A 72,089-nucleotide genomic window follows, 5' to 3' on the forward strand; every position below is an offset into this window, starting at 1 on the left:
AGGTAGTGGTCGGAGACTTGGAGGAGTTGCAATGAGGTTAGTGGAAGAACAGCATCTAGTAAAGATGAGGTCGAGCGTATTGCCTGCCTTGTGAGTAGGGGGAAGGTGAGAGGGTGAGGTCAAAAAGAGGAGAGGAGTGGAAAGAAGGAGGCAGAGAGGAATGAGTCAAAGGTAGACGTGGGGAGGTTAAAGTCGCCCAGCACTGTGAGTGGTGAGCCGTCCTCAGGAAAGGAGCTTATCAAGGTATCAAGCTCATTGATGAACTCTCCGAGGAACTTGGAGGGCGATAAATGATAAGGATGTTAAGCTTGAAAGGGCTGGTAACTGTGACAGCATGGAATTCAAAGGAGGCGATAGACAGATGGGTGAGGGGAGAAAGAGAGAATGACCACTTGGGAGAGATGAGGATCCGGTGCCACCACCCGCTGACCAGAAGCTCTCGGGGTGTGCGAGAACACGTGGGCGGACGAAGAGAGAGCAGTAGGAGTAGCAGTGTTGTCTGTGGTGATCCATGTTTCCGTCAGTGCCAAGAAGTCGAGGGACTGGAGGAGGCATAGGCTGAGATGAACTCTGCCTTGTTGGCCGCAGATCGGCAGTTCCAGAGGCTACCGGAGACCTGGAACTCCACGTGGGTCGTGCGCGCTGGGACCACCAGATTAGGGTGGCCGCGGCCACGCGGTGTGGAGCGTTTGTATGGTCTGAAGTCCACAAAGCATATTGCATGTAGCAAACAGTTACTTGGCCTACAGCATGGTCAAGCAAGTTAATGTTTCTGACATTTTTGGACTACTAAACAAGTATTAATTTAGAACCACGGAGAGTTACTGCGAGTCGCAAAGAAAACAGGGTCTGCCTCCATTATTCCAACACCATTTCAACATCATCAAATCATATATGCTTAGACTCTGTCATACAGTACATGCTTTTAGTTGTTGTTGTCCTAGGCTACCTGGCTAAAATGCTTGCTCGCTAGCCTAACTTACTTTCATGGGCAACAATGCGCCAGGCCAGGTAGTTAACATTAGCCTACTACAGCTAGCTACATATTGAACTTCCATCCTTTTATGGTTGGATCATAATCGCCATTATAATCATTGGATAGTACGGAGAATGAAGTAAATCCACAAATCCAAATCCCTATCTCCAACAATGGCTAATTTAGGAAAGGGACCATTTTAACTAGCTAGCTAGCCACCGGAGGACAACAACACAACAAGATGCAACAATTAAATTGGCTGATTTGAAATTAAAAGGTGTTATTTGCCAGTACTAGAGAGAAAACAAATTTGTTAGCTAACGTTAGCAACTGTAGCTAGCTAGTTTATAAACCAAGCTAGCTAGCATAGCATTCATACTCTTATGAGAAAAAAAAACTCTTGTCGGAGCTGATGGAGGAATTTAGTAACGTACTGGAGGATACAAAGAGGGCCATTTTATGCGACAAATGTAATGGATCGACACGGATTAAAGAGAAGAGGGACCCAAATCAGAGGGGGGCCTCTGTCCAAGGGGATCCTATCACCCAAAAGATATGTGAGATGATTCCCCAATAGTTTGCCCCTCTCCATAACCCCTATGATGACGACAGACAACTTGACCCACAAATATTTAGTTAGCATAAATAACTGGTAAATATCAATGACTATAATGCATGTTAAAACTTACATAACATCATACTTCTACCAAGGATGGGCATATCATAAGCCCCAATTCAATTGTTGTACAAAATGGGCACGTAAATAGCCTACTAATAATATGTTAATTATCATAAAATTCAACAGGATTCAACTTGTCTCTAATTATTCTCTGAGGATGTCACGGATCCCTCCAGAACTTTCATTATGCATACCTGGCTCCTATTCCCAGTTATTAGTAATTGTATAAGTGGGTCCTTGGTTTACCAGTGTCCGGTCGGTTATTGTTACAATGTCCGTTGGTTTGTGTGAGTACCTGTGCTGTGTGTTTTGGTTTTCGTGCCATTGTGGATTGCGCAGATGATTACGGGTTTCATCCCGTGTGTTAATCATTGTGCGCTTGTGTTATTTATTGGAGGTACTCCTCGCTCTTTTGTTTGGGTTTCTACCCAGTGTTTTGTATAGTGTTTGTTTGGTCTTCGTCCCCTTGCCTTTACACGGCATGCTGTAATTTGGGTATAATTTTAAAAAACGATTACGCATTCCTGCGCCTGTCTCCCGACCCTTTCTACCGACGTGACAGAGGAACTCGTTTTGGTCTCTCCACAGTAGATATGCTGCCATTTTAAACCATCTCAAGTGGCAGTTTAGAATTAAACTCCAAGCTTAGTTTACATATATTTTTTTTAATTCATTGAGCAACAGGCATAACATTAATCTAAGTTTAAAGTGAAAACTAATATTCGATTAGAGGAAGGATTTCATATAACTAGGATTAATTTTAAACTAGGTTTAACATTTAGTGCAACAATATTAACAGATAAACCTTGATTTAACCCAGTTTAAGAGTTCATCCATGTTGGTGCAACCCACCCTGTCCATTATCTGCTACCTGGACTACTATATCTGCTACCTGGACTCGGTCTACTATTCGCACAAAAAACTGTCCAACGCCTTTTTCTAAATTTTCTAACAGAAATGGGGTGTGCTTTTGGTGGTTCATTGATGTGTCATTATGGTCATGCACGCCGCAACAAACATAGCTAGCCACTTGTTAGTTTACCCACTAACTCCTCCAGTATGTGTTGAAGTAATTTCTCAAAATTTGTTTTTGGACCAAAGCAGTAGTAAATGGCACGTCTGTAGCCAAATATCTTATTCATTCTTTTTATGTTTTTAAGCATTAAATGACCTGGTATGATGGTGTATTGATCAATTATACTGTTTAAACACATTTAAAGACAAAACCTAAATACAGAAGAAAATGCTAAGTTCCTGGGGGTGACATTCCAGCAAGATATGAAATGGATAATACACATTCAAAACCTCAAAACAGAAAGAAAATGAAGAATAAAACATCTAAAAAGCCCTGTGTGGGAGGAGTACCAGAGCAGTTCCAACTACATTACTGAAAGTGTACCATACTGTTTTTATACTGAGCAGTTCCAATCATTTATACAGTGTTAATCTGAAAGTGCCTTTTACACATTGTATATAGACTGCAGTTGACTTGCTAATTGTTTACTCCATGTGTAACTCTGTGTTGTCTGTTCAAAGTGCTTTATCTTGGCCAGGTCGCAGTTGCAAATGAGAACTTGTTCTCAAAGCCTACCTGGTTAAATAAAGGTGAAATAAAATTTTAAAAAATTACTGAAAGTGTACCAGAGCAGTTCCAACTACATTACTGAAAGTGTACCAGAGCAGTTCCAACTACATTACTGAAAGTGTACCAGAGCAGTTCCAACTACATTACTGAAAGTGTACCAGAGCAGTTCCAACTACATTACTGAAAGTGTACCAGAGCAGTTCCAACTACATTACTGAAAGTGTACCGGAGCTACATCAGGCCTGTTTTCGAGTACTCCTCCCCAGCCTGGATAATGTCATCAGCCAAACTTTAAAAACAAACAAACTACAAGTCATGCAGAACACCGCAATAAGAGCAGTCTACCACCTCCAAAGCAACTTAACTGTTACCTACCTCCATGATATCTCTGGGATGAAAACCATCACTGAATGCCTGGACCTGTTAGGAAAACAATACATTTCCAAAGCAAAATATAACCTATCACTAAAGAAAACAATTGAAGAAGCATTCATTACAAGGACACTCCTCTCTCCACCCTACTGGACACCTGTCCTAAAAGAAAACTTCACAACTATACCCCTTAGTTACACTAAATCGAGTCCGTACCCAAACCCCGGTACCCCTTACCCAAAACAAGGTTCCTATTCAAGCCCCCACCTGACCCCTTCCCGGATCCAGGCTCAGATCTAAACACTCAGCCTTAAACTCAACACATGGAAAGCCAGATGATGCCCATCAAGAAGAAAAGAAGCAAAACAATTCACAAAACAAGAAGCAAGACAAATCACACCCGATGGGATAGTAGCCCAAAACCTTTAAATAAATGAAGAAAATAAAGAACAAGGAAAAAACATCCTATATTTCTACCTTTCATCTTATTCTATACTCTTCTATCTACAATAATATTGTATGTCTTTTAGTTACTTATTACCCACACTTATTTCCCTTGCCAACCACACTCCTCCTCCTCCCGGAAGCTGACCAATCAAAGACGGAAGCAATGGATAGAAAGGAGCCGCTGCGCTGAGATATCCCATCAAGCTACATACTCCTGTTTGGGAGACAGAGACAGGGTAAGGTCTGAATGCTGCCGGTTCAACTCAATCACATGGGCTGCGTTAACACAGGCAGCCTATTTCGGATCTTTTTTTCTACAGATGTTCTTCTAATTGGTCTAATACTTTTTTATACACAGAATAATCACAGAAAAATGTAATATTATTACGTTATCAAGAAAAATGTATTATGTTATCTGTTAAACAATTACGTTATCTGGTGATTTATAACATTATCCAGAAAGAGTAGTACATTATTAAAAGTTATTACATGACCTGGTGTTATTACAATTATGTTGTTACAAACATGACGTCTAACGTGGGTGTAAAGTAGTACAATATTATAAGTTATTACATGACCTGGTGTTATTACAATTATGTTGTTACAAACATGACGGCTAACGTGGGTGTAAAGTAGTACAATATTATAAGTTATTACATGACCTGGTGTTATTACAATTATGTTGTTACAAACATGACTTGTAAAATTGAGATGATGTGATTTCTAGATATACGTCTTGAAAAGTAAAGGAAAATGCACATCAAGACATCATTTTTTAACAATTAACTTTGCGAACAACCTTGATAAGTCAAATCAACAGACATCTTTTTAATTTAGTCTTTATTTCAAAAATACTCTAAGATTGGCAGGGCTGAGGGTATAAAGGGTATTCAGTATACTATACCTATAAACACATACATTTTAAAGAGGGATGCTTATGCTTATCTTCAGATTCTAACGCAAACGCTGCGGTTCTCAAGCACCTATCAGGTACATTACATACTGCAAACATGTACTGTATTTAAGGCAAACAAGTCAATACTGCTGACACAGAGGAAGAGTTCATCATACCATGATTGAGAAGGCTATGCAAAACCAAACCCCTTATGATCTTCTGCAGGCATTCAGGCCTTGGAGGCTATGCAATCCAATAGGGGCTCTCACAAGCAGGCACACACCCACAGCCGCACTCTCTTGGTCCATGGCTCGTGTCTCTCTAATCACCCTCTAGTCACCAGTTGATCACGTCTCTCACATGACCCCACAGTTTAGTGATCCAAAGGTTGACCCCCAGCTCTGTCAGGTACTGCAGCTCTGGGGTGAGCATCTTAAGGCACAGCTTGCGGTGGGCCTTGTCCACATTATTTTTCAGGTTGTAGCCCATGATTGACTTCTCCCCGATGGGCTGCCAGGGCTGCATGGCTGTCTCCTGGATGCTCCCTGCGTCCACAGCATGGCCTCCCTCGATACAGACTGCCGCCATCACTGCGTTCCTCCTCTGGAGCTCCGCCACATCGTCGGCCATTCGCTGGCGTCCGTATGCATCCACCTTCCTCCAGAAGGTGACGTTAAAGTGTTGGTAAAGCCTCCAGTCCACGGCATTCCACTGCAGGGCCTTGACCCTCAGCTCCGGGGTCAGTTTAGACACGGTGGAGTCCTTCCGGGCGTTGAGCTTGAAGAAGAGCAGGTCGTCCATCTCCCAGCAGAGGGCGTCCTTGAGCAGCATGAGGGACTCATCAAAGTGCTCCACCAGCATGACCAGCTGGAAGCGGCCTGCGATGGCCCGGATGCCCTCCTCTACCCGCGGGTCGCCCAGCTCCAGAGTGTTTTCCTGCCCAAAGTCGAAGAACAGCAGATTCTTGAGGTAGAAGGAGTTGAAGCCATTGGGGTCAAAGTAGTGGCGGGGGTCGCGCAGGAACTCCCCCAACTTGTCCTCGCCTGGTATTTTCCAGGTCATGGGCACCAGGCGGCCAAAGTAATGGAAGGAGGATTCAAAGAGCTCAGCCGGGTCTCTGAGGATGGTGATATAGGAGGTGTCTGTAGGAAGCACCTTGGCCACCTCAGGTGCGTTGAAGCGCATGTGGTTGCAGATGATATTGAAGCACATGCCAGGCCTGTAGTCCTTGACCTGGGAGCGCTGGAATGGGTAGGGGTAGAAGAAGTCATTACGGCTGTTTGGAAAGGCAAACTTGAGCCGGTGCTTCTCTCCGAATCGGAAGAGGATGTTGAGGAGTGTGCTGCTAGCTGTCTTGTGGGTTTTCATGAACATGATGTCCACTTTGGGAGTGCAGGTGCCTGTCTGCCCCGGTGAATGGTGTGAGCTGTTTTTGAAAAGTCTGGTGTGGGCTTGAGCAGGTCGATGGGAACAGGAGTAAGGCACTGGACCCCTATGGAGAGCACGCGTACAAATACAACACATTATCAAATTACCAATGTTATTGACTGATTTACCATCATGCAATGTTATAGAAAACTCCTTTTGCCTCCCATAGTACAGTAGCGTACTACCATCATTCATATGGCAAATAAAAGTATCTGTATCATCTGTGGGCTATATCATATACATGTATATTGCTACTGAATGTTGTTGATGCAATATATACTTCAAAGGATGCCCAACCATTGCACCAACATCCCCCCCCAGTAAGAAGAGTATGGATGAGGCTTACTCAGGCAGGTTGAAGTGGGCCTGTGGAGCAGAAAGGCAGTAGAGCAGGATCATACAGCTAGTGAGTAGGGTACCCAGGACAAGGCCTTTGCACATCGACCTCCATTGCCTCCCCTGCTTGCCAACCATGGTCCCAAATAGAAGTTATCTGAAGCAAAAATGTAAGTTAAGTTGAAGTTATCCAGTGTACCAAAACAATGGACTGGCAGTCCTGAAATCTTCTATGGTTATGGTTCATCGATGACCTCAACTTTTTCATTGACATGGATTCTGCAAGTCCGTTGGATCCACTGTCTCCTGTGGCCAATTATTTGGGAACACACACAGCAGCTCAGTCAGATGGCTGTCTCCAATTAGGACATTGTGTGCCTCTGGTAATGGAACAACTCTTAGAAATCCACTCTGTTCAATCTGTTGAGGTTATCTCTAGGCATAATTGAAATTTCGGTAACACTTTACTCGACACCCAGCGTCCTAACACATTATGACACGGTCATAACCATGTCACAACAGTTGACATAACGTGTCACAATCTGTCATAATATGGTCATAACACTGTCATGACCCATATATATACACACCTGTTGTGATAAATATTGTGCTTTTTTATGGTTGGTTATGACACCTACATAAGAGTGTCAAACCCACATTTATTCAAATGTGTTTTTTCCCTGCAAATAAGTTTCCTTTTGTTTGAAAGTTTGTTTCTTAATTCCTTTGTAGTTGTACTGAATTCTTCACAGTCGAAAGTAGAAAATACACTTTATGACTCTGTCAAGAAGCATTATGACATTTACATTTACGTCATCCTGTGTCACTTTACTTGGACTAAGAAAATACACTTTATGACTCTGTCAAGAAGCATTAGGACCACCATAATCATATTAGCCAGATAGGCCTGTCACGTAAATCAAATCAAATCAAATTTTATTTGTCACATACACATGGTTAGCAGATGTTAAATGCGAGTGTAGCGAAATGCTTGTGCTTCTAGTTCATGCCCTTATGTCAGTCATCAATCAAAAAGAGGGTGTCTAGTCCTGCTCCTGTGTTCATCCCAGTCATCAGCAACAGAGCACTGGGGTAGGTGCATGTATGACATCAATGTGCATGTAATTACAATGATAATTGAATATGGTCAATTATGGAAAATGTTGTATAACAAACATACTGTTGACAAGAAGGCTATGGTGTAATGGAATGTTTTGCCTTGTGTGATAGGTTTCGTGGGTTTTGACACTCTTATGTAGGGGTCATTACCGGCCATAAAATAATGCTACATATGTCACAACAGGTCTAAATATATGTGTAATGACAGTGTTATGACCATATTATGGCAGGTTATGACAAATGTTACAGAAATGTCTCATGTTATGTGCTATTATTAGATCACTATCTTTCAATGACATATACATTTTTTTAACGCAATATTGTTGTTTTTTCAAAGCATTCACTTAAAGCATACAGTGGGGAGAACAAGTATTTGATACACTGCCGATTTTGCAGGTTTTCCTACTTACAAAGCATGTAGAGGTCTGTAATTTTTATCATAGGTACACTTCAACTGTGAGAGACGGAATCTAAAACAAAAATCCAGAAAATCACATTGTATGATTTTTAAGTAATCATCAGTGAATCAAGTACTTATTCTCCCCACTGTAACTTCACATCAACTACCCGGTTAATGTTGAGCAAATGTAAAAAAGAAAAGAAAAAGTGCATTCCTTGATCGTTTCAACCCACATACTGTTCACTGGACGTGCTACCTTGTCCCGGACCTGCTGTTTTGTACTCTCTCTTTACCGCACCTGCTGTCTCTAACTCTGAATGATCGGCTATGAAAAGCCAACGGACATTTACTCCTGAGGTGCTGTTGCACCCTCTACAACTACTGTGATTATTATCTGACCCTGCTGGTCATCTATGAACGTTTTAATATCTTGGCCATGTTCTGTTATAATCTCCACCCGGCACAGCCAGAAGAGGACTGGCCACCCCTCAGAGTCTGGTTCCTCTCTAGGTTCTGGGCTTCCTGGGGAGTTGTTCCTAGCCACCGTGCTTCTACATCTGCATTGCTTGCTGTTTGGGGTTTTAGGCTGGGTTTCTATACAGCACTTTGTGACATCGGCTGATGTAAGAAGGGCTTTATAAATATATTTGATTGATTGATTGATTGATACTGCATCCTTTATACAATTCCTAGAAAACTGCCCAATGGCATATTGTCCAAAGAAGGTATATGTCCCAGCACCTAATCATGAAAGTTATATACTCAAGAGTTTATGATCATTTAAGTTGAAATGTTATAGAGACTTAAAATTGTAAGACAATATAAAGGCTTAAACATTCTTATAACAAGTTATAAGCATTACACCTGCATGCTTTAAGCAAAGTGTTACCACTGTGCCTTTAATCGGAACAGTGCACAGTGAAGCTACACTACAGCAAGGCCGGATATACCCTGTGTTTCTGTGTCATCTATCCTTTAGATGAATAATGCATTGGGCTGGAAAGTGATCCAGTCTGAGTCTGCAGCTATTCCCCCTGTAGCCTGGAATCCGATCGGACTGCACACAGGCTGCCCAATTCTGATCTTTTTCCCCCCCACTAATTGGTCTTTTGACCAATCACATCAGATCTTTTTCAGATCTTATTGGTCAAAAGACAAATAATGAAAAAATATACAAATTGGGCTACCTGTGTAAACGCAAACACAGTGACCCAGAGTCAGCATTCAGCATTCAGTAGGTATCATAGGTCACCCGGTTTCCACCTGTAGCAGTTTGGAGAAACTATACTAAAGACAAACCAAATCAAGAAACCACTATCAAAATACTCTTGACTTCACAGAAAGCTCCCAAATCTTTGTTTATGTTTGAGGTTTCTCCTCAAAACAGCTCCTTGAAAAGATCAAAAACTAGTTTCCATAATTTTGAAATCCCTTAGAAATGTTTGGGTCTAACATCAGCTAGAATCACTATTCCAATTTTGCAGACATTTGTGTGATACATTTTTTGTCTGATGGAAAAAAATAAGTTTTGTTACTGATAATTGTTGTGATGAAGTAGATAAAGTAGATAGTGTCTTTTGCTCCTTTGTCAGGGAGCTTCATGAAGGGGCCATTATGGAGGCACATGAGGGGCCATTCTCCCTGCCCTCAAACCAGCCCAGGCATTGGGATATATGGGAGACATTTGAGCACTAGTCCTCCTGAACAGGGGACTTTGCATGGAGCTGTTTAACCTGAAAATGGACCTTGGTATAGATAGATGTGTGCTTCGTTAGGCTGAGTGCTTCCTCTGCCTCTGGGAGGGATGCACCTGGAATTAAACCTGAGGGGCCACCAGGGGCCTGCGTTTAACACCTGCTGGCAATTTCTGAACCCGAATGAAGTCATCATTTCAGATAACGATGGCTGTGATATAGAAATATAGAGTGGGGTCTGAAGATATTGACAACCTTGATAAAGATGAGCAAAAATTACTGTGTAAAATAAATAATTCAAATACTGAGCTATTTTGTATGCTCAAAATTGTTTTGAAATGATATTATTTTATACTATACTGAACACAAATATAAACACATCATGTAGTGTTGGTTCCATGTTTCATGAGCTGAAATAAAAGATCCCAGGAATTTACCAAATGCACAAAAATATTTATTTCAAATGTTATGCACAAATTTGTTTATTTTTTTTAGCTAGCATTTCTCCATTACCAAGATAATCCACCCACCTGACAGGTGTATCCCTCGTTTACTCAAGCGTTTCCATTATTTTGGAAGTTACCTGTAGCCCAGTATTTGAATAGTTTATTTTAGAGTGTCATTTTTGCTCTTTATCAAGGCTCGCAATAATTTCAGACCCCATTTTATACTGTAATGGCATTGTATTGCTTGTTGGGCAGGTGTCTGTTAATGTGTCCCGTTTTATTGCATCTACTGTCTGAGTATGGTCTGATATAAGTAGGTGCTAAGACGTTATGCATACAATACCATTCAAATCGAATCGTAAGGTGAAGGTCAAAGGCAAAAGTCACGCTCTCCACAAATTACATAAGCAGCAATGTATCCATTATCTAATGATGTCATAACCTTCAGTCACAGACGCACATAATGACATACGATGCATGACGACATACGGGACAATGAACCCCCAAAAAGAGACATTGAGGAAAGCATTCAATATGAGGGCAAAGTTACTATGCACTCCATCTCATTGGCAATGCCCAAAGAACTCGTCTGAATGAAACTAAATGGGCTGCTCTATCGCATGGCAGAAACAATTTTCTTCAGCTCACATTTCAGAGCTCATAAACTTGAGATAAAAATATATTATAGTTGCAGTCTGATCATTCTATTAAACCGTTTGTCAAAGAATACGACCAAAAAACAATATACATTTAATTTTCAAATGATCCTCATATCATTCTATTCGTAAAACATAACACTTACCCTGTTGTGCATAAATCCCGCAACTGCAGTTAGATGAAAAATGCAACTGAAGTTAAAACCTAAGACTGTTGTTTCTCCTCAGAGTGCATAGCAGTGCGTCTCAGAGGAGCTGTCCGGTCCACTGGTTGCTTGTGCCTGCTCGTCGGGTCACACACGGTGTCACAACCCCACCACATGGTCAAGTGCTTTCCTTTTCATTACATATGTTATGCCCAACGCTCCATAGCCAATTCATCTGGCAGGTGCGCTCGCTCTCTCTCTGTATATTATGCACACCTGATTCTTCTGCTCCACTTTCGACTCTGAATGAGATCCAACTGAATACAGCCTGTGACATCAGGCTCCGTCAGGACTTGCACTTGTTTGTGATTAAAAGAGAACGAGAGGGGAGGGAGAGACACAAAGGGAAAAAGAAAGAGGGAACGAGAGATGGAGAGGAAGAGGTGGAGAAAGAGAGGGGGCCAGGGCATGGGCTCTATTCTCTGGCTGCATACAGAAGGCTATTGAGAGCAGACACTAGTCTGAGCTGAAAGCTGATAGGAGGGGTAGCAAATAATATAAAAAGAACAATTGCAGAGAGCCAAGGCACAAAGAGCTCGATTGTGCCATCTTCTCCAAGCGTGCTGTCTCACTACAGTATTGCTCAAAAGTTGTTTTAGCAAGCTTTGCATATACTGTAGAAACTTTTTACAAAAATTGGATGAATAGAATATACAAATATTAAGTTAAGGCATGCGAACACATGGATTATTGTAAATAACACACAACCAAGGGCTGTTATTAGGAACGACAGACAATAGATTATTGTCCAAATAAACTGAAAATAAATGGGTATTCCATTTCATGTAGTCTTTGTTTTGTGGTGAACCCAGTTACAGTACAGAATACATTTTTAGAAACAATCCTAAATTAAATTCACTCGGAGGGATTGGCTGGAGAACTGTTACCGTTCTCAAATTAAAGGACCAACAGCCTATTTATATTTTGAAGCTATAGATTGATTATGCTTCTAAAAGCTTTTTGTATTCATTCTGCATTTTGTTTCAAATTGAGGCACGATTACCTGACTCAGACTCAACCTACTACTGGACTAAAAAACAATTTCAATGGAAATTTGCCTAGCTAGTCTTTTGTACTCGTGAGAATATGGAACACTATTTTGTACCACTACCGGCCATTCAACAGCAGTAAGATGTCAATAGAGAACGACCATACGAGCCAGGGATTGAGGAGTCCATTTGGCTCTGGGAGACGGGATGTGACAATATGTGGTCATACAGCACTGACCATTACAGTAAGGGAGGTGGGCACTGTCCTCCCCTTTCTGTACACTGTAGCCCTTCAAACCAGAGGGACCATACCAATAGTCTCTCCCCCCCAGTCTGAACACTCAACCTTTTGTTGAGCGTGGAGCACCCTGGCGGGCACACGCTCCAAGTGCCAGGCTGAGACTCGGACTGGCATCTGTGGAATGTAGTTGAGGCATGCTGGTGAGTGGGAGGGTCAGTCAGTGAATAAGGAGATTGAGTAGCAGGAGGGACTGGCCCCTAACCCACTGAGATCACAGCATCAGAGGGCAGTCCCTCATCATTACCACCCACAGGTCAGGATAGTGGACCAAACTCAGCCCCCACCACATGCCTGATTTACCCAAAGCAGGCCACGCCAAATGTACTGTGCTTTCACGTCATGGTTTCAGGACTTTTAAATGTAACCTTAAGAACAAATATTTTTTTACAATGATGGCCTACCACAACCAAACCCAGACGACACTGGGCCAATTGTGCGCAGCCCTATGGACAGTGGCCTACAGCAATGAAGGGGATGCATAATCAGGCCAGCTCAGCACTGTGGAAAAGGCTACTTTGATAACATGGCATCCTCAGCCTCTGTCCCCGCCACAGTCCTCATGATGTGGCATCAGATTCCACCTCTTTGGTATCAGAGTTGGTCCGACGGTGCCACCACCAGCATATATGGAACCCAGAAGGCTGCCTTCTGTCATGCACAGACCGACACAACCGGCACCAATAAATGATTTGGCTCCCAGTGAGTGGTACAGTGAATAGAAGGAATAGTCAGTAATGCATTACAATAGGACACTGACACAGGTATCTTAATCCAAAGGATCAGCACAACTTAAATCTTCATAATGAAGTCTTGAGAAAAGGTTGTAATGTGACAAAACAGTGAAAAGACATTAAGTTGACATGGGTACAGTTGAAGTCGGAAGTTTACATACACTTAGGTTGGCGACATTAAAACTAGTTTTTCAACCACTCCACAAATGTCTTGTTAACAAACTATAGTTTTGGCAAGTCGGTTAGGACATCTACTTCGTACATGACAAGTGATTTTTCTAACAATTGTTTATTTCACTTATCATTCACTGTATCACAATTCTAGTGGGTCAGGAGTTTACATGCACCAAGTTGACTGTGCCTTTAAACAGCTTGGAAAATTCAAGAAAATGTAATGGCTTTATAAGCTTCTGATAGGCTAATTGACATCATTTGAGTCAATTGGAGGTGTACCTGTGGATGTATTTCAAGGCCTACCTTCAAACTCAGTACATCTTTGCTTGACGTCATGGGAAAATCAAAAGAAATCAGCAAAGACCTCAAAAAAAAATGTGTAGACCTCCACAAGTCTGGTTCATCATTGGGAGCAATTTCCAAATGCCTGAAGGTATATCACATTCATCTGTACAAACAATAGTACATAAGTATAAACACTATGGGACCACGCAGCCGTCATACAGGGTAGCCTAGTGGTTAGAGCATTGGACTAGAAACCAAAAGGTTGCAAAGTTCAAATCCCCGAGCTGACAAGGTACAAAATCTGTCGTTCTTACATTTACATTACATTTAAGTCATTTAGCAGACGCTCTTATCCAGAGCGACTTACAAATTGGTGCATACACCTTATGACATCCAGTGGAACAGCCACTTGCATCTAATCTTTTTAGGGGGGGGGAAGAAGGATTACTTACCCTTACTTACCCTATCCTAGGTATTCCTTGAAGAGGTGGGGTTTTCAGGTGTCTCCGGAAGGTGGTGATTGACTCCGCTGCCTGTTCTGCCCCTGAACAGGCAGTTAACCCACGGTTCCTAGGCCATCATTGAAAATAAGAATTTGTTCTTAACTGACTTGCCTAGTTAAATAAAGGTAAAATAAAAAAAAATAATAATAAATACCGCTCAGGAAGGAGATGCATTCTGTCTCCTAGAGATGAAGGTACTCTGGTGCGAAAAGCGCAAAATCAATCCCAGAACAGCAAAGGACCTTGTGAAGATGCTGGAGGAAACAGGTACAAAAGTATCTATAGCCACAGTAAAACGAGTCCTATTTCGACATAACCTGAAAGGCCGCTCAGCAAGGAAGAAGCGATTGCTCAAAAATTAGCCATAAAAAAGCCAGACTACGGATTGCAACTGCACATGGGGACAAAGATCATACTTTTTGGAGAAATGTCCTCTGGTCTGATGAAACAAAAATAGAACTGTTTGGCCATAATGACCATTGTTATGTTTGGAGGAAAAAGGGGGAGGCTTGCAAGCCGAAGAACACCATCCCAAACGTGAAGCACAGGGGTGGCAGCATAATTTTGTGGGGTACTTTGCGGCAGGAGAGACTGGAGCACTTCACAAAATAGATGGCTTCATGAGAGAGGAAAATGATTGTGGAAGGCTACCCAAAACATTTGACCCAAGTTAATCTATTTAAAGGCAATGCTACCATAGACTAATTGAGTGTATGTAAACTTCTGACTCACTGGGAATGTGATGAAAGAAATAAAAGCTATAATCACTATTATTCTGACATTTCACATTCTTAAAATAAAGTGGTGATCCTAACTGACCTAAGACAGGGAATTGTTACTTGGATTAATGTCAGGAATTGTGAAACTGAGTTTAAATTTATTTGGCTACGGTGTATGTAAACTTCCGACTTCAACTGTAACTTAGCGTTACCCTATGCATCGCTCCCTGCCCTCAAGTTCAAAGAAGTGGGTTACTTTAAACAAAAACGATTTATTGTAATTACACATCAAGCAAAAAGAGTGTCCTACTTTTTTAAAAGTATACAAAAAGTGTTGTTTTTTTGTTAGGGGAGGTTTCAAGCAAAGTTAATTTCTCTGATGACAGCAGGGCTTGTTGTTTATGTTATTAGTCATTAACAGTAAATGGAGTACACAGAACCCCATTTAATAGATTAAAATAGGGTTAATCAGTGGTCAAATCTTTCTTTTACAGAGTACTGACCAGAATGTCAGAGTTCACACAAATAAGAACAAAGCAGACATTCACCTCAACGTTTGACGAGGCAGGGTGGATAATATCTTGCAACAATGTGACTGCTCCAGTATTCCTTCCTGCCAACATGCTTGACAAATGACACTAACATTGATCTCAATCTCCATGGGACCAACTCACTTTTTTCCATAATAAACCCATGAGTTTCATGAGACGTTAACCTTGTATGATTGACAACCATACAAATCAAAACCAGTCCTTGATGAATTTCCACCGTTAGGTGGCTACTGTTTCTTGGCCTTTTTCTGCTTCTTCTCTGCCTTGCTGGTGTCTTCGTGAGCCTTTCTCTTGGCAGCCAGTTTGTTTGCCTGCGAAGGGAAATCAGATTGAGTTAATGAACAGTGGAGTGACTGAAGAATTCATGGGTGTGCAACCAAGGTCACATGCTCTTTAAGGGATTTGATAGATTGTAAATTACTGTTTTATATTACTTTTAGAGTTTTATAGCATTATATATTTTTAGTATGAATAGATTGTTTTTATATTTTCTAAGAGATTAAAAGTACTGTTGGGAAATGTTCCCTCAATTGTTTTGGGGCACTGAGCAAATTTAAGGTCTGCTGGGCGCAAACTTGAACATTGTGAAAACTTCCGCCGCACATTTACTCTGAACAGAGGCAGTACCCACTTCAAGTTACAGTTAAGTGGTCAAGTAGGCTACTGTGGATATTTGATCATAATGTTGAAACAATGGAGAAAATAACTGTTCTATCATGCAGCCTACAGTAGCAGCCAATGTGTGGTGTTCAATGTAAGGCCTACAGTCCATGAGACTTAAATAAAAATGCATAATTATTCCCATACCATTATTACTGAGAATCAGACAAATTAAGCTAACCCCTGCCTACTTAGAGTATTCAAGCTGGTCTCAAAATACAACACTGCCCCTTTGAGGGAAAAAAAGCTATTAATTTGACTTACCTGACAAAGACGGCTAGAAACGCACACGTTTTGTGCTCTTGTAGGAAGCACCCACTCCCCCATCGTTGACAACAAATGATCTATAAATGGGCTAATAATTCACTGACTAGCAAAACATATGAACAATGGTGCACACGTGGCTACATGTAGCTCTCACTTTGATCTAAAAACAAACACATCTACTCACGACTGCTCATGCTATAAACATAGTCCAGTTCAATGTAAATGGTACAGATCCATATATGGCAATTTGCATATGGCCCTACTGCAGCTCTGATTGAATATGGCGCACCGGTTTGTGTAGAATACGGAACGGAGCCATGCCTGTCAATGCAATAGAATCCTACTCCAATGCGCTCTGCCTACAAGAAAATCTCTCGCACAGTTAGTTTTGCATACTAAGTCTTGCATAGTTAATTTTGTTTCGGTAGATTAGCATTGATTCTAGCACAATTCCCACAGAACAGCGAAACACTATCAACGTTAACTATCCTTTCTAGAGAATTCTATAAAGTTCAGTGAAGTTCAATCTTGTGCTTCTCTGCACGGGCTGATATTTCTTCTACACGACCGTCTGAGAGGTTCAAACTCTATGGACTGCAGGAATGTGTACTCCCAATAACACAAAACCTCTCCTTACTGATCAGGTCTGTGATATGAACAGAGCAGCACAGAGAAATACTGGTTGATGGAAAAGTACATATTTGTGGAAGGGGTGAGAGATAAGGGTAAAAGTGGACACTGCACTGTATTGAATGTGTGTATTCAGCTGTTACATCTTCATTGAGTAAACATTTGAATCGTCACTTGGAGTTTGGGCTCTTTTGCTTGATAAATATGCAACTCGATCGGTTAGCTGTGCTGTGCAGGCTACACAGAAGCAGCACAGCTGGTAGGAGAAATCACTTGAGTCGCACAAATGGAATATGTTGCGGATAAAGTTTGTAATTACACAATTTCATTAGTCCAATATCAAAAGACCTGCATCGCTGTACTTAGAGTGAAGCTGTTTCTAAAATGACAGTTTTTTTGCCTTTATTCATGTTCCGTAGCCCCCAAACTGCAGAACAAGCAATTAGGAAGTCTATTGTGGGTGGGGTAAGTTTCTCAAAACAATGTGAAATCTCTAAACCAGCATGGCTACCACAGCATTTTGCCATCCCATCTGGTTTGCACTTAGTGGGACTATCATTTGTTTTTCAACAGGATAATGACCCAACACACCTCCAGGCTGTGTAAGGGAAATTTGACCAAGATGGAGCGAGATGGAGTGCTGGATCAGATGACCTGGCCTCCACAATTACCCCGATCTCAACCAAATCGAGATGATTTGGAATGAGTTTGACTGCAGAGTGAAGGAAAAGCAGCCAACAAGTGCTCAGCACATGTCGGAACTCCTTCAAGACCTTTGGAAAAGCATTCCAGGTGAAGCTGGTTGAAAGAATGCTAAGAGTGTGCAAAGCTGTCATCAAGGCAAAGGGTAGCCACTTTGAAGAATCTCAAATAAAATATATTTTGATTTGTTTAACACTGTCTACTACATGATTCCAAGTGTTATTTCATAGTTTTGTTGTCTTCACTATTATTCTACAATGTAGGAAATAGTCCAAATACTTTTGACTGGTACTCTAAATAAAAGAAAAAGAGGGATTTGGTTAAAAAAAAGAAGAAATTGACCAATTCTATTAGAAGGGGCTATCGTTTTAGTGTGCATGCTTTCCAGGGCACAACTATTCAAACCCTGTTAACCAGTTGGATTTAGGGGGCGCCATTTTAATTTTTGGATGAAAAACATTCCTGTTTTAAACAAGATATTCTGTCACGAAAAGATGCTCGACTATGCATATAATTGACAGCTTTGGAAAGAAGACACTCTGACGTTTCCAAAACTGCAAAGATATTGTCTGAGTGCCACAGAACTGATGTTACAGGTGAAACCCAGATAAAAATCCAACCAGGAAGTGCCGCATTTTTTGAAACCGCCTCATGCCAATGACTCCTTATATGGCTGTGAATGAGCTAGCGTTTTCCCCAAGGTGTCTACAGCATTGTGACGTCTTTTTAGGCATTTCCCTTGAAGAATGGCTGTAAGGGACCATATATGGCATGTGGTCACATGGTGTCTCCCGCAGAAAACCTTGAGGTAGCCATTTTTCCAATCGCTTCTTATGAGAAACCAACTGCCTCAACGGATATATTATCAAATATATTTGTTAAAAACACCTTGAGGATGGATCCTAAACAACGTTTGCCGTGTTTCTGTCGATATTATGTAGCTAATTTTGAAAAAAGTTTGGCGTTATAGTTGTAGCATTTTTCGGTCGATTTCTCAGCCAAGCATGGTGAAGAAACGGGAGCCTTTTCGCCTACAAAAAAAATTATATTTTTGGAAAAAAGGAACATTTGCTATTTAACTGGGCGTCTCCTGAGTGAAAGCATCCGAAGTTCTTCAAAGGTAAATTATTTAATTTGGTTGCTTTTCTTATTTTTGTGAAAATGTTGCCTGCTGCCAGCAGAGCCTAGCATAGCATTATGCCATGATACACAAATGCTTGTCTAGCTTTGGCTGTAACGCATATTTTGAAAATCTGAGATGACAGTGTTGTTAACAAAAGGCTAAGCTTGTGTTTGAATACATTTATTTCATTTCATATGCGATTTTCATGAATAGGAAAAGTTTCTAGGGGTATTTATGTCCGTTACGTTATGCTAATGCATTTGAGGCTATCATTACGCTCCCGGATACGGGTTTGCTCGTCGCAAGAAGTTAAACATTCCTACAGCTCAATAGGTGAGTACTAGAGGTCGACCGATTATGCTTTTTCAATGCCGATGCTGATTATTGGAGGACCGTAAAAAGTCGATACGGATTAAAACGGCCAATTTATTTATTTAATATAGATAATGACAACTACAACAATACTGAATGAACACTTAATATAATAAATAAATAAAATCTATTTAGTCTCATAAATAATGAAACATGCTCAATTTGCTTTAAATAATGCAAAAACACAGTGTTGGAGAAGAAAATAAAAGCGCAATATGTGCCATGTAAAAAAGCTAACATTTAAGTTCCTTGCCCAGAACATATGAAAGCTGGTGGTTCAATATTCCCAGTTAAGAAGTTTAACGCTGTAGTTATTATAGGAATTATGACGCAACGACTATTTCTCTCTATACCATTTGTATTTAATTTCCCTTTGACTATTGGATGTTCTAATAGGCACTTTAGTATTGCCAGCCTTATCTCAGGAGTTGATAGGCTTGAAGTCATAAACAGCACTGAGTCAAGCATTGCTAAGAGCTGCTGGCAAACGCAGTAAAGTTTGAATGAATGCTTACGAGCCGGCTGCTGCCTACCACCGCTCAGTCAGACTGCTCTATCAAATTATAGACTTAATTATAATATAATAAACACAGAAATACGAGCCGTTGGTAATTAATATGGTCAAATCCGTAAACTATCATTTCGAAAACAAAATGTTTTTTCTTTCAGTGAAATACGGAACCATTAGGAATCTTATCGAACGGGCGGCAACCCTAAGGCTAAATATTGCTGTTGCACAACCGTCAATGTTATGTCATAATTATGTCAAATTCTGGCAATTTAGTTCGCAATGAGCCAGGCGGCCCAAAATGTTGCATATATCCTGACTCTGCGTGCAATGAACGCAAGAGAAATGACACAATTTCCCTAGTTAATATTGCATGTTTAAAAAAATATATACTTCTGTGTATTGATTTTAAGAAAGGCATTGATGTTTATGGTTAGGGACAGTCATGCAACGATTGTGCTTTTTTCTCAAATGCGCTTTTGTTAAATCATCCCCCGTTTGGCAAAGTAGGCTGTGATTCGATGATAAATTAATAGGCACCACATTGATTATATGCAACGCAGGACAAGCTAGTTAACCTAGTAATATCAACCATGTGTAGTTAACTAGTGATTATGTGAAGATTGATTGTTTTTTAGTTTAATGCTTGCTAGGAACTTACCTTGGCTCCTTGCTGCACTCACATAACAGGTGGTCAGCCTGCCATGCAGTTCCCTCGTGGAATGCAATGTAATCAGTGTCCAAAAATGGCAAGTACCGATTGTTATGAAAACTTGAAATCGGCCCTAATTAATTGGCCATGCCTAATAATCGTTCAAACTCTAGTAGGTACTAGGCACAGAGACCAGCCTGGTGGAAAGTACACTGCCAGTTTTCCCAAAATGCCCAATGGGGTCTGATTCTCTACCTCCCAGCTGAGGCTGGCTCATAAGGCTTGGAATGTAGTCAATGGCATGGTATCAACCACATGGAAACCACGTTTGATACCATTCCATTGACCATTCCAGCTATTACTATGAGCCGTCCTCCCCTCAGCAGCCTCCACTGCTACCTCCATGTATATTAACCTCTCTAGGGTATGTGGGATGCTAGCGTCCCATCTGGCCAACATCCAGTGAGGTTGCAGAGTGCCAAATTCAATTACAGACATGCTCATTATAAAAATTCAGAAAACAAAACATATTTGACATAGGTTTAAAGATAAACTTCTTGTTAAACCAACCACCGTGTCAAATTTATAAAATGCTTTTCGGCGAAAGCATACCTAGCCCAGAACATAGCCCAGATGACAAATTATTACAAACAGTAACCAGCCAAGCAGAAGCGTTACAAAACTCAGAAATAGAGATAAAATGAATCCCTTACCTTTGATGATCTTCATATGGTGGCAATCAGAAGACATTAATTTACTCAATAAATGTTCCTTTCGTTCGATGAAGTCTCTTTATAGCCAAAAAACGTTTTCTTCTTGAATAGAAAACTACAAAACCAACAAACAAAAAACTACTTCCTGAATGGATTTTTCTCAGGTTTTCACCTGCTAAATCAGTTCTGTTCTACTCACAGACACTATTCTATCAGTTTTGGAAACTTTAGAGTGTTTTCTATCCAAATTGACCAGTTATATGCACATCATATCTTCTGGGCTTGTGAGTTGCAATGTCAGTTAGGCAGGTGTGGAGTGGAGGGTACTCACCTCTCGTGTCGTCCTCTTCTTGCCAAACATGATCTTGTCGTACAGGTACTTCTCCTTTTTTTTCATCATCATGATTGCCAGACGCTTCTCCTCTGCCTTCTCCTCCTTCTCCAGTCGAACCTTGTTCCCCACGGAACCAGTTTCCCAGGTTTTCACTTTGCCGGGGGTCACCTTTACCGCCAGAGTCTGCTGGGACAGGACAAGAGAGATACATCTTAGAGTGTCCCCAAAATGGCACCCTATTCCCTATAGTGCACTATGCCTAATGATAACGATGTTCTTCTATGTTGGATGAAACAGGCCATTCAGATGGTCAATTGTGTAGATACTGCTAGGATTCTCTTACCTTGCCCTGGGATCGCTGATCCTCCATCTTTTTCAGATTCTTCTCCTCAGTCAAATCTTCATCGTCCACCTCATCGTTGTCCTCTTCATCCTCATCATCCTCCTCCTCCTCCTCTTGTACTGATTAAAACAAAAAGAATGGTTGAATATTTGAGTTATACACAACATTCTTCATGCAGGCCCAACAGAAACATGTCAACTAGAGGTTGACCGATTAATTAGGGCCACTTTCAAGTTTTCATAACAATCGGAAATCGTTATTTTTGGACACAGATTACATTTTTTAAGACCCCTTTATTTAACTAGGCAAGTCAGTTCAGAACAAATTCTTATTTACAATGGCGGCCTAGGAACAGTGGGTTAACTGCCTTGTCCAGGGGCAGAACGACAGATTTTTACCTTGTCAGCTCGGGGATTCAACCTTCAACCTTACGGTTAACTAGTCCAACGCTCTAACCACCTGATTACATTGCACTCCACGAGGAGCCTGCCTGTTACCTTGGCTTCTTACTGTATTCGCGTAAGTTGCTAGCTAGCATTAAACTTCTTAGAAAAAACAATCAATCATAATCACTAGTTAACTACACATGGTTGATGATATTACTAGTTTCTCGCGTGTCCTGCGTTGCTTATAATCGATGCGGTGGCATTCGCGAAAAAGGACTGTCGCTGCTCCAACGATATTTTTTAAACCTGCCTATTTAGTTAATATTGCCTGCTAACATTAATTTATTTTAACTAGGGAAATTATGTCACTTCTCTTGAGTTCTGTGCAACAGAGTCAGGGTATATGCATCAGCTTGGGCCGCCTGGCTCACTGCAAACTGTGTGAAGACTATTTATTCCTAACAAAGACAGCCAACTGGGGGATGATTTAGCAAAAGCGCATTTGTGAAAAAAGCACAATCGCTGCACGACTGTACCTAACCATAAACATCAAGGCCTTTCTGAAAATCAATACACAGAAGTATATATTTTTAAACCTGCATATTTAGCTAAAAGAAATCCGGTTCCGTATTTCACTTAAAGAATAATGTTTTGTTTTCCAGATGAAAGTTTCCGGATTTTACCATATTAATGAACCAAGGCCCGTATGTGTGTGTTATTATCTTATACTTAAGTATATGATTTGGCGCAGTGCTTCATGGAGCGGTACTGCAGCGCCAGCTGTGCCATCAGAGACTCTGGGTTCGCGCCCAGGCTCTGTCGTAACTGGGCGGTCCGTGGGGCGACGCACAATTGGCCTAGCATCGCCCGAGTTAGGGAGGGCTTGGCCAGTAGGGATGTCTGTCTCATCACGCACCAGCGACTCCTGTGGCTGGCCGGGTGCAGTGCGCGCTAACCAAGGTCGCCAGGTGCATGGTGTTTCGTCCGAGACATTGGTGCAGCTGGCTTCTAGGTTGGATGCGCGCTGTGTTAAGAAGCAGTGCGGCTCAGTTGGGTTGTGTATCGGAGGACTTTCAACCTTACTCTCTCCCGAGCCGTACAGGAGTTGTAGCGGTGAGACAAAACAAATGGATACCACGAAATTGGGGAGAAAAAGGGCACTTTTTTTTTTTTAAGTATATGATTTGATAGAGCAATCTAACTGAGCGACGGTAGGCACCAGCAGGCTCGTAAGAATTCATTCAAACAGCAATTTTGTGCGTTTTGCCAGCAGCTCTTCACAATGCTTCAAGCATTGCGCTGTTTATGACTTCAAGCCTATCAACTCCCAAGATTAGGCTGGTGTAACCCATGTGAAATGGCTAGCTAGTTAGCGGGGTGCGCGCTAATAGTGTTTCAAACGTCACTCGCTCTGAGACTTGGAGTAGTTGTTCCCCTTGCTCTGCATGGGTAACGTTGCTTCAAGTGTGGCTTTTGTTGATGTGTTCCTGGTTCGAGCACAGGTAGGAGCGAGGAGAAGAACGGAAGCTACAGTGGGACAAAAAAGTATTTAGTCAGCCACCAATTGTGCAAGTTCTCCCACTTAAGAAGATGAGAGGCCTGTAATTTTCATCATAGGTACACTTCAACTATGACAGACAAAATGAGAAGAGAAAAAAAAATCAAGAAAATCACATTGTAGGATTTTTAATGAATTTATTTGCAAATTATGGTGGAAAATAAGTATTTGGTCACCTACAAATAAGCAAGATTTCTGGCTCTCATAGACCTGTAACTTCTTCTTTAAGAGGCTCCTCTGTCCTCCACTCGTTACCTGTATTAATGGCACCTGTTTGAACATGTTATCAGTATAAAAGACACCTGTCCACAACCTCAAACAGTCACACTCCAAACTCCACTATGGCCAAGACCAAAGAGCTGTCAAAGAACACCAGAAACACAATTGTAGACCTGCACCAGGCTGGGAAGACTGAATCTGCAATAGGTAAGCAGCTTGGTTTGAAGAAATCAACTGTGGGAGCAATTATTAGGAAATGGAAGACATACAAGACCACTGATAATCTCCCTCGATCTGGGGCTCCACGCAAGATCTCACCCCGTGGGGTCAAAATGATCACAAGAACGGTGAGCAAAAATCCCAGAACCACACGGGGGGACCTAGTGAATGACCTGCAGAGAGCTGGGGCCAAAGTAACAAAGCCTACTATCAGCAAGGGCATTGAAGATGAAACGTGGCTGGGTCTTTTAGCATGACAATGATCCCAAACACACCGCCCGGGCAACGAAAGAGTGGCTTCGTAAGAAGCATTTCAAGGTCCTGGAGTGGCCTAGCCAGTCTCCAGATCTCAATCCCATAGAAAATCTTTGGAGGGAGTTGAAAGTCTGTGTTGCCCAGCAACAGCCCCTAAACATCACTGCTCTAGAGGAGATCTGCATGGAGGAATGGGCCAAAATACCAGCAACAGTGTGTGAAAACCTCGTGAAGACTTACAGAAAACATTTGACCTCTGTCATTGCCAACAAAGGGTATATAACAAAGTATTGAGATAAGCTTTTGTTATTGACCAAATACCGTAATTGCTGGACTATTAAGCGCACCTGAATATAAACTGCACACACTGAATTATAAAAAAATATGTGTTTTGTACATAAATAAGCCGCACATGTCTATAAGCCGCAGGTGCCTACCGGTATATTGAAACAAATGAACGTTACACAGCCTTTAAACGAAACACGGCTTGTAATAAAAATTAAACAGTGGCCTACCAAGAAAGTCATTGGTCACTATCTTCCCCCTCCTGTGCACTGAAACCACTGAAGCCATCTCCTTCGGTGTCGGAGTTGAATAGCCTCAGAATTGCTTCATCCGATGTTGGATCGTTTTCACTGTCGCTCTCATCACTTTCATCCGGAGGCAAATACCCCGCTGAGCTCATGCTGCCCCTTCAACACGCAGCAGTCCAGCCTTTCGAAACCCGTTGATGATAGTGGATTTTTTGACAATGCTCCACGCTGTCAGGACCCACTGGCAGACTTGACCATAAGTTGTTCTTCGCATGCGGCCCGTTTTAGTGAAGGATTTCTCCCCACTTGTCATCCAAGCCTCCTTAACAAGGAGCGCCACCTTAAATGCACGATTTACACTGATGTTGAGTGGCTGCAAATACTTTGGGCCATCTGCTTTTCTTCCCTCTGAAAGCTGTTGTCTTTTTGCACCGAGTCAGTTCCTCACGCTGCTTTCCAACGTCTTATCAACTCATTAAGGCCAAGCTCCCATGCAGCAGCTCTATTTACTTTTCCAACAGCCAGATCGATCGCCTTCAACTTGAAAGCTGCATCATATGCATGTCTCCGTGTCTTTGCCATGATGAGGGTGACAAAATTACTACCGTAATCAGAACGATGGGAAGTTTGAGCGCGCTCGATTTACATCACATTATGTGACGGTGCTCAGTTTTATGGCGGCGGGAAAAATCCATAAATTAGCCGCGTCATTGTATAAACCGCGAGGTTCAAAGCGTGGGAATAAAGTAGCGGCTTATAGTCCGGAAATTACGGTACTTATTTTCCACCATAATTTGCAAATAAATTAATTTAAAATCCTACAATGTGATTTTCTGGATTTTTTCCCCCTCATTTTGTCTATCATAGTTGAAGTGTACCTATGATGAAAAGTACAGACCTCTCATCTTTTTAAGTGGGAGAACTTCCACAATTGGTGGCTGACTAAATACTTTTCCCCCCCCCACTGTATACTGTTACACTGGCAATACTAAAGTGCCTATAAGAACATCCAATAGTCAAAAGGTATATGAAATATAAATCGTATCGATAGAAATAGTCCTATAACTACAACCTAAAACTTCTTACCTGGGAATATTGAAGAATCATGTTAACCTCTCTGCGCACGGAACCCGCTAGCGGGCTGAAATTCCACAACATACGGTGATCGCTACAAGTGTTTCACATATATCGAAAGCCTAGAATCTTGCTAATCCAACTGCGTTGTCAGATTTAAAAAGGATTTACTGCGAAAGAATACGATGCGATTATCTGAGCATAGAGCCCCATCATTTTTTTTATTTTTTAAATTCACCAGCTCAGGCGTAACAATCAAACTGCATTCAAATAAATAGTTTACCTTTGACGATCTTCATCTGTTTGCAATTCCAATGCTCATTGTTACACAATGAATGATATTTTGTTTGATAAAATCCATTTTTATAGCCTAACACGAAACATTTTGTGAACCGCTTGTGTCGTGAATTCCGTCTCATTCCATTCGACGACACATTCCAGGTAAATAACACACACAGAACGTGACTTCTCCAGTCATGTTTGGTTTCACTGCAATCAACTGGTTTGTTTGTAACACAATCAAAACTGATGGGCCATTTCGCAGGACGTATTGACTGAAAGAAACCGATTTGAAGACAACAAGTCATGACATCATTGTGCACCAATGATTTGCCCGCTGTTTCGTTGATTGACTGTCTTTTAACCCAATGAACACGGATCGTCTTGAAATCTAGCTGAGCTGAGCTAAACGGCAATACGCCATGTTTATGTGTTGCAAGACCAACCCATGTAGTAAGCTCCAGCATAAAGTGAGTCATTAGCTATTGAAGTTTTCAATCATTATGGAGAGGGAAAGCAAAATATAAGTCTAGATATACAGATGTACACACAATTTTTTAATAAATTGATTGGGAAGGTGACAGAGATTGTTGTTGGACGATTCATTTAGCGATTGTGGAGTAATATTTTTTGAACGGGAGAGGACATCGTTTTGGACTGGTAAGTTCTTATCATGCTAATGCCCTTGTTTTAAATGAATAATATAACATATGTGATTTTATTTTTATTTTAGAAGCAACATATAAACATGTAATGTCATGAAATGTGAGATGCGTGTGTCTGCCGCCCCACCCCAACCCACATGAAATAGACTATTTGAGGCTGTTGAGGAGAGGGCAGGACCACATCAATGGCCAAAGTGAAATGGAGACAGTAGATACAGCTGGTCTGTTGTAATATAATAAAGACAGTAGATCTAGCTGGTCTGTCATAATATAATAGAGACAGTAGATCTAGCTGAAATGTCATAATATAAATGAGACAGTAGATCTAGCAGGTAATAATAATATAATAATATATTCAACCTAATATATTCAACCTTCAACTCTCTATATATATCTGTTTATTATACCTGTTGATACAGGGCTCATATGTGAAACTATTCTAACTGAACATTTTCTTTCACAGTGACACTTACTCCGAATGAGAGCCTTATCCGGTGTCCTGTGTGAATTTAAGTATGCTCTCTCTAATTCTCTCTTTCTCTCAGAGGATCTGAGCCCGAGGACCATGTGTCAGGACTACCTGGCATGATGACTCCTTGCTGTCCCCAGTCCACCTGGCCTTGCCGCTGTTCCAGTTTCAACTGTTCTGCCTGCGGCTATGGAACCCTAAACTGTTCATTTTTACTCTTGAGGTGCTGTCCTGTTGCACCCTCTACAACCACTGTGATCTCCACCCCGCACAGCCAGAAGAGGACTGGCCTCCCCTCATAGCCCGGTTCCTCTCTAGGTTTCTGCCTTTCTAGGGAGTTTTTCCTAGACGCCGTGCTTCTACACCTGCATTGCTTGCCGTTTGGGGTTTTAGGCTGGGGTTATATAAATAGATTTGATAGAGGACTGAGGGTCTTCCAAATATTGAAAGTGTGTAAATAGTTACCCATGTTATTTTGTAAATGTATATTTTTTTTCATACACTGCTCAAAAGAATAAAGGGAACAACGCAATGTAACTAACTCCAAGTCAATCACACTTCTGTGAAATCAAACTGTCCACTGATTGACAATAAATGTCACATTCTGTTGTGCAAATGGAATAGACAACAGGTGGAAATGATAGGCAATTAGCAAGACACCCCCAATAAAGGAGTGGTTCTGCAGGTGGGGACCACAGACCACTTCTCAGTTCCTATGCTTCCTGGCTGATGTTTTGGTCACTTTTGAATGCTGGCGGTGCTTTCACTCTAGTGGTAGCATGAGACAGAGTCTACAACTCACACAAGTGGCTCAGGTAGTGCAGCTTATCCAGGATGGCACATCAATGCGAGCTGTGGCAAGAAGGTTTGCTGTGTCTGTCAGCGTAGTTTCCAGATCATGGAGGCGCTACCAGGAGACAGGCCAGTACATCAGGAGACGTGGAGGAGGCCAACAACCCAGCAGCAGGACCGCTACCTCCGCCTTTGTGCAAGGAGGAGCACTGCCAGAGCCCTGTAAAATTACCTCTAGCAGGCCACAAATGTGCATGTGTCTGCCCTCAGACTCCATGAGGGTGGTATGAGGACCGATGTCCACACGTGGGGGTTGTGCTTACAGCTCAACACCGTGCAGGACGTTTGATATTTGCCAGAGAACACCAAGATTGGCAAATTCGCCACTGGCGCCCTGTGCTCTTCACAGATGAAAGCAGGTTCACACAGAGCACGTGACAGAGTCGCCGTGGAGAACGTTCTGCTGCCTGCAACATCCTCCAGCATGACCGGTTTGGCGGTGGGTCAGTCATGGTGTGGGGTGGCTTTTCTTTGAGGGGCCGAACAGCCCTCCATGTGCTCGCCAGAGGTAGCCTGACTGCCATTAGGTACCGAGATGAGATCCTCAGACCCCTTGTGAGACCATATGCTGGTGCGGTTGGCCCTGGGTTCCTCCTAATGCAAGACGATGCTAGACCTCATGTGGCTGGAGTGTGTCAGCAGTTCCTGCAAGAGGAAGGCATTGATGCTATGGACTGGCCCACCCGTTCCCCAGACCTGAATGCAATTGAGCACATCTGGGACATCATGTCTCCCTCCATCCACCAACGCCACGTTGCACCACAGACTGTCCAGGAGTTGGCAGATGCTTTAGTCCAGGTCTGGGAGGAGATCCCTCCACCTCATCAGGAGCATGCCCAGGCGTTGTAGGGAGGCCATACAGGCACGTGGAGGCCACACACACTACTGAGCCTCATTTTGACTTGTTTTAAGGATATTACATCAAAGTTGGATCAGCCTGTAGTGTGGTTTTTCACTTTAATTTTGAGTGTGACTCCAAATCCAGACCTCCATGGGTTGATAAATTTGATTTCCATTGATAATTTGTGTGATTTTGTTGTCAGCACATTCAACTATGTAAAGAAAAAAGTATTTAATAAGAATATTTCATTCATTCAGATCTAGGATGTATTATTTTAGTGTTCCCTTTATTTTTTTCAGCAGTGTATATTTTTTACTCAATAATATTTTTTTTCCCTCAATTCTTTGGGGGGGGGTAGAAAACCATTTTGGTATTTTGTGTATAGTTATTTGTTTCAAAATGTATACCTTCACCAATTTGGCCACTTTTGGGCTACTTGTGTGGGACACCTGGGTGACTTCATGATAAATGTCATGTAAGCACACTCATTTGGGAAGTTATCATTCTGAAACTTTGCACAAGTACTGTTGCCCTCTTATATTTCTCACTGAAATTGTCCCCATCATCCTATCTGAATGTTTGTTATATCTTGTTCATTTTAAAGATAAAAAAATAAAAGTATGGTTTTCTTCATTGTGCTATATTCTCCTACATTCAATTCACATGTACACAAACTTCATAGTGTTTTCTTTCAAATGGTACCAAGAATATGCATATCCTTGGTTCTGTGCCTGAGCTACAGGCTGTTAGATTTGGGTATATCTTCAGGCGGAAATTGCACAAAGTAGGGGGGAGCTGTAAGAGGTTAAAAGGAACCACCAGCTTTCATTTGTTCTCATGTTCTGAGCAAGGAACTTAAATGTTAGCTTTCTTACATGGCACATATTTCACTTTTACTTTCTTCTCCAACACTTTGTTTTTGCATTATTTAAATCAAATTGAACATGTTTCATTATTTATTTGAGGCTAAATTGATTTTATTTATGTATTATATTAAGTTAAAATAGGTGTTCATTCAGTATTGTTGCAATTGTCATTATTACAAATACATTTTTTTATGTTTTTCATTTTTTATTTAAATAAATAAAAATCGGCAGATTAATCGGCATCAGCTTTTTTTTGGGCCTCCAATAATCGGCACCGGTGTTAAAAAAATCATAATCAGTCGACCTCTAATGTGAACATTCATCATGCAGGCCCAACATAAACATGTGAAGCCATGGAGAGGCTTAGCTCTTACCATGCTTCTCGCCACGCTGCAGGACCATGAGCTTCAGCTTCTCCGGGGGCACATAGTCACCGTCCTTCTCCTCCACAAAGGGTGACAAGTGGGGCGGCAGCGTCACCCCCAGGAAGTAGTCCTCCACGGGCAGGCGCATCTTGGCGTTGACCGAGTCAAACACCCACTGGGGCTGGATGTAGTACCTGGAACAGAACACGACCACCAATTAGTTACACACCAGCCAGTCTCCTTTACAGACAAGGTTTCTACATAGACATCAAACTTGGTTGAAATAATAGTTGTCTTCTTTCAGATACTTTTCTGGAGTACCAGATGGGTGTGGTTTGCACCTTTGGGATATTTATGCCCAGTCAGTCGAGTCAACCCACCTTTGAATGTAACATTTCAAAGTTCCATGAAGATTGGAGACCATTTACACATTAGCAAGTTGTGGATGTGTTGTATGTACATCACACTACAGGCGAATGTAATCACAACAACCAAATGAATGAATGTGGGCAGGAGTTAGCAGGCCCATAATAGAGGCATTATGTACCCTATGTATAGCTAAGCTCTATGAAGCGACATAAAAGGAAGAGGACATGGTCTGTCACGCATGACTCTGAACCCCCCACCCCTCCACCCACTCCCTTGATAACAGGGGTCTTTTGAGTGACCAGAGCAGGAAGAGCCCTCTCAAAGGGGCCATTGTGGGGATGAGCTGAGCCCATCTCTGTGGGGGGGGGGCTGAAAGAGAATGCAAACAGAAAGCCTCTGGTCCCTTGGGTCTGTAAGTAGCCTTGGAAAATACATTTGTTGATTTGAAAGAGGGGTTGGGTTGTATCAGGGCCGACATTATGGGCAGCCCATCCTACCGTACCTCCTTGACCGTCCAAATAAAATATTGGCCAAGACACGTGCCGACAGACGCATTAATCTCAGTTAAAGCATCCGAGCGAGCGAAATCAAGATATTTTCTACCGTTTGAATTTGTCGGCTTTAGGCCTATGTATTTTACCTAGTTGACGATGGAAGATAGGCCTACTGCTGCATCTGAGTTCTACACTCATTTCTGGATCAGTGTATCAATGTCCACATGGCAGAGGTTAGTGCTCTCGCCATAGTTGAATTTGAACCTTAATATGTTTATTCAGATATTTATGATTAACCACGTGCAGATTATTTTGAGAAATGAAAACATTATTGAAATTAAACTGTTTCATGAAATACGCATAAAAAATGTATCAACTGGCACGCAGCAGATCAGTAGAAGAGAAGTAGTAGTAGAGAGCGAGAGTTGCACCCCTTCTGAAAAAACCTACACTCGATCCCTCCGATGTCATCAACTACAGACCAGTATCCCTTCTCTCTTTTCTCTCCAAAACTCTTGAGCGTGCCGTCCTTGGCCAGCTCTACCGCTATCTCTCTCAGAATGACCTTCTTGATCCAAATCAGTCAGGTTTCAAGACTAGTCATTCAACTGAGACTGCTCTTCTCTGTATCACGGAGGCGCTCCGCACTGCTAAAGCTAACTCTCTCTCCTCTGCTCTCATCCTTCTAGACCTATCGGCTGCCTTCGATACTGTGAACCATCAGATCCTCCTCTCCACCCTCTCCGAGTTGGGCATCTCCGGGCGGCCCACGCTTGATTGCGTCCTACCTGACAGGTCGCTCCTACCAGGTGGCGTGGCGAGAATCTGTCTCCTCACCACGCGCTCTCACCACTGGTGTCCCCAGGGCTCTGTTCTAGGCCCTCTCTTATTCTCGCTATACACCAAGTCACTTGGCTCTGTCATAACCTCACATGGTCTCTCCTATCATTGCTATGCAGACGACACACAATTAATCTTCTCCTTTCCCCCTTCTGATGACCAGGTGGCGAATCGCATCTCTGCATGTCTGGCAGACATATCAGTGTGGATGACGGATCACCACCTCAAGCTGAACCTCAGCAAGACGGAGCTCCTCTTCCTCCCGGGAAGGACTGCCCGTTCCATGATCTCGCCATCACGGTTGACAACTCCATTGTGTCCTCCTCCCAGAGCGCTAAGAACCTTGGCGTGATCCTGGACAACACCCTGACGTTCTCAACTAACATCAAGGCGGTGTCCCGTTCCTGTAGGTTCATGCTCTACAACATCCGCAGAGTACGACCCTGCCTCACACAGGAAGCGGCGCAGGTCCTAATCCAGGCACTTGTCATCTCCCGTCTTGATTACTGCAACTCGCTGTTGGCTGGGCTCCCTGCCTGTGCCATTAAACCCCTACAACTCATCCAGAACGCCGCAGCCCGTCTGGTGTTCAACCTTCCCAAGTTCTCTCACGTCACCCCGCTCCTCCGCTCTCTCCACTGGCTTCCAGTTGAAGCTCGCATCCGCTACAAGACCATGGTGCTCGCCTACGGAGCTGTGAGGGGAACGGCACCTCAGTACCTCCAGGCTCTGATCAGGCCCTACACCCAAACAAGGGCACTGCGTTCATCCACCTCTGGCCTGCTCGCCTCCCTACCACTGAGGAAGTACAGTTCCCGCCTCAGCCCAGTCAAAACTGTTCGCTGCTCTGGCCCCCAATGGTGGAACAAACTCCCTCACGACGCCAGGACAGCGGAGTCAATCACCACCTTCCGGAGACACCTGAAACCCCACCTCTTCAAGGAATACCTAGGATAGGGTAAGTAAGGGTAAGTAATCCTTCTCACCCCCTTCTCCCCCCACCCCCAACAAGATTTAGATGCAAGTGGCTGTTCCACTGGTTGTCATAGGTGTTTGCACCAATTTGTAAGTCGCTCTGGATAAGAGCGTCTGCTAAATGACTTAAATGTAAATGTAAATGTAGAAATTGTAGGAAAAATTGTAAACTCCCCCAAACTTGAAACACACAAGCTGCCTATGTTCTCCACTATTACATTCATAAAAAAAAAATTTAAAAGGTAAAATGCACAAACGCGTGCACACGTAAAATGTCCCTTGAAAAAAAACACACCCCCAAAAGAAAATGCCCGTCCAACTGATTCGTTCTGGCGCTGGATCTGGGTTGTATCCAGTTTTGTTTCTTCCTAAAGATCATTCCAATATTTTTTATGAATTGCAAGACATTTGCAACGGCTGTAACGACTGCAAATATTGGTAGATCCAGCGGGCCTGTTCACCTGTTGATGTACTGCTTGTCTATGTCGGGCCTGTCCACAATCTGATGGGTAATGGTCTCATCAGTCACGTCGTAGGTACCACCGATGCAGAGGGACTTGTCCCATGACACCTCGGCACCAAAACACCTGTCAGATAGAGAGAGATCAATAAAAATAAACAATGGATCACTTCACTCTGCATCAAAGCTCTTCTTTGAGGTGCGGTGTAGCATGGAACCAGTCCCTAAAACCTTCAGTTTGCATTTGGCCTGCTTTTACTTCACATGGTGCAATAACATTATTGAGCAGCCCAGACTGGCTGGGGTGTGTGCAATGATTTATAGATACACACTAGATGACTGATAGGGGAAACTGTGTTGAAGCCACTGTGCATTCATCATGGCACTCCCCCATCAATGTAAACTATTTATTTTAAGCTATAGAAATGCATTTATTAATGTCTACATTTGAATTTGCAACATTTATTCTATTAGACATCTTAAAGCATACTTTTACATTATAGTATGTGAGCTAAACATTAAAATATATAACATTCTCCTTATAGTATACTTTGAGATTAACAATGTTACTGTCCCACGACAACAACAAAAAATAAATAATTGAAGTATTTTGAAATTCCACTCATTACTCTGGAGGACTGCTCCTACCGGGGAGTGCCAATACGGCCTACCGGTGGCTTCAAAGCCTCTCAATGGCCAATACATAGCATCACCAATCCAGGGTTTATAGACATCATTGGGTGTGTGTGGTGGTGGGCTGGTTCTCACCTCAAGATAAAAGCCAGTGACTCTCTGGGAACTTCCCTGTTCAGGAAGAAATTGAGCCCCTCAAAAAGTCTATTCTGGGCCTCCTGCTCTTTCTGCTCCTTCTCTCTGGCCTCCATGTTCTCTAGGTCCTCCTGAAGAGACAAGGGGTGGGGGGTGAAAGGAGATGGGGAAAGCAGTTGGTGGGTTGGGATTGGTTTCTTCATGTTGTTTACAAACCTCATCCCTTGAAAACATAGGTGTGCTCCCCAGTCTTAAGCCTTCCGTGTGCTTCAGTTTGCGCCTAGCCGAACTCAGCTAGGTGAACTGAACAAGTGTGCTTGCATACTCCCTTAATATCTTTGCTTGAAAAATGAGAAAATAAGCAGCAATTGTACCATTTGTCCATCTTGAGACATTAAAATAGTCAAGAAATCAGTAATTAAATATTTGTCGCGCAATTTTACATCTAAGACGTTTGGTGCAGTATTTCTCAAGTAAAAAATTGTGGATGAAAAGGATTCATATCTCGTTGAATGACAAACACTTTACTGAAGAATCCCTACTGTTTGCCAATCACAGATAAAGGGGTGTAGATTTCAGCTTCTGAACTTCGGCTTGCCTCAAGGAAAATTTTGTGCACGAACACCCGAAAAAAAACCTTGCCGAAGAATATATGCACAAACTGTTCCGAACTGTTTTGGATGGTGACCAAAATCAGCTAGCAGGCACACGGCCCGCCACAAGGAGTCGTTAGAGCTTAAATGGGACAAGAAAATCTCAGCCGGCCAAACCCTCCCCTAACCTGGACGACACTTGGCCAATTGTGCGCTGCCTCATGGGTCTCCAAGTCACGGCCCGCTGTAACACTGTCTGGTATCGAACCTGGGGCTGTAGTGACAACCCAAGCACTGCAATGCAGTGCCTTAGACCACTGCGCCACTTGGGAGGCCCTGACAGCTCTTTTCATTGTTTTGTCTACAACATATCTTTATTAGCCTATGTAATTGTAAAATATGGACCTTGTAGCTGTCTTAAGGCCATGACGTGAGATTATTGTGGACTACAGGAAAAAGAGGACCGAGCACACCCCCACTCTCATCGACAGGGCTGCAGTGGAGCAGGTTGAGAGCTTCAAGTTCCTTGGTGTCCACATCAACAAACTAACATGGTCCAAGCACACCAAGACAGTCGTGAAGAGGGCACAACAAAAACCTATTCCCCCTCAGGAGATTGAAAAGGTTTGGCATAGGTCCTCAGATCCTCAAAAGGTTTTACAGCTGCACCATCCTGACTGGTTGCATCACTACCTGGTATGACAACTGCTCGGCCTCCGACTGCATGGCGCTACAGAGGGTAGTGCGAACGGCTCAGTACATCACTGGGGCCAAGCTTCCTGCCATCCAGGACCTCTATATCAAGCGATGTCAGAAGGCCCAAATAATTGTCGGACTCCAGCCACCCGAGTCATAGACTGTTCTCTCTGCTACCACACAGCAAGCAGTACCACAAGCCCCAAGTCTAGGTCCAAGAGGCTTCTAAACAGCTCTTACCCCCAAGCCATAAGACTCCTGAACACCTAATCAAATGGCAACCCAGACTATTTGCATTGCCCCCCCCCCTTTTATGCCACTGCTACTCTTATCATCATCTATGCAGTCACTTTAATAAGTCTACCTTCACGTACATATTACCTCAACTGGTGCCCCTGCACATTGTGCCGGTCGGTACCCCTCTGTATATAGTCTCGCTATTGTTATTTTACCGCTGCTCTTTAATTATTTGTTACTTTTATTTCTTGTCCACATTTTTTAAACTGCGTTGTTGATTAGGGACTCGTAAGTAAGCATTTCACTGTAAAGGTCTACTACACCTGTTGTATTCGATGCATGTGACAAATAAAATTAGATTTTGATTTGAAATCAGCTAAAGGCAAAGCAGGTTGATGATCCAAATGGTGCAAGCACCATATCATACAAAATACACACGGACAATAGCCCAAAATAAATAGCCTCTATCAGGTTTAACCTGTACCATCTGAACGGACTCCGGTAGCAGGCAAGGCTGTACACCAGGGCTGGGCGAAAAGGCAAATATATTGTGATAATTTAAATTTTTTCATTTGATAATGATCACAATTTTAATCAAATAATGTTTAAAAGGTGCATATCTGCTTTACACTCAAGAATGCCTGAACAAGCCAAAGGCTTTAATGTTTTTTATTTATTGTCAGAAGTAGAACTCAAATAAAATTTTAACTCCACTTTTTATTATTATTTTTTTTTTTTAAGCTGTAAACCCTTACAAGTCATGAACAAGCAATACAAATAAATAGTGTAAGTCAATATGCATTAGAACTGTTAGAAACCATGTGTAGGGCAGTTGAGGACATCATGGAAGTTGGGGAGCAGAGTTAGAATCCATATTGCCTCTTCTGCCTTGAGCTAAAAAAAAAAAATTAAAAAGTGTTTATTGTCAGTTTATGTTGGGGTAGTTGTCTTACAAGTTAAAAGAAAGACAAGTCTGTCTACAGTCTCTGGCTTTAAAGCTGCCCTATGGCAGGTCATCATGTTTCCACCTGTGCTAAAAACACGCTCTGAGGGGGAGCTGGTCGCAGGAATGCACAGGTAGCGCTTTGCCAGGTGGCTGACTTGGGGCAAGTTTTTGGGGGTTGGATCTTCCGCCAGTGCAGTGGATTGGTTTCACTGTCAGCATCAGGAGACTGAAGGTAGCAACTGAGTTCCTTTTCTACCAGCTGGATTTCATTAAGACCTGTGGTGGAGGAGCATGGCTTAAAAACATTTTTTTTAAATGCCCAGTAACTTTCTCTTTTCAGCTGCCAGTTGTGGTGAAGCAGTATCCATTGTAATGCAGACTTTTCGGTCTTGACTGAGTCCCCAGGAGGCAAGAGCGTCAATGAGCCCCTCTGCTATAGCGTCACCCGTGTGATCGTCGGGATGATTGGAGGCATTTATTTAGAAGATTCCACTCTATCAATATAGTTGATAGTGAGGCTAATATAAGGCTGACGTGCAACTAGACCACAGATCAGTAGTAGTAAAATACGCAAAATCTGTCTTGCGCTGTTCCTCAACTTTTTCCCTACACTCGGTGTAATGTTTAGGCAGTGCGGTGTGAGAAATGTTTGCGGCCAGGGAGCGCGTACCTGGGGTTAATAGTTGATAAGCCTCTTGAAACCTTCCTTTTCGACTGTACTAATTGGTAGCATGTCCTTAGCAATGCATAATAGCATTTGTGAGTGTCTGTCTTCTTGATGTTGGCTCGTAGGGAATAAAAGCGGTCAGTGCTTACTGCTTCGGGCGAAGATGCCGAGATTGGCGTTTAGCAATACCGTGGCGCAAACTCAAACTTCAAAAGGGTGATTTTGCTTCAGATGGTGAAAAAGTTGTCGTATTACCAGATTTGATAGCCACCTGTCTACGGCACAATTTGCACCGGATATTGCTCTGCTCTTTGTCCGACGTCAAAAAGTCAAACCACTACCAAATAAGTGAACCCTTTTTATCAATAATTTCTTCGTTGGAAGCTTCTCCTTCTCCATGGCTATCACTGCCACTGTTTTCTCCTACATCACTCATTTTGTGGTTAATAGTGGCTTCTCCATCACTCAAGGTGCGAAGTGGTTTTTAGTGGGCGTATACCTCTCCACGTGCATATTGTTAATTCTCCGCATGTTCCTGCTACGTCAGAGGTGAAATTGACATTATCGAAAATTCATCTAAATATGTTTTATATCGTTATTGAGGGAGGTAATTCTCGATAATTATTGATATTGATTTATCGCCCAGCCCTACTGTACACCCTCATCTTGAGAAACCAAATCAAATCTGTCTAACAGGAGCTCAAACAGGTAGACATACATAATACAAGCACTTGGCCCCCAGTACCATACAATTGGCAATTACAAAACTGGTTCGACAACGCAATTTCCACATTGGGGAGCATAGGTGATGAGCAGCGCTCATGGTGGGTCTACACCACAGTAATAATTCATTTTAACAACAAATTCCAAATGCAAGCTTCATTAGTAAGTTATCAATGTCAAGCAATTGTTACATACCAAAAGACCAATAGGCCTATGCTAGTAATTGTTGCCCCATTGCTTGTGAGCTAGCAAAGTAACAGTTAAGGTTGGTGATCAACATTTTTTGCAGACACACACACCATGGTAAGCCTCTCTCCCTACAATTTGACATTTGCGCTGCACCCAATCCTATAGCTCTACAGCAAATCCATCTGTTCGCTAGCACACCCGACCTGTGTTGATTGACAAGTTTGCTGGTCCAGAGTGCCAAGTGTGTGTTTCACTAGCCAATCTGTTGCAGCTGTTTTTTTGTTTTTTTGCAAAGGCGATGCTGCAGCTACTGTCTCTTGCCGAGTGTAGCGTAATCCACGAATACCCAGAAAACAAGTGACAAAAGATTGCAAACCCTGGCCAGAAAATTTTAAGTCATCAGACATTAAGTCAAGTCTCAAGTCAAAGTTGTGTCCACATCTCGATCTCCCAACAACTGTCCCAGAGTCAGTTTGGAATAGGCTATTTCTTTCGAGAAGCTGACCAACATAATAGGTCAACTTTTCAACAATGGGGGAGAGTTGATTGACATAGGCTATTGATTTTGCTGTTCATTACTCATCTTGTTTCCTAAGGAAAATTAAATGTGCACAGTTGTTAACGTTTTCAAAGTGCACATCAGAAGTTATAGACCACACATCGTTACATCCTCAACTTGCATGTTGTGTAAATATGAATTACCATAATCTAAATGAGATTGTCATTCTGAGCACCGTGGGTGGACACTCTAATCAGGTTACTCACCCAATGCATACGGGTCCGGCAGACTTCTCAAATGTCCGGGAAATTAAAAATGTTGCCGGTCAAATGTCCGGTGACAAATTTCGAACAGAAACCATGGTTCAAAAACCATCAGCTCTTGAGCAATCATTTAAATGCCTAGTATACAATACATTGGCAGGAATGAGCACTTCTCTGTTGACCGAACAATTGACCGGCAATATTTTTAAGGACATCAACATCAAATAGAGGATGACTTTTGTATAACTATCCATTCAAGATGAGTGGAGGCTACAAATAGTTCCTTCACCTACATCCTGAAGATTTAGCAAAGAAAGTGATTTCTAAATGAATGAAATGAAATGAAATGTGACCGTGGGACGCATTGGTTCTAACACACCCCTGACCACCTGGTAGCCAGTTTATTCAGTGTGTCACCTTACCCCGTCAGCAGGGAACTGGTCGTGCTGGTTCTCCTCCTCCTACGCGGTGGCAACCACACGCACCAAGCTGGCACTCAGGGCAGACAGTTTCTGTAGAGAGCATGAAACCCACCGGTTCAGTTTTCCTCACACACCGCTTCAAAACTACACATCTCTACTGACAGAGTAGCATCAAGGTAGGGCAGGTAACCCACAACAATGAAGAGAGGGCTGGCTGTCCCTCATCAAGCAAATATAACTTCTATCCATTTATTTGTATCAATACATATGTGATGAAAGGCCCACCTCCAAGTAGCTCTCAGAGTCCATGGCGTAGTCCTCCTCGTGTTCGGCCTTCAGCTCCGACTTAGCTTTGCTGTCCAGCTGGAGGGAGGGTTGTGGTTAGCAACAGCTCCGACACACAACAATTAGCAGGCCAATGATCTCTGTATATTACTAGACTATATACAGTTGAAGTCGGAGGTTTACATACACCTTAGACAAATGCATTTAAACTCAGTTTGTCACAATTCCTGACATTAATCCTAGTAAAAATGCCAGTCTTAGGTCAGTTAGGATCAACACTTTATTTAAAGAATGTGAAATGTCAGAATAATAGTAGAGTATTTTTTTCATCACATTCCCTGTGGGTCAGAAGTTTACATACACTCAATTAGTTTACAGGCCTTATTCGCACATGCTTTTTCAGGCCTTGCTCGCACATGCTTTTTCAGTTCTGCCCACAAATGTTCTATAGGATTGAGGTCAGGGATTTGTGATGGCCTCTCCAGTACCTTGACTTTGTGGCCTTAAGCAATTTTGCCACAAAATGGGGTCATTGTCCATGTGCAGTTGCAATCCGTAGTCTGGCTTTTCCATGGCGGTTTTGGAGCAGTGGCTTCTTTCTTGCCGAGCGGCCTTTCAGGTTATGTGGATATAGATACTTTTGTGCCTGTTTCCACCAGCATCTTCATATGGTCCTTTGCTGTTGTTCTGGGATTGATTTGCACTTTTCACACCAAAGTACGTTCATCTCTAGGAGACAGAGCTCGTCGCCATACCTGAGCGGTATGATGGCTGCATGGTCCCATGGTGTTTATACTTGGGTACTATTGTTTGTACAGATAAACACCCTTACCTTCATGCGTTTGGAAATTGCTCCCAAGGATGAACCAGACTTGTGGAGGTCCACAACATTTTTTCTGAGGTCTTGGGTGATTCCTTTTGATTTTCCCATGATGTCAAGCAAAGAGGCACTGAGTTTGAAGGTAGGCCTTGAAATACATCCACAGGCGCACCTCCAATTGACTCAAAATTTGTCAATTAGCCTATCAGAAGCTTATAAAGCCATGACATCATTTTCCAAGCTGTTGAAAGGCACAGTCAACTTAGTGCATGTAAACTTCTGACCCACTGGAATTGTGATACAGTGAATTATACGTGAAATAATCTGTCTGTAAACAATTGTTGGAAAAATTACTTGTGTCATGCAAAGTAGGTGTCCTAACCGACTTGCCAAAACTATAGTTTGTTAACAAGAAATTTGTGGAGTGGTAGAAAAACAAGTTAATGACCCCAACCTAAGTATGTCAACTTCCGACTTCAACTGTACGTTCATCAACAGAAGGAACATTGTGATAAAAAAAAGCACTGCTTATGATGTGCGATGGCTGAAGTCAGTGAAGAACAAATTCTTATTTTCAATGACGGCCTAGGAACAGTGGGTTAACTGCCTGTTCAGGGGCAGAACGACAGATTTGTACCTTGTCGGCTCGGGGATTTGAACTTGCAACCTTTCGGTTACTAGTCCAACGCTCTAACCACTAGGCTACCCATATAGCATATGGGTTTCGGCGGGGTAGCCGAACTAGGCTACCCCGCCGCCCCTGTAGCAAAACGTTTTGCAACAGGATAACAAAAACAAGCATTTGTCATTGGACAGGTTAAGGAAGTCACTCCTTGTTTCAGTCTGTTATCTTCCCTTGGTGCCTAATGAACACAACCCAGGTTTAGGCCAGGTGCTGGGTTACCTTGGGTGGGTAGACCAGGTTAAGTGTCTGGTAGAGGCGGAAGTTGATGAAGCAAAAGAGGGTGGTGTACATCTCCGTGAAGGTAGCCATTACTCTATAGTCCACATCTGTTGGGTGCTGGGGGACATAAAACAGACAGATTATTATTAGTCTGAACGCTTGTATTGTAAAGTCTATTTTTATTTTATCTTTATTTAACTAGGCAAGTCAGTTAAGAACAAATTCTTATTTTCAATGACTGCTCGGGGGTTTGAACTTGCAACCTTCCGGTTACTAGTCCAATGCTCTAACCACTAGGCTACCCTGCCGCCCAATGTCGAGGCCCCATCAACCACATGTCAAGCTACTTTAATTTAAAAACAATTAACAGCATCAACGTAAAGTATTTAACCCCCCCCATGGTCGATATCTGCACACCGTGGAAATAGAACTAGCATAAATTTCAAAATTCCCCATAAAAATCTCAGTTTAAGCTAGAAATATTTTTTATCACAAAATTGTATGTAACGTCCAAACGATTTTGCCTATAAACTATTTTGACTCCTCTATGGAAGAGGACTCGCACAAACACAATGGTGTTCTCCGTTTTGTGGTGATCTCCCAGAAGCGACTTGTTTGCAGATCAGCTGTACCGACTTCACACATTGGTGTATTGCACAATACTTCCCCAACTCCAGAGCTCATGCTTTCTGAGGATGTAACAGTGATGTCTAATCTATCAAGAACTTTGAGAGCCTATTGTACACACACACTGAATGGGTTTTAATGTTGTACAGTAAGCTTGGGCCCTGCTAGTCAAGCAGGATGTTAAGAGAGGAAGTATCATAGCAGTGCTGTACAGTTCTGCTACCTTTGTAATCCAACTATTTCATATGGATCAGAAATTACCTAGGTTGAATTTGGTTGAGTTACTTTCTTCACCAGCTTTTTGAAAGAGGTTGGAATCAAAGTATGATGCCATGGTACTTAAAATCAGATACCACCGTTCTATCATGTATTAGCATATTTATGTTAGGGAACGCCAACTCTATGAAGTGCGTGTGTGCAATAACAAAATTTGCCCCTGCACTCAAACAAAATGTATTGAAACTTTGACAAAAGGTAGTCTACAAAACTAAGTCCACACTGTAACAGATTCTAGTTTTTGGAACAGAAAAGTGTATTGAAATCAAATGTTTCATCAATGAGAAAATTCCCATAATGTTGGCCAACATCCATCTGGCTCCATCTTCTCCCACTGGGCTTCCTCTCATCACCACATTTGGTGGTGAGTGGAAATGCCAAACGGATGCTTCAGATTTATACATCCAGTGAAACATCTGGCTCACAATGCTGTAAATTGGTTAATAAACCAATAACAAAGAGTGTTCTAAAACCCTCTGCCAATAACAGCTAGTTTTGCCCTTACTCACAGTCCTAGCAAAATTGTTGCTTGTGAAATAGTATTTTGCTAAAAATATATTTTGCCCAATTAAAAGGAAATCTATAATAGTAAAGTACTTAAATTGTTACCCAGAAATGATCTAACATAAAAACAGCTGCATTGGGTCGATTCTGGATCCTGTACTTTTTACCTTAACAATATCGACCTCTGTACAAAAAAAAAAAAAAAACCTGCACTTGTAAGAAGATAATGTTGTGTATAATATTGCCACCACAGTTGACCAGGCTCTCTGAACTACAGTCTGCCTTCATTGTATTCCAGAAAAACTTTGACCTGAAATAAGTATTGAATGCAGGTATAACTAAGTACATGTTGTTCTCTAGAGCACATAAAAATAAACTTGATGATTTAAAAGATATGCACTTTGGATGATGTCCACATTGATTGTGTCCCTGCTTACAAATAGCTTTTCATCTATCCAGATGCCCAGATATCTTTCAAAAAGCATTTGATGAGTTAGATAAGCGGAAAATAAAAATGGGCTTCTATAGAAATAGATTGTTAATCTAATAATCTAATAATCTTAATAAATTGTTTCTGCTTGCATTTTGTATTTATATTGACGTGTGTATTTTCTGTAATTCAGGGATCATATACGAAAGAGACATTGGTCTCAGTATGACTCCCTGATAAAATAATGTAGAAATAAAAAAGAGGCTTTTAACACAGTGACTGAATACATTTGAAATGGCTCTTTGAGCTGCTGTGAGTTCACTCAGCACTTACCTCATGGGCAAACTGGTAGGGCACAAGCCAGGTTATGAGCTGTACAAGAACCTCTGCCTGATAGTAAATCCCCTTGATGGAGATGAAAACCTGCCAGGGAAAGCAAAACCAGGTCACGGGTGCTGCGGACTACCAGTTATTCTCTTGCCAAATAGCATACATCTCATTCAGACATATCCAATGTGGACTAGTAACCACAACAACAAAAATCAGTACAATACCAGTCAAAAGTTTAGACACACCAACTCATTGAAAGGTTTTACTTTATAATTACTATTTTCTATATTGTAAAATAATAGTGAAGACATCAAAACTATGAAATAACACATGGAATCACCAAAAAAAGTGTTAAAGCTGTCATCAAGGGAAAGGGTGGCAACATTGAAAATTCTGAAATATACTGTTTTGGTTACTACATGATTCCATATGTGTTATTTCATAGTTTTGATGTCTTCACTATTATTCTACAATGTAGAAAATTGTAAAAATCAATAAAAACTCTGGAATGAATAGGTGTGTCCAAACTTTTGACTGGTACTGTACGTGTATATGAAGTTAAAATGACAATTCAATTTCAGATGCTATTGTACCTGTAACAGTCCGTATCATTACTTAATAAATCATGCCTGCACTTTGTCTATCCACAACATGGAGATTTTCATTGCGGACCAACTCTTTATGTTAATGAGGACACGTCTGTACTATTGTCCTTCCTACCTTCCGGAGAGAGCGAGATGTGACTACGTAGTTCATCCACTCCACGGTGAGACGTCGGCATAGCGTGATGGTCTGGACGTGGCACTTTCCTGTGCGGGCAAAGGTGGAGAACAGGAAGCACATGGAGAGGGCATCATCTATGTCACGGAGGGCATCGATGAATGTGGGGTACCTGGCACACAAATAGAGCAATTAGAACACAACGCTCAGATATAAACACATGTAGGACATCCTTTACAAATGTTATACTGATATGAACCATAAACAGGGCACAACACGAGATCCTTTTAGATTATTTTCTACAGGTAATTTATATGCTCAATACTGCCATCTGCTGTTTGAAGTTGGCGCTGCGGTGGATTGAGACCTCACCTCTCTTTGATGATGTGGTCCAGTTTGTAGCCAGGCTTGTTATCTCGCAGTCTCTCCACCGCTGTCTATTCTGCCTTTCCATAGGCCTTCCTCAGTTTACGCACAAACACCTACCAGAGATGGAACAAGTGCTTGACTGAATAATGTAAACAGTAAAAAACATAAAATGGAACCATATCTGTATCTGTCAAAACAATAGTTTAAAACATTACCTTGTACTCTCTAAATTTCCTAACGATGGGCTCGTGCAGGAGGAACCGGAGCTGTGGAACCTTTGTTCACCTTCTTCTTGTGCTTGGGTTCATGAGGGTAGATGCCCTTCAGAATGCACAGGCGTCTGTGTGGAACAGTGGATGAACATGCAGACAGTGAATTTGGCATTGCAGAAACTGACACCAGAGGCAACCATGCTATTATATCCACAGCCAGAACACAGGGCCTTATTCAACAGGCACCGTAGAGAAGAAAACAGACTGAAACTGGGAGCAACAACAACACTAATAAATACGACCCAGGTTGTGGTGGGTCAGTAGTACTTAGTACGTGAAATCTGCCAGGCTCAGCTGCAGCTTCTTGCGGGCTTTGTTCCTTGTGATATAGTTGGTGGCAGAGCCCCTCTCATACTGAAACAAGACACATAGGTTTACAGTTACACATATGTCTGTCTAAATGTTTTGTGAGTGAGGTATTGGAGGAACGTATTACTAGAACACGTGTAACTAGACTTAAGATTAAAAAGCTTGATGCTGGCAATGTTCGGCAAAACAATTGACTATTTAGTACTCTTTACTGCTTTTTTTATGCACTAGACAGGTGAATATGTAACAGCTAGGCTAACGTTAACTAGCTAGCTGGATTGAAAACAACACGCATCAACTGCACAAGATTCAAAGACTAGACGGAAATTGAAATACAATAAGTGAGAAAGTTATCTAGCTAACGTTACATAAAAGTGTCTCACACTAGCTAGCCATATGTTATTGCTAGCTTGCTAAACCATTTCGGCCTGAACTCATTATTCCGTGCTCAGAGAAAACTTCAGTACGTAATATAACAAAGTGACATCCTTACCTTCTTTTTCTGTAGACCCCCCATTTACAAAATATCTGTTCGTGTTATTCTGTAAATTACTTAGATTTGTAGGTATACTTCAGTAGACAATCATGTAAACACAAGCGCCAACAAAAAACACAGCGGGCTGTTTGTTGTACAAGTATATCTTCTGACATGCGCGGAATGAGCTCCCAGGACCCCGACACATCAAGTAATTTTTAGGCCTGAATATTATTTTTATTTTTAGTGTAAACCAGTCAATATTTAAACACCGTATATTTATTCATGAGCAGCTAGTTTAATTTCTGAAGGATTAATTCATTATTCATTCAAACACACACGCACAGATGCACTCAAGCACACACACATTGTTTTGCAATGTTTTGCATTGTTTGTATAAAGAGAAATTGTGTTCTTTTGTATCAATTTTATGTGCCTTGTTTTTTTTTACTGATTGATGTGCTCTTTTGATTTGTGTTTATTTTTGTTCATTGATTAGCTTTGATATTCTACATTATTATTTGCACTATTGAGTTTTAGACCTGCAATAAAAATGTGCATATAACAAATAAACTTGGATTTGATTTTGATTTTACACACAGAGAGAGAGAGACAGACAGACAGACATAATTGTTGATTTGAGAGACATTTCCTATCTGCTACCAGCATAAATAAAATGTGTGTTTTCTGTGTAGGTCTGAATAAAGAAAACAAACACTATATTTTCTCCTTACCATGATCAATCCACCAAATTAGTGAATCACATTTTATGTTGAATTTATTGATGCAATTCGTTTTTGAGAACAGCATAACAGGGGATGAGGGAGGGGTGTTAAAGAGAGGAGAGAGAGAGAGAGAGAGAGAGAGAGAGAGAGAGAGAGAGAGAGACTGACTGGCTGACTCATGACACAAGCTTGGAAATATCTGCGAACAAGTCACTCAGGACCTCACATCTGAACAGACAGCTGATAAACTCAGAAATCACAATGGGACTGCTTCAGTTTATAAAGGATTATTTTATTGGTTTCTTGGACTATGAGACCCCCAAGGTAATGGTGGTTAAAAACAAAAAACTTGGAGTCATATATAGAGGGGTTCAGTTTTTTGTGATCACCTATTTCATCTGGTAAGTACTGGCCTCCTGTTTGTGCATGCATTTAAAAATAGATAGACAAGGATGTGATTTGAATTAGTATTGTCTTTGTGTGTAACTATTCTGACTTTTTCTGTGATTGAGTATTTCTGTTGCATTATCTGTGACCTGCCTTAAATAATGCAGATATTTTGCCAATCAAGGCAACGTTAAGTCTGGTATTGGAAAGCATAGGAAGAAAATAATGGTAAAAAAAATGGTCAGATGAAAAAAAAAGCTCAGATGGAATATTCTGTCAGTGTACCCATATTATTGCTTTCAAAAGCTATAAAAGCCACTGTGATGTGAAATTAGTAATTTGCTGTGAATAGCCACTTTGTGGTGAGGAAATGCCTTTCACTCGCAATTAAATACATTGATGGTAACCACATACAGATTGCTGTCATTAAGCGGGACTGCTGTATTCTGATTGGCCATTACTGACCACCGTCATTGTGTAATGTGATCCAAATAGGCCGATTTTCATACATTTTGATTTTTTTTAATGGTCCTTTAAAGGAAGATGTCTCTCTGTCTACTGTACTGAAACATCATATTTCAGCTTTCGATTTTAAAATATTTCAAATAAAGTTGATCATATTTAAGTATCTCTCAAAATCAATATATCATAACCCCTAAGAGATCTGAATTGATATTGAATTTGTCCTCAGAACAGAAGTTAATCTGCATCTGTCATGTCACCCTACTACAGGTATGTCTTTATCAGTCAGAAAGCCTATCAGGACAGTGAGACGAGGCCAGAGAACTCAGTCTACACTAAGATGAAAGGCACAGCACTGCAGGGGGACCACGTTCTGGACATGGTAGAATACGTCCGACCCTCAGAGGTGAGCCAACTTGAGGACATCAATTTCGCTCAGTCCCATAATCACTGACAGAGCAACCTGACTGATCTATAAATAATAGTAGATACAGTGGGGCAAAAAAGTATTTAGTCAGCCACCAATTGTGCAGGTTCTCCCACTTAAAAAGATGAGAGGCCTGTAATTTTCATCATAGGTACACTTCAACTATGACAGGTTCTGGGATTTTTTCTCAACGTTCTTGTGATCATTTTGACCCCACGGGGTGAGGTCTTGCGTGGGAGATAATCAGTGGTCTTGTATGTCTTCCATTTCCTAATAATTGCTCCCACAGTTGATTTCTTCAAACCAAGCTGCTTATCTATTGCAGATTCAGTCTTCCCAGCCTGGTGCAGGTCTACAATTGTGTTTCTGGTGTCCTTCGACAGCTCTTTGGTCTTGGCCATAGTGGAGTTTGGAGTGTGACTGTTTGAGGTTGTGGACAGGTGTCTTTTATACTGATAACAAGTTCAAACAGGTGCCATTAATACAGGTAACGAGTGGAGGACAGAGGAGCCTCTTAAAGAAGAAGTTACAGGTCCGTGAGAGCCAGAAATCTTGCTTGTTTGTAGGTGACCAAATACTTATTTTCCACCATAATTTGCAAATAAATTCATTAAAAATCCTACAATGTGATTTTCTGATTTTTTTTCTCCATCATTTTGTCTGTCATAGTTGAAGTGTATCTATGATGAAAATTACAGGCCTCTCTCATCTTTTTAAGTGGGAGAACGTTCACAATTGGTGGATGACTAAACTTTTTTTTGCCCCACTGTATTTAGGATACAAGGTGATTTGTAGATCAGTCAGTCTGCAGTCAATCCTGAACATGCAGTTTGGCTCTGAGCTCATAAAGCAAGGATTATGGGTCAAATATATCAAATCAAATCCAAGCAAATTGAATGCAACAGGTAGACCTTACAGTGAAATACTTACTTACAAGACCTTAACACTTGTATTTCTTACAACTGCATTGTTGGTTAAGTATTTAATAAAATAAACTGAAGTAAAAAATTGATAGGTAAATACAATTAAAATAATGAAGAAAATAGAAAAAAAAACAAATAATTTAGGAGCAACTTGAAAATAAGTATTGAGGCTATATACAGGGGGTACCGGTACAGAGTCAATGTAGCAGGCACAGGTTAGTTGAAATAATATAGGTAATATGTACATGTAGGTAGAGGTAAAGTGACTATGCATAGATAATAAACAGAGAGTAGCAGCAGTGTAAAAATGGGGGTGGGGGGGGGGGGGGGACAAAGCAAATAGTCCAGGTAGCCATTTGCTGTTGGGGAGTTTTAATGCTTGGGGATAGAAATTGTTAAGAAGCCTTTTGGACCTAGACTTGGCACTCCGGTACACCTTGCCATGCGGTAGCAGAGAGAACAGTCTATGACTAGGGTGGCTGGAGTCTTTGGCAATTTTTAGGGCCTTCCTCTGACACCGCCTGGAATAGAGGTCCTGGATGACAGGAAGCTTGGCCCCAGTGATGCACTGGGCCGTACGCACTACCCTCTGTAGTGCCTTGCGGTCGGAGGCCGAGCAGTTACCATACCAGGTGGTGATGCAACCAGTCAGAATGCTCTCGGCGGTGCAGCGGTAGAACCTTTTGAGGATCTGAGGACCCATGCCAAATATTTTGAGTCTCCTGAGGGGGAAAAGGCATTGTCGTGCCCTCTTCACAACTGTCTTGGTGTGTTTGGACATGATAGTTTCTTGGTGATGTGGACACCAAGGAACTTGAAGCACTCAACCTGCTCCACTTCAACCCCGTGGATGAGAACTGGGGCGTGCTCGGTCCTCTTTTTCCTGTAGTCTACAATCAGCTCCTTTGTCTTGATCACGTTGAGGGAGAGGTTGTTGTCCTGGCACCACACTGCCAGGTCTCTGACCTCTTCCCTATGGGCGGTCTCATCGTTGTAGGTGATCAGGCCTACCACTGTTGTGTCCTCAGCAAACTTAATGGTGGTGTTGGAGTCGTGCTTGGCCATGCAGTTATGGGTGAACAGGGAGTACAGGAGGGGACTGAGCACGCACCCCTGAGTGGCTCCCGTGTTGAGGATCAGCATGGCAGATGTGTTGTTGCCTACCCTTACCACCTGGGTCAGGCCCGTCAGGAAGTCCAGGATCCAGTTGCAGAGGGAGGTCTTTAGTCCCAGGGTCCTAGGCTTAGTGATGAGCTTTGAGGGCACTATGGTGTTGAACGCTGAGCTGTAGTCGATGAATTGTATTCTCACGTTGGTGTTCCTTTTGTTCAGGTGGGAAAGGGCAGTGTGGATTGCATAATCTGTGGATCTGTTGGGGCGATATGCAAAGTGGAGTGGGTCTCGGGTTTCTGGGATAATGGTGTTGATGTGAGCCATGGCCAGCCTTTAGAAGCCCTTGATGGCTACAGACGTGAGGGCTACGGGTCGGTATTCATTTAGGCAGGTTACCTTGGTGTTCTTGGGCACAGGAACTATGGTGGTATGCTTGAAACAAGTTGGTATACAGACTTGGTCAGGGACAGGTTGAAAATGACACTAAAGACACTTGCCAGTTGGTCAGCGCTTGCTTGGAGCACACGTCCTGGTAATCTGTCTGGCCCTGCGGCCTTGTGAATGTTGACCTCTTTAAAGGTCTTACATCGGCTGCGGAGAGCGTGATCACACAGTCATCCAGAACAACTGATGCTCTCATGCATGTTTCAGTGTTGCTTGCCTCGAAGTGAGTATAGAAGTTATTTAGCTCGTCTGATAGGCTCCTGTCACTGGGCAGCTCGCGGCTGTGCTTCCCATAGAAGATGCAATGTGTAGCTAGTTACTGTATGTTTTTAACATATAGCCTATGTAATTACCAACATATACTGTACATTCTTCTGTATGGCATTGAACCTGCAGGGCGGTGACGTGATCAGCACAATACTGAGACGAGTGGTCACACACAACCAGAGGCAAGGCACGTGTGCTGAGGTGAGAGGTCACAACCATTCTCCACACTTGTGTTCTCCTGAAACCAATATGAGCTAAATAAAACTGCAGTCGTTTTCCCATAATCAATACTAGGGCTTCATGTTGAGTTGTGTGCTTTGCTCCATACTCTAATATTGCAACTAGCACTGTCTCCTGGAAAAGCTCTGCATGATAATGTGATAAAGATCTATCAGTATCATTACCAGTCTTCCACCACAGAGAAGGAAAGCCAGTTAATGCTGCCATCTGAACTATTACGTTTTACTTTTTTCTTAGCATTTTACCGTTCCCAATGCCAACTGCTCAAAGGATTCGGACTGCATCTCAGGAAAAGTGGACTTTGATGGCAATGGTACGCACTATAAAGGAGGGGATGAAGTGAAAAGTCTCACTAAGCCAGACATTCTATGAGTCTGTCTGTCCGTCAGTAGATGGTTAGTCCTAATGCATTTAGACTGATGTGTTTCCTGTAGGACAGAGAACTGGGCGCTGTGTTCCTTACTATAACCAGACCTTCAAGACCTGTGAGATTCAGACCTGGTGTCCTATTGAGGACTATGCGGCAATACGGTAAGGGTCAATATCAATTTGACATTTTAAATAGGAAGTAGTCAAACACAGAACTACTGTCTCCCTAGTCTGGAATAAATCACTTGTAAAATCATTGTGGCACAAGGGTCTAAACTGTTATTGTCTCCTCCAGGGAGCCGGCATTAGCAGAGGCCATCAATTTCACTGTTTACATCAAGAATGCCATCCATTTCCCCAAATTTAAAGTGTTTAGGTATAGTATGAACCTCAACAACACACACACATGCACGCACACACAGTCACACACACATCAACCTCAACAACACACAGAATGCGCTCGCAGACTGCAAAACCCATGCACACACACACACGTACATCAGGCTGCAATACATGGTCAATACACTGACAAGGAGCCATACGTAGGTGATATAAAGAACTGTATAATATAGGAAACCGTATCCCCGTCAAATATGCAGTCTCAACTGTTTCTGTAAGCAATCTTCTCTTATCTCTTTGGCAGAGGAAACATCAAACCAAACAAACGAAATGGGCAGAAATATCTGAATAAGTGTCATTACAATGAGGAGAAACACCCCTACTGCCCCATCTTCCGGCTGGGTTACATCGCAGAACAGGCCAGGGAGAAGTTCAGCGAGCTTTGCAGGACTGTATGTTTACACCGGCAATATACATACATACAATCAAAATGTATATCCCAATAGAGAACCCTTACATTGCAGTGCTCACAGGACACACAAAAACACAATCTTCCATCTAGGTCTAATGTCTCTAACAATATGTGTGTTTCTAATCATTCTGAATCTGACAGTGATTACTGATAACTTAATTAATAGATCATGGAAATAAAAAACAAGAGACAATCAACAATAGTGAGGAATGTGAAGATGAGCTGGACAGAGCGCTGCAATGGTTTAGTTAGACAGCTCATGGATTGTATCATGTCAGGGGGGAGTGATTGGAGTCTTCATTAACTGGAAGTGTGATCTTGACCTGGACCCCTCGGAGTGTAAACCCACATACTCCTTCCGTCGCCTGGACCTTCGGAAGAACCTGCCCAGCTCTGGTTACAACTTCAGGTTAGCCTCTTCATAGCATCTTGTGAATGCTTGGGTCATATTCAATAGTGCACACTGTAGCAAGTGTTTTTCAACAGAAACCGGAAACAAGTGTTTATTATTGGACACGTTTAGGTGGTTCCTCATCGTTTTAGTATGCTTTCCTCCGTTTGGTGCTTAGTGAATACGACCATATATTTACTCTTGCCATCTCATTGACATGACCTACTGTAACATTTTAGACTATCTCTGCTGTATCTTGGTAAGGCATGGAGGACTCTTTCCACCTTTTTTCTACAGTTGTTTGACCTAGAAAATTATGTTTAGATTTGCCAAGTATTACAGCAAAGATGGAGAAGAGTTCCGGACACTTATCAAGGCCTTTGGGATTCGTCTTGATGTAATAGTTCATGGAAATGTAAGAATTTCCTACTTTAACCGCCTTCATCAGTACTCAATTAATCAATAACCAGTTGATCAGAACAATTAGTTAGTGACATATGGTTATAGACTTCGTCAAAGTCATACTCTTAAATAATTCCTCTCCAGGCTGGACGATTCAGCATAATCCCAACTATCATCAACACAGTGACAGCCATGACATCAGTTGGAATAGTGAGTTTGATTCAGCACTCTTGTGGTATGATTTGATGTCTGTTTCTACCAGCTTCCAGTAATGGTTGTACCAACTCCTATCCATTCATTGACATGATACTTTTATCCATTCCAGTGTTCCATTATCTGTGACTGGATCATGCTCACTTTCATTGACAAGAACGCTATCTACAGTGGCAGAAAGTTTGATGATGTAAGAAAAAAACTACTTGATTCCACACATATTCATGATAATATTTTTTTCTTCTGTTAACCATTTTCTGCTATATCATAGCCCTTATCATTGATTAAACACCCAGTTAGGTAATGTAACTCCCAAAGAATATAGGAGTTTAATGTGTAAAAGTATTAATATAATGTAATACTTCTGTCTTAGCCCCTATCTGTGAGTTAGCATGGTTCCAAAAACGTTTTTTTTTTTCTGACCGTATATTTCTACAGGACAGTAAAGTTCCCAAACCCAGCCAGACCTTCACACTTCCCACAGAATTCACCATCATCAGCTATGGCTCCACCCACTCAGACCTGTCAGATGGAGTGGCCCTGTGACATCCCATCCCCACAGTGCCCTCTGGCCACATCAGTCTTTGGCCACATGCATGGATGATGTTCTTCCTCAGACACCTGACTGCTGATCAGACGGATGGGACAAACAGACGACCTTTCCCCCCAAGCAGTCTCAGATGTCCTCAGAAAGACCTCCTTGATGGGTCAACCTCTGTCCCTGCGGGATTTAACTGAAAGACAGCTAAGACCACTAAAACATCCTACTTAGTTAGAGTGCCACCAGTTCTTTCACTAAAAGCAATTTCTTATGATGGGTTAGTGTAAATCTTTTATGAAAATTGCTGTTGATTCAGGAATTGAATTAAACTCCAATGGAGAAATTCCATGTCCAGTTCAACTGACAGGGACTGAAATGGTACTGACCCCAACTGAATCTCAAATAACTGCAAATGATCTGAATTGAATCCAACCAATGAAAAATAAACAAAATAAGTTATCGCAATCAGCTAAACGTGTTGGAGTACATTATGCTGAGAACCCTCTTTTCCTGTCTACCCTGAACCAGGTCAATAACTGTATAAGCTATACATGCAAACACAACAATAAATGTCTAGCATCATCAACGTATAACTTGTGATCTCTGCCAGTCAATCATATACTGTACATAGATCAGATTGGAAGAAATAAAGAAAAAATATTTTGGCAGATCATTTTTCTGGTTTGAAAACACACATTTCAAACAATGGGTGAATCAAAAAGATGGTGGTGGGCAATTTCAGTATATTATGTTCAGGGATAACAGTCTCTGGGACTATATTCCCTCCAATGTTCATGTAGAATACTGATGCTGAGCGAGATGCCTAAGAGGAGAGCTACACTCAGAGAGAGTAATCAAATAATGATGATATTTCCCACAAAATGGTTTCTATAACAAGATTGTGGGGAAGTGTGAATCCATCTGGACTCGTAGTGAATAATAGAAACATCGATATCGAAAAGGACTCATCTCTGAGGTCTACTGGATCAGTGACTGCCTTGTGCAGAGGAGGCTGGTGGGAGGAGCTCAAGAAGGACGGGCTCATTGTAATGGCTGGAATATAATAAATGGAAGGGAGTCAAACATGTCCCACTGGGCAAAGACGTCAATTCAATGTCGGTTCAACGTCATTTCCTTGAAATGACGTGGAAACAATATTGATTCAACCAGTGTGTGCTCAGTGGGTTGGTTTCCATGTTTGATGTTTTTGATACCATTCCATTTACTCCATTCCAGCTATTAAAATTAGCATGTCCTCCTATAGTTCCTCCCACCAGCCTCCTCTTGTATTATGAAATAGATGGACGGCTGTTGTCTGTTGACAACCACCAATGACACTTTGGAACTAAGTGATATGAACAGACCAAGTCAGATATCATGCCTGTAATTAGAAAAACCTAGGCAATGCTATAAATGCTGTTTTAATGCAGAGTTCTATATTTATTTAATTTTGGAAGACATGATAAAATTGCAATACATTTTCCCCTCTGTAACATGATGTCATAATAAAATATAGCATAAAAAGGGATATAGTAAGTATATTGGGCTCTGTACAGTAAGTACTTCACTCAATCATTTGAGACAAGCTATCAGTCGTCAGGGAACCCAATGCAACCAATCTAATTGTAAGACTCAGCTTCAGCGTAGATGTGAAATCAGATTATTGGTCTGAGAGAGAAATGCCCATTAGTACACAAAGTGAGTTCTCTGGGACAATGAGGTTATCGTGATGGAGGTTGGTGGGTTAAGATCATTTTGATCTAGACTGGGGGATGCCATAACCAGTGGCTGTTTTTTAAAACGTTTTTCTTTTCTTTTTTTTTTACAGACGACCACAACAAAGGGAGCTAGGGATGAATGTGCACTCTTCCTCATCATTATCACTCCAGATAGACTAAATCAACACATTTTATAGCCAAGCAACACTGCACTAAACTGTCATTTAAATTCCAGGAAACTCATGCTCAACATCAGTAGTATAGTAATGATAAAAAGCTGGTCTTGGAGCAGCAGGCTCTGATAGAGCATACTGTTGAAAGCTGATTCCACAAAAACTCAAATGCATCCTTAAAGCCAGGTGTACAGTCGTGGCCAAATGTTTTGAGAATGACAAAAATATTAATTTTCGAAAAGTCTGCTGACTCAGTTTGTATGATGTGAATTTGCATATACTCCAGAATTTTATGAAGAGTGATCAGATGAATTGCAATTAATTTGAAAAGTCCGTATTTGCCATGCAAATGAACTGAAACCCAATAAAACATTTCCACTGCATTTGAGTCCAGCAACAAAAGTACCAGCTGACATCATGTCAGTGATTCTCTCGCTAACACAGGTGTGAGTGTTGACGAGGACAAGGCTGGAGATCACTCTGTCATGCTGATTGAGTTTGAATAACAGACTGGAAGCTTCAAAAGGAGGGTGGTGCTTGGAATCATTGTTCTTCCTCTGTCAACCATGGTTACCTGCAAGGAAACACGTGCCGTCATCTTTGCTTTGCACAAAAAGGGCTTCACAGGCAAAGATATTGCTGCCAGTAAGATTGCACCTAAATCAACCATTTATCGGATCATCAAGAACTTCAAGGAGATCGGGTCAATTGTTGTGAAGAAGGCTTCAGGGCGCCCAAGAAAGTCCAGCAAGAGCCAGGACCATCTCCTAAAGTTGATTCAGCTGGGTGATCGGGGCACCACCAGTACAGAGCTTGCTCAGGAATGGCAGCAAGCAGGTGTGAGTGCATCTGCATGCACAGTGAGGCGAAGACCTTTGGAGGATGGTGTCAAGAAGGGCAGCAAAGAAGCCACTTCTCTCCAGGAAAAACATCTGGGACAGACTGATATTCTGCAAAAGGTACAGAGATTGGACTGCTGAGGACTGGGGTAAAGTCATTTTCTCTGATGAATCCCCTTTCTGATTGTTTGGGACATCCGGAAAAAAGCTTGTCCGGAGAAGACAAGTTGAGCGCTACCATCAGTCCTGTGTCATGTCAACAGTAAAACATCCTGAGACCATTCATGTGTGGGGTTGCTTCTCAGCCAAGGGAGTGGGCTCACTCACAATTGAATAAGCCATGATTAAGGAATGGTACCAAAACATCCTCTGAGAGGAACTTCTCCCAACCATCCAAGAACAGTTTGGTGACGAACAATGCCTTTTCCAGCACGATGGAGCACCTTGCCATAAGGCAAAAGTGATAACAAAGTGGCTCGGGGAACAAAACATTTATATTTTGGGTCCATGGCCAGGAAACTCCCCAGATCTTAATCCCATTGAGAACTTGTGGTCAATCCTCAAGAGGTGGGTGGGACAAACAAAAACCCACAAATTCTGACAAACTCCAAGCATTGATTATGCAAGAATGGGCTGCCATCGGTCAGGATGTGGCCCAGAAGTTAATTGACAGCATGCCAGGGCGGATTGCAGAGGTCTTGAAAAAGAAGGGTCAACACTGCAAATATTGACTCTTTGCATCAACCTCATGTAATTGCCAATAAAAGCCTTTGACACTTATGAAATGCTTGTAATTATACTTCAGTATTCCATAGTAACATCTGACAAAAATATCTAAAGACACTGAAGCAGCAAACGTTGTGGAAATTAATATTTGTGTCATTCTCAAATCTTTTGGCCATAACTGTACACTACATGACTTTAATAAAAATCCTAACATGGCTGAGACTCTCGCATTAAACAAGGGTATTTTCTGTCATTTTTTTGTCTTGCCAATGAAGTGGTGCACACACGAAATGAAATGTCACAGACAGGGTGTCACACACTATAATATTCTTCACTTGGTCGTGAGGATTGTCAATACCACGCTGTCTTGCGAAAAAAAATGATGCCGTTAGATTTAACATAGATCCAACAAACTGTGGCTCAAAGCAGCAGTGGAAAAGGTTTTTTATTTTATCTAACCAGGCAAGTCAGTGAAGAACAAATTCTTATTTTCAATGACGGCCTAGGAAGAGTGGGTTAACTGCCTTGTCCAGGGGCAGGACAACAGCTTTGTACCTTGTCAGCTCGGGGGTTTGAACTTGCAACCTTCTGGTTACTAGTCCAACACTCTAACCACTATGCTACCCTGCCACCCAAATAATAAAGTACCCAATATTCATACTTTTTTCATACTAGAAGTAAAGATATCTTAAAAGAAAATGACTCCAGTTAAAGCTAAAGTCACCCAGTAAAACACTACTTGAGTAAGTCTAAAAGTATTTGGTTTTATGTGTACTTAAATATAAAAATTAAAAGTATAAACATTTAAAATGTCTTATATTTAGCAAACCAAACAACACGATTTTCTTCTTATTTATTTTTTATTTACGGATAGCCAGGGTCGCAGTTGAACACTCAGACAGTACAAATGAAGCATTTGTGTTTAGTGACTCTGCCAGATCAGAGGCAGTAGGGATGACCAGGGATGTTCTCTTGATAAGTGCCCGAATTAGACAATTTTCCTGTCCTGCTAAGCATTCAAAATGTACTTTTGGCTGTCAGGGAAAATGTAAGGAGTAAAAAGTACATTATTTTCATTAGGAATGTAGTGGAGTAAAAGTAAAAGTAGTCAAACATATAAATAGTAAAGTACAGATACCCCCAAAACTACTTAAGTAGTACTTAAAAGTATTTTTACTTAAGTACTTTACACCACTGCAAAGCTGCCTCATAAACATTTTCAGTCAGACACTCACACTTGCCATAGAGAGTTGAAATGTCTAGCTAAAATTTAGAATTCAGTTTAATAAAATTGAATTGAAAACCGCTGTGAAATATATAACAAAAATATGTTAATTTCTGCTGTTTGAAACTGATGTATAAACCCAAACGTAATAAATAGTATGCATAGAAATAGCACACATGGAAACGTTTAAGAAGCGGTAGATCTGTTCTATGTGAATTTGGTCTGTTCGCCCAAAAAGTTACATATTGCCACTTTAAAGATAAGTACAGGTACATAATAGTAGTAGTCATCGATACTGCTCTAGAGTCTACACATTCTGGATGACGCGAAACATTGTCATCTCACTGGCTTTCTCTCTGACGCGCTCTCCTTTGCTAAACGTGATCATTGTTCTCAAAACTAGTCATTGCACATCTTACACAACAAGAACATTGCAGATTTCGTGCCGGTAAAATAAAACATGTTTGAAAATATCGGGAAGTCTGGTACTGCTCAAGGACGAGTTCGGTAGCCCTCAGATTGCATCTCTGACCAGCTAACCTTAATTAAACCAGCGTCAGTGACGGCCGGGCGCACCGAGAAGGCAACAACATTGGGATTTTGTCTGCTCTCAAAAGCTTGTATGGGACAGCTAAATTGCGGCCAAAATCGTGTAGCATCATAAAATTATCCCCATAAACATCTGTCAATTTAAATTAGAGATATCTGCGGTGGAAGGTGGTTGAGCTACAGCGGTGTTTGTCAGACCACGAGACATCCCAAAAATTGGTATTCTCAAGAAAACTTCTGTAGCAACCGAACAAACTACTTTTGCTCTATGCCTGAGGTCTGTAACGCCAACTTGTCTGTAGCGTCGTAACCGTTTGGGCTACAAACTAATGCGCCACAGGACTCTTCTGTTTGAAGGTCACCTGGTACAGGTTTAGAAACTTTTCTGAAAGGTAGTTTTGTGCCCCCCCAAAAAAGGGGGTTAAATACATGTCCGAAAAAATACAATATTTTCTTGGCTTTCTATCTAGGAGATACAGGAAATACACTTCAAAACCTGTCTGTTTTACCATTTATGAATATGCTATTGAATGCGTTTCTATGGGCTATAGTAGTAAAGGGCAAATTCTATAATGTATAAACCATGTTCTTTCTTCATACCTACAGGGGTCCTAAAATGCTAAATCAAATAGCTAAACAATCCATGGTATGACCATCTTAAAACAATTCCATATGTTAGCTTGTATAGTTTTTTTACTGTACCTGTCTGTTTTGCCATTTATGAATGAATTATTGAATGCAATTCTTTGGACTATAGTAGTAAAGGGCAAATTCAATATTTTATACACATTTTTTGTTTTTTGTTATACCTACAGGGGTCCTAAAATTCAAAATCAAATAGCTTAATGTTTTTTTTTTTACTGTAAAGTGTGTTGTGATTTAAAATGCGCTTCAAATATATTGATTTGATACAATGCATCTTGTTCTAATGGCAGACAGGCAGAGAGACATGACTTGCAGGACTCATCATTAGCTCATCTCCAGGGAGATCATGGCCCTGAAAGCCATCAGACCGAGAGGATAAATGGGTGAGAAGAATGTAGTCTGGGCCCAAATCAGTGCGTAAAAACCATTAAATAAAAGCTCATACTATTCCTGTGAGGCACATTAGCATCTGATTCCAGAGGGAAGAGGTACCACAGGATATTTAGGACTGATGGGGGTTCCATATCTCAGCACTCAGCACTCAATCAATGACTTACTTACCATGGCTGGGTCAACAATAAATAGGACAGATATATACAATTGAGAGGGTTTCAGAGAAGAAGAACAACTATGATTTCGCTTCGAAAAATGTCCAATGAAAATAGAAACAGGCCAGTTGTGTCATTTACAAAAAATATTTATTGACAAAAATATTAACACAAAAAAAAACCTTGACAATAGTACTATATTTTTTTGTCATTGATGAGATTTCCTATACAAAGGTAAAACACACCATATCTACAATTTTGGCTGGAGACTAGTAAAGACTGGAAAGTTGATTGACGCGATTGGCAACTCATTTAGGTTTACAGTACATGGGTGGTCAAGAAATGTCATTTATATGTTGTTTTTACAGCTACTGTATAGAAAATCATAGAGGAATAAAGATGCATGATCATAATTTCTTGTCACATCAAAGATAGCAATATGTCCACCCTATCCATTCAGCCTTCAATCAAGGCTTTTTTGTCTGCCCAATGCAATTGTGAAGTAGTCAAGATTTTGGCTCATGAGACTGCTCTGAAAATAATCTTAATCAAATATTTTTTAAATATCAAGTTTGAGAGGAGTGAGCTAACATTCCCTTTTTATCTATGCATTGTAGGCAGGCCCACATTATTTGAGCTATACAGGTCCCGTTTTGGACGTGTGTAAAAACCCCTCCATGATGTAGGCTACGTGTCCATGCCCATTATGCAACGAGAGATGATATTTGGAAGTTATCTGTAACCTGTAAAAGTTGCTTATTTTCCAGTTTCACATGTTCCAAACCCAAACCCTCCCTTAGGCCTACAATAAGACTGGTTCAACAGCAATGCGTGTCTTTTATCCAGGCAATTTTATGGCATCATTACATTTTACATGTATTTATTGTTGTTTAATTATATTACAACTAAACTTATTAGAATTATTCACCTCAGCGGCGACCCGTCATTCAAGGCATGGTATTTTGGCATTAATTCGTGTCACATATCAGTTTGAAAACAATGTAAAAATATCTATATATCATTGAGTTAATAAAGCTGCATACAAATATGGTCTCTTTTTTGTTTTCTTGAGTAAGGCAGCTCCAAAATGCAGGTGTTTCAGCCTAGCTCAGTGCTTTCTGTGGTGGTGGGGCAAGCCAGCAGAAAATATGGAGCGTTACGCCGTGATTGGCTCAGTGTTCTGTCATTCATGGGGACACTATGTCACGCCAAATCTAAGGGTAGACAGAAAATTCTATCCCATTGGGTGCTGCCATATAGCTACATTAGAAGTGCCCATCCAAGAAGGCTCAAGGTCATTGCCCCTGAACAGGCAGTTAACCCAATGTTCCTAGGCCGTCATTGAAAATAAGAATTTGTTCTTAACTGACTTGCCTAGTTAAATAAAGGTTAAACATTTTTTTTTAAATTGGTCACAGATAAAATGACGTAAAATCACGTTATATCTACAGTAGCTTTGATTGAACTGATGTCAACATCATACTTCAAAATCTTAGCTAGCAGTCATCATCATCATGAATCAACTGAAAACAACTGTTTACTCGAAACTGCAAAATCTGACATTAGAGAGTTCAAGACAACTGGGAACTCGGGAAAAACAAGCTACGTATTGGAAAATACGTTTTGAACTTTCATCCAACTCGGAATTGTAAATCGGGAACTCTGGCCTCTTTCTAGAGCTACGACCTGAAGATCAGTGACGTCAACATGATTCAAAAAATGTTTTTCTCGAGTTCTCAGTTGTCTTGAAAGCACCATAAATCCAGAGAATGCCAGACTTTGATGAAAAAGTTTGATGACAAAATTTGACCACGACGAAGGATCGCTGCGTCACACTCCTGTTTCAAGTGAGCACAGTCCAGAGTCCAAAAATGTATTGTATGCTGCTGCATAAATTATGTAATATGCCAGGGAGATATGTATACTGTAGCTAAGAAAGTAATACAAAGTGTATGTTGTGTAATAAGCTGTTAGTAGCCCATGTGCCTCATCCTAACAATTTTGTCTATTTTCACCTCTTAATTTTGCCTACTATTCTGAATTGGTACTTGAAATGATATAAGTAGAAATGTAAGCTGTAGCGTTTCACTCACCTGTGCCACTGAGGGATCCTTGCAAAGGTCAACATCGCAGCAGGTTGTAGTGGTGGCAGATGACCTCGGGCAGGAAGTAGGAGTTTCAGGGGTCCCGGAACTGGGCGTCCTCCGAAAACTCACCCACGTCCACCAGGCTCAGCAGGTCCCTCTTTAGCTTATTCACCATGTTGGCGTCCAGGGAGAGCACCTATAGGGGAGGGTTGTATTCATTAGGCATGAAACAGAAGAAAACAGAACTGAAATGCTCATTTTAATTTTTGCGTTACGGAACACTTTGAAACAGTTGCACTAATGTATATGACACCCGGGTGTATTCACTAGGCACATAACGGAAGCAAACGGGCCAGGACTACCTGAACTTATCCAATAACAAACACTAATTTTCATTGCAAAACTTTGACATGACGGTGTGACCCGTGTTCCCAGTCACTGACCTGGCAGACGTATTTGATGAACTCCAGGGCTGGGTTTCTGAGTGGCAGGTGGGAGCCGGGCAGTAGAGCTCTGCTACCCGACACCGACTGGCCCCAACATTATACATCAAGTTAGGGCTGGCTAGGACCTGTTTTTTTCATAAATAACTAGGCTATGGGAAGGGCTCAGGTATCACTACATTTATCACCAACATTTTGAAGCTGAGCCATTTGCTTGTAGTCTTGTTATCACCAACCTCAGTGAGTCACGGCTGTGTAGTCATGTGGGTCACGCGTCAGCCATGCTAATTTGTTCGTGCTCTGCTGTGCAGTACAGCCATATCTGACTAAGATCATAACATGGTGTCAGAAGTGCTTCAACCACATCAAAAGAATGAGACAGCGAGCTGCCTGGGTGCAGGGAGTCAGTGACTGACAGAGAATAGCAGCTAATGGGTTTACTAACAGAGGATGTTATTTTTGATTTCGGGCAGAGCCGGACTTTAAATTTGGCAGAAGCAATCAGGCCTGGGTAGGGTAGGGCCTGAATGTCACGGGAATGGGTTGGGTTTAAAATTCATGCCCGTGCATGGCTCTATGGGGAAGGACGGGGAACATCTCTGAGGGCTGGGTCACAGTCCGGGTGCCTGTCACCAGTAGCGTAAAGTACTTAAGTAAAAACTCATTATATTTTGAATGCTTAGCAGGACAGAAAATGGTCCAATTCACACACTTATCAAGAGAACAACCATGGTCATCCCCACTGCCTCTGATTTGACGGACTCACTAAACAGAAATGCTTCACTTGTAAATGATGTCTGAGTGTTGGTCTGCCCCTGGCAATCCGCAAATAGAAGAAGAAAAAAAAACACACGAAAATTGTGCCGTCTGGTTTGCGTAATATAAGGATTTTGAAATGATTCATGCTTTTACTTTTGATGCTCAAGTATATTTCAAAGGAAATCCTTTTAGTCTTTTACTCAAGTAGCATTTTACTGGGTGACTCTCTTTTACTTGAGTCATTTTAAATTAAAGGTATCTTTACTTTTACTCAAGTATGACAATTAGGTACCTTTTCCACCACTACCAGTCACCTTATTCTGGATCTTCTGGGTGATGCTGAAGAAGTTCTGGCTCAGGATGCTTGACACATACTCCTGAAAGAAGGAGATGATACCTGTGGGGGACGGAGGAGTGTCATGGAATTATTGTAATCAAAAGGAGAGACTTTTAAATTTCTTCAAAACAAGTCAACTTTATTATTTAATTACTGCTGTAATGGAGTTTGTCAACGAGGAGATTCACAAAGTTCAAGTAACAGACATCTCAACATCAACTGTTCAGAGGAGACTGCGTGAATCAAGCTTTCATGGTCGAATTGCTGCAAAGAAACAACTACTAAAGGACACCAATAGGAAGAAAAGACTTGCTTGGGCCAAGAAACATGAGCAATGGACAATTGACCAGTGGAAATCTATGTCCTTTGGTCTGATGAGACCAAAGTTGAGATTTCTGGTTCCAACCGCAGTGTCTCTGTGAGGTGCAAAGCTGTCATCAAGGCAAAGGGTGGCTACAATCTAAAATGTTAAATATATTTAGATTTGTTTAACACTATTTTGGTTACTACATGATTCCATATGTGTTATTTCATAGTTTTAATGTCTTCACTATTATTCTACAATGTAGAAAATAGTAAAAAGAAAGAAAAATGTTGAATGAGTAGGTTTGTCCAAACTTTTGACTTGTACTGTACCTTGTGGCTTTGTGGTACCGCTCTCTCATTACTTACCGGGAAGAGCGCTGGAGTCTCCTTGCTGCTTGCTGGGAAGCCTGCCCTGCTCCCCCGCCTCTTAATGGGTGTGGTTCCTGGGGCGTTTACGTCTTTTCTTCACTCGCATGCCGTGGTCAACGGCAGCGATGTAGGTTAAGAGGAAACAGAGGAGACATGATAAAAGGATGGATGGATTTGTGCAGGAAATCAGGGAGCTGTGCCCACGCACCCCCTCCAAATTAATTATGGATCAAACACTGTACACATGATATGATAACAGATGGTCATGAGGAAGTATTTCTGACAGGAGGCAGTCTGGGCCAGACACTGCATGATGTTCCAGCTGCTCTACATCAGCTCCTCCACCTCATCCATGTCTCTAGCGCCATCCTCCTCCTCATCGTCAACTTCCTCCTCGTCCTCACTGCTCTCCTCTTCCTCTCCACCCCCATTTCCCTTCTTCTAGGCTGTCCCGTTCTGAAAGTTAATGCAGGTGGTGTGTCATTTTTACCCCAGCCATTTTCATTGGCTATGAGAAATGGGAAACACATACACACATTGTTTAAAAGCAGGTCCAGTAGAACTAGACTGTACCTCTCCATACAGGACACTGGAGGGCAGCTTTCCCTCCACTCTTCCATAATTTGCCAGATGCATCCACATAAGGATCTCCCAGCAGTGGGAGGAGGAGTGAATACTGCAAGGAAGATGATTGAGGATTGTTTTGGTCAGATAAAGTAAAAAATAAATAATTAAAACAAAATCTTGCCTACTAATTTATGGTCAGTGCTTGTTCCCTTTACCGGACGACGCTAGACCAATTGTGCGTCGCCCCACGGACCGGTCGCGGCCGGTGATTTAGCTCTAACCCTTATTTATTAATTCAAGCATCCATGAACTTGACAGGGCTTGCCATCACTCGGCCACCATGCATCACTGTTTTTTATTTCAAATTTATTTATCTTAATTTGACCCCTTTTTCGTGGTATCCAATTGTTTTTAGTAGCTAATAACTTGTCTCATCGCTACAACTTCTGTACGGGAGAGACGAAGGTTGAAAGTCCGATACACAACCCAAGCCGCATCCAACCCGATACACAATTTAACACAGCGCGCTCCAACCTGGAAGCCAGCTGCACCAATGTGTCGGAGGAAACACCGTGCACCTGGCAACCGTTGTTAGCGCGCTGATTTATAAACAATATTTGTTAGTCAAAAATATTGTTTTCTTATGTTCAGTAATTGGCTTTGATATTTCCATAGCCAGCATATATGTTATATGGGTAGCCTAGTGGTTAGAGCGTTGGGCTAGTAACCGGAAGGTTGCAAGTTCAAACCCCCGAGCTGACAAGGTACAAATCTCTCGTTCTGCCCCTGAACAGACAGTTAACCCACTGTTCCTAGGCCGTCATTGAAAATAAGAATTTGTTCTTAACTGACTTGCCTAGTTACATAAAAATAAATACATATAAAACATCAACGTTCTAGAGGGATAGTAGTACATGGGGCGGGGAGCAACGTAATCGATGGCGTCCTCTATCCTTCTCTTCTTGGTGCACAGCAGGATGCGGTTAAAGTACCCCTACACCACGGTGGAGGTAGGTAGGTAGTCCAACTGACCACAACAGAAGAGAGAAGGAGAGAGATATTTGATTTTATTAGGATCTCATTTGGACTAATCTTCAAAGAGTCCTTAAACATTAAAATACAATTTATAATACAATCATATTTTCAGATATTACACACTGATATATTGACCAGATAAATACTGTAACCGTCTAAAAAGATAGATAGGTTCCTTCATCTACCATAGTCCTGCACAACCTTCCAATGTACTATATTTAAAAGGTCCTAAAGTCCTGTTTGAATGCATATATTGAAAGGTTTCTGGTTTGCACAGATAAATTACTCAATGTCTTTATTGCTCTGAAGCTAATTGTTCATTTGCTAGGAATGGTGGACAATCCATTCCTAGTATTGACTGAATATCTGGTCTCTTACCAACTGAATATTGTTGTGAATGGAGTTTGACTGTTTTAAATGGTGGACACTGTGAAATAAAATTAGCATGTTTTTTTAAATGATCTTTTTGATTGATGACCAACCAAGAGCATTGTACATAACTCCAACATAATAACCAAATATCCACCGTAAAACAATCCTTGCTAATTTGTTCTGTGCAATCTGCTGCCTCCTAATTTTACTTGCTGAGACAGCGAGAGCGACAAAGACGGAGGGAGATAGAGACAGAGAGACAGCAAGACAGAAACAGAGGTAGAGAGAACGACAAAGACAGAGAGCGAGAGAGACAGAAGAGAATAGGCAGCCTGGTCAACAGAGTAGCAGAGACGGCCTCTGAGTGGTTCCCCAACTCCCACATCACCACCGTCATCAGAGGACAGGAGAACCCTGTAGGATTGAGTTAGATTAAACAGCTCCTCCAATACATATGTACTAAACACACACACACACAGTACTAAAAGTTGACTTGTTCTATGAAACAGAAAAAATGTTGGCTGTTATCCTGTTTATCTCAATCTTAACAACTTAGTAGTTACTGTATTTCTGACTGTTATTCTTTCTTTAGACTGTTATTCTTTAGTTAGCATGTGGAACATTCAGGGCCTAAACTCATCAACCTTTGGACTGAAGAGTTCAGCACTGGAGTTCAACAAAAATCTTAAAGATGTTGATGTCATCATTCTGCAGGAGACATGGTGTAAGGCTGACATTGTCACTCACTGTCCCACAGGCTACAGAGAGGTAATCACAGAAATACAGCTCTGTCAATAGAGGCAGAGACTCTGGATGATTGATCATTTGGTACAAATCCAAAATCTAATTGATCCCCTCAAAATGAATAAATATCACATTTGGTTAAAACTGAAAAAATAACTTGAACTGACGGAAAAATATGTGTTCCTTTGAACTATATACACCCCCCCCACCCCCTCAGAATCCCCATATTACTCAGAGATCTTCCCCACCCTTGAGGAAGAGATGTGCCATTTATAGGCCCAGAGAAATGTGCTCATCTGTGGGGACACAAATGCGTGCACAGGAACACTACCTGATCTAATGACCACAAGAGGGGACAGCTTTATTACAGGCCATACTGTTTCTAACTTCCCCATAGAAACAACAGTGACAGCTCCATCAACAAAAACAGAAGGGAACTGTTTCAGCTCTGTCGAAGCCTGGGTCTGTACTTTGTCAATGGGTGAATCTCTCTTTGGAGAGATTCACCCATTGCTCACCTCTAAACCACAGCACAGTAGACTATATGATTACAGACATTGATCCTTTCTCTCTCAGCTCAGTCACTGTCAAGCCAATAACACCTCCGTCTGATCACAGCCAAATTACATTGCTCCTCCAAAGAACAGACATGGAAACAACTACACATTCACAGCCCAGTAAGCTGTACAACATCAGAAATTCATACAGATGGGCCCAAAACAGCACAGAACAATACAAGAAAGCAACCTGTAAACAAAATATCCAAACACTCTTAGATAACTTTCTGGATACCACATTCACTCACAGTAAAGAAGGCATCAATCTGGCAGTAAAAAACATCAACTACATATTCAGGCAAGCGGCAAAAGAAGCACAACTGAATTTTTTAATTATTTTTTTAAAGACCACAGATGACAACTGGTTTGATGCAGATTGTAAAATTATAAGGAAAAGGCTTAGAACACTATCCAACAAAAAGCGTAGAGACCCAAATAATGGTGAATTATGCCTTCATTACTGTGAGACTTTAAAGCTATGTAAAAACGTACACTCAGAACCAAACAAGCACAGTACAACAGCAAGCAGATGACACTAATTGAGGAGTCAATAAACACAAACAACTTCTGGCAAAATTTGTAAAAATAAAATAAAACATCTAAACAAGAAGAATTAGCGATTCAAAATGGTGACATATGGACAACCCATTTTAAAACAAATGCAGAATAATGCCAAAATCATGAGGAGTTGAAAAGATTAGAGAAAGCTATAAAGGACAATCAAAATCCATTGGACTCCTCAATTACTGACCAGGAGCACTGTAAGAAACTTCAGGCCCTCAAATTTAAAAAAGCATACTAAATTAGATGCTCAAACTCACTAGTGCAAAATTTCAATTGGCTATATTAAAACTGTTTAACTTGATCCTGAGTGTAGGTTATTTCCTTGACATTTGGAATCAGGGACTCATAACCCAAATCTTTAAGAATGGAGACAAATTTGTCCCTAACAATTACAGAGGCATTTGTGTAAGCGTTCTAAACTTCCTTAATAAGCACAATGTCTTGAGTAAAATCCAAATTGGATTTATACCGAAACATTGCACAACTGTTCATATTTACACCCAACACACCCTGATAGATCAACATGTCCACCAAAATAATAAGTTTGCTTTATCAACTTCCAAAAAGCATTTGAATTCAAATCGACGTTTGTCACGTGCGCCGAATACAACAGGTGTAGGTAGACCTTACAGTGAAATGCTTACTTACAGGCTCTCATCAATAGTGGAAAAAAGGTATTAGGTGAACAATAGGTCAGTAAAGAAATAAAAACAACAGTAAAAAGACAGTGAAAAATAACAGTAGTGAGGCTATAAAAGTAGCGAGGCTACATACAGACACAGGTTAGTCGGCCTGATTGAGGTAGTATGTACATGTAGATATTAGAGGTCGACCGATTATGATTTTAACGCTGATACCGATATCGATTATTGGAGGACCAAAAAAGCCGATACCGATTAATCGGCAGGCATATATTAATAATATTTAACATAAGTAGACATGCCCTCATAATTGAATGTAGCACATATAAAGCACCCACAAGCTACCGCTGGCTTAATACACAATCATTGCGGGATGAATGAATGAAGAATTTCCAGCCAAGGGTGGTCCATTTAAAAATCATTCCTTCCTCCCTCGCCCTGCAAGTGTATACTCATTAGACATCATCAGAAGCATCCACTTCATTTGAGGGCTGAGAGGATAGGGTGTGTCTTGTGTTTGGACTGTAACCATTCCCTTGCACGCTCTTCTTCAAGGTTTTATGGCAGATTACAACAAGTATATTGCTGCCACCTACTGAATTGGCAGTTTATCAGCCTACTATTCTGTATTATGAATGAATTACCTCAGTAGTGAAGGCCTAGACACGTCACAGAAATACAATCAATTGCAAGTCAAAATGTGATTGGTTCATTCCACTGCCACTCAAATTCTGCTATAATGCAGTGGAATGGCAGAGGCCTTCTGTCCAGCTTCTGACGGCCTAGCCAATGGCTGGCTGAGCTAGCTAGGTTTTTCTACCCAGAGACCACCAAAGACACTCCTGATTGGATGTCGCTACCCAAACCGTATCTAAACATATACATTTAAAATTACAACTTGAATAGGGTAGGAATGCCCAAAGGATCCCATATAGCAAGAACCATTTTAAATATAGCAACTGATGCAGTCAGCACACTTACGCTCAGGCCGAGGAGTAGGGTTGCAACCTAGGGTAGATCCTTGCGTTCTGACCTCATAAACACCCAAACTAACGATTAAAGTAAGCTTGCACACACAAATGATAGAACACCTCACTGACTATTTTACTCGCCCTAGAATAGCTGGTTAGGCAATTTCCATGTTATCTAGAGCGTTAGTGACCAACTTCGCTGCTGGCAACAATTTAATTACGTTTTTTTGTAGACGTTTGTGTTGAGCGTTTGTAAATCCGTCAGTGATCTGCGCTCTGGCACATTCAGACGAGAGTGCTCTCAAAGCGGAGTAGATCGCCAGAGTGATTTTACATACGCACCCGTGGACAACATCAGACATAATGCCCCTGACTCGCTCATAATTTGATTGATTTTTGGACATATTGTTTTGCCTAACAAGGGTTTTAATTAGTCACTAATGACAACTTCACATCGAACTGGCACTGCTGTAGTTACTTACAATGATATATTAAACGCTTTCATAGGTGGTGAGTAGCGCCTCTCAAGACTATTTTAACGTCAACCCAAAACTATTTTGAACAGCATGGCACCTCATTCATACATGTTGCTTCATCAATAACAATCGCAACCCGAAATTGAGATTTGATAGGCCACTCACTGGAAGAAGGATATTCTTGTCAAATACATTAATCACAGCAACGTGATGTATGCTCTTTTCGCTCAGAATTCCGTGTACAAAATCTTTTTAAGCAATACGATGTTTGAACTTTGTAACCCATGGACTTGACTTACTAACGTTCAACAAGGGCGTACACCCCTGTTGTTTATCTGGTGCACACGTGTGGCCACCATAGACATTGTAACCATCATCACGCGCTACACGGTAGAGGTAAGCCTACGACTAAAATTAGTTAATTTAGGCGTTAACTACATTTACTAACGGAACTAACCTCGGTCATTTTCAGTGCCAAGTTATCATAGTAATGTGTACTACATATTATTGCATTTGGGAGTTTAAACTTGTTCAGTTCCACGAATATCCATCCACATTGTAGAATTGCCCCTGAAATGTTTTAGGCTAATTCCAGAGAGATTGATAGACTACTGTTATCATTGTCTGAGATAGCTAGTACTTTTGTAGATTACCCTATCAGAAATATTGATGAGCGGGTTATCTCTTTTGACCTAGTCTATTTGATGTTTAACAAACGTATTAGTAAATTATTATGTTTGTGCTCACTGCTCAGCCATCTACTCAAGCATTAGAGGAAAGGATTGGAGAAATGGCCCTCCACCATTCTGAGCCAGGTTCACTTTGAAAGTAAAACTTGGCAGAGAAGATTATGCCTTTTTGTGGGAACGTGAGGGTAGCAAGGATGTCTTGCTTTAAGGATTTTGTGTGCTGATATGGTATCATTTTGCTTCGTCCCTATACCAATCTTGTTCAAGCCAGTGGATCTCAAAGTGGGGTCCGCAGTTGAGGTACAACTCTATTTATTTATATTAGAGAGAAAGAAATTATTTTATATATATAAACCAAATTACATTTAAAAAATGGCCAGGCCTCCTGAGTGGCGTTAGCGGTCTAAGGCACTGCATCGCAGTACTTGAGGCGTCATTACAACCCCTGGTTCGATTCCAGACTGTGTCACAGTTGGCCATGACCGGGAGACACATGAGGCGGTGCACAATTGGCCCAACGTCGTCCAGGTTAGGGGAGGGATTGGCTAGCTGCGATTTTCTTGTCCCATTGCGCTCTAGTGACTCCTTGTGTCCGGGCCGGGCGCCTGCAAGCTGATCTCGGTCGCCAGCTGAACAGTGTTTCATTGGTGCGGCTGTCTTCCGGGTTAAGCGAGCAGGGTGTCAAGAAGCAGTGCGGCTTGGCAGGGTTGTGTTTTGGAGGATGCATGGCTTTCGACCTTCGCCTCTCCTGAGTCAGTATGGGAGTTGCAGTGATGGGACAAGTCTGTAACTACCAATTGGGGAGAAAAAGGGGTTATAACATTTTATTAAACAAAACATTCAACTAATTTTGGCCAAGGTGGAAGAATTTTAGAGAGTGTAATACAATACAACATATTATTATAAATCTACTATGTATGTTCTTAACCCTGGGCAACATGGACCTGGCAGGCTCAAAGGGATACTGGGTATCCACAGTACTTTAACTCACCAATTATACATTTTAACTAACTACCTATATTCGCCCCCAATTATTATTATTTTAAAAACTTTTTTTATTTTCTTAGATGCACTGTAATTTAAGCTTTAAAACTGCAGTTTATCTCCTAATGGCAAAATGTGTAGAATTGCAGGATGTTAGCTTTAAAGCTGCAACAACAAAACATATCTCTGCCCTAAGATAATGTATAGAACT

The 72,089-nt window shown here is 41.5% G+C and overlaps 3 protein-coding genes, 1 long non-coding RNA gene and 1 pseudogene across 40 annotated transcripts in view; 2 read left to right on the forward strand and 3 right to left on the reverse strand.

The window, feature by feature from the left end:
- Positions 1-4,277: 4,277 nt before the first annotated feature.
- LOC118392924 (galactosylceramide sulfotransferase-like) lies at positions 4,278-11,700 on the reverse strand. The gene is made up of 3 exons (XM_035784954.2): positions 11,180-11,700; positions 6,729-6,875; positions 4,278-6,446 (listed from the first exon to the last, which is right to left on the reverse strand). The coding sequence occupies exons 2-3, from the start codon at positions 6,854-6,856 to the stop codon at positions 5,291-5,293; spliced, it is 1,284 nt and encodes a 427-aa protein (XP_035640847.1). The 5' UTR covers positions 6,857-6,875; positions 11,180-11,700; the 3' UTR covers positions 4,278-5,290.
- A 3,493-nt stretch (positions 11,701-15,193) lies between these two features.
- Positions 15,194-46,007, reverse strand: LOC118392925 (pescadillo homolog; annotated as a pseudogene).
- An 818-nt stretch (positions 46,008-46,825) lies between these two features.
- LOC118392927 (P2X purinoceptor 2-like) lies at positions 46,826-53,897 on the forward strand. The gene is made up of 12 exons (XM_035784955.2): positions 46,826-46,965; positions 47,684-47,819; positions 50,717-50,788; positions 51,065-51,140; positions 51,262-51,358; positions 51,492-51,572; positions 51,840-51,987; positions 52,286-52,416; positions 52,723-52,813; positions 52,945-53,010; positions 53,126-53,203; positions 53,452-53,897. The coding sequence occupies exons 1-12, from the start codon at positions 46,826-46,828 to the stop codon at positions 53,557-53,559; spliced, it is 1,224 nt and encodes a 407-aa protein (XP_035640848.1). The 3' UTR covers positions 53,560-53,897.
- Positions 53,898-63,556: 9,659 nt separating this feature from the next.
- LOC118392928 (uncharacterized) lies at positions 63,557-65,101 on the reverse strand. Its single transcript, XR_004827464.1, has 3 exons — positions 64,852-65,101; positions 64,276-64,734; positions 63,557-63,663 (listed from the first exon to the last, which is right to left on the reverse strand). It is a non-coding gene; the product is annotated as an uncharacterized LOC118392928 (long non-coding RNA).
- A 5,163-nt stretch (positions 65,102-70,264) lies between these two features.
- Positions 70,265-72,089, forward strand: part of LOC118392929 (acetyl-CoA carboxylase 2-like) — a 57,533-nt gene continuing 55,708 nt past the window's right edge. For 36 of the 37 annotated variants that reach the window (XR_008063839.1, XR_008063838.1, XR_008063832.1 and 33 more), the window contains exon 1: positions 70,265-70,601. The gene's annotated coding sequence lies outside the window, so the exon portion shown is untranslated. The remainder of the gene's footprint in view (positions 70,602-72,089) is intronic. The other variant, XM_035784956.2, reaches the window with a different exon arrangement.

The sequence above is a fragment of the Oncorhynchus keta genome, chromosome 14, assembly GCF_023373465.1.
Source record: "Oncorhynchus keta strain PuntledgeMale-10-30-2019 chromosome 14, Oket_V2, whole genome shotgun sequence".
Taxonomy (NCBI): domain Eukaryota; kingdom Metazoa; phylum Chordata; class Actinopteri; order Salmoniformes; family Salmonidae; genus Oncorhynchus; species Oncorhynchus keta.

Coding starts and splice junctions, on each gene's coding strand:
- LOC118392924 (XM_035784954.2), bottom strand. CDS start 6,856: ATGGTTGGCAAGCAGGGGAGGCAATGGAGGTCGATGTGCAAAGGCCTT. Junction 6,447..6,728: donor GCCCACTTCAACCTGCCTGA/GTAAGCCTCATC, acceptor TGCTCTCCATAG/GGGTCCAGTGCCTTACTCCT.
- LOC118392927 (XM_035784955.2), top strand. CDS start 46,826: ATGGGACTGCTTCAGTTTATAAAGGATTATTTTATTGGTTTCTTGGAC. Junction 51,359..51,491: donor GAGGACTATGCGGCAATACG/GTAAGGGTCAAT, acceptor TGTCTCCTCCAG/GGAGCCGGCATTAGCAGAGG. Junction 51,573..51,839: donor CCCAAATTTAAAGTGTTTAG/GTATAGTATGAA, acceptor TCTCTTTGGCAG/AGGAAACATCAAACCAAACA.